This window comes from Phyllobates terribilis, unplaced genomic scaffold, assembly GCF_046119375.1.
Source record: "Phyllobates terribilis strain yellow unplaced genomic scaffold, ASM4611937v1 Scaffold_47__1_contigs__length_9908305, whole genome shotgun sequence".
NCBI lineage: Eukaryota > Metazoa > Chordata > Amphibia > Anura > Dendrobatidae > Phyllobates > Phyllobates terribilis.
The window spans coordinates 6,411,445-6,472,392 of record NW_027362807.1 but is presented as its reverse complement, the minus strand read 5'-3'; the positions used below and the strand labels follow the sequence as shown (position 1 = coordinate 6,472,392).

General features: G+C 47.0%; 2 protein-coding genes across 6 annotated transcripts in view; one reads left to right on the top strand and one right to left on the bottom strand.

The window, feature by feature from the left end:
- Positions 1 to 998: 998 nt before the first annotated feature.
- LOC141191560 (uncharacterized) lies at positions 999 to 29,500 on the bottom strand. 4 transcript variants are annotated; one of them, XM_073661486.1, is made up of 7 exons: positions 29,416 to 29,500; positions 8,298 to 8,456; positions 7,989 to 8,168; positions 7,791 to 7,914; positions 7,610 to 7,707; positions 7,322 to 7,412; positions 999 to 4,264 (listed from the first exon to the last, which is right to left on the bottom strand). In XM_073661486.1, the coding sequence occupies exons 2-7, from the start codon at positions 8,388 to 8,390 to the stop codon at positions 3,075 to 3,077; spliced, it is 1,776 nt and encodes a 591-aa protein (XP_073517587.1). In that variant the 5' UTR covers positions 8,391 to 8,456; positions 29,416 to 29,500; the 3' UTR covers positions 999 to 3,074. The 4 variants fall into 4 exon arrangements, with proteins under 4 accessions (XP_073517587.1, XP_073517586.1, XP_073517588.1 ...); XM_073661485.1 differs by lacking the exon at positions 29,416 to 29,500 and adding an exon at positions 14,092 to 14,428; XM_073661487.1 differs by lacking the exon at positions 29,416 to 29,500 and having other exon boundaries at positions 8,298 to 9,612.
- An 11,279-nt stretch (positions 29,501 to 40,779) lies between these two features.
- The window catches only part of LOC141191555 (uncharacterized), a 278,908-nt gene continuing 258,739 nt past the window's right edge, over positions 40,780 to 60,948 (top strand). For both annotated transcript variants that reach the window (XM_073661463.1, XM_073661462.1), the window contains exon 1: positions 40,780 to 40,848. The gene's annotated coding sequence lies outside the window, so the exon portion shown is untranslated. The remainder of the gene's footprint in view (positions 40,849 to 60,948) is intronic.

Below are 60,948 nucleotides of genomic sequence, written 5' to 3'. Positions count from 1 at the left end.
TCAAAGCACCCCCACACCATCACACCTCCTCCATGCTTCACGGTGGGAACCAAGCATGTAGAGTCCATCCGTTCACCTTTTCTGCATTGCCCAAAACAAGGTGGTTGGAACCAAAGATCTCAAATTTGGACTCATCAGACCAAAGCCCAGATTTCCACTGGTCTAATGTCTATTCCTTGTGTTCTTTAACCAAAACAAGTCTCTTCTGCTTGTTGCCTGTCCTTAGCAGTGGTTTCCTAGCAGCTATTTTACCATGAAGGCCTGCTGCACAAAGTCTCCTCTTAACAGTTGTTGAAGAGATGTGTTTGCTGCTAGAACTCTGTGTGGCATTGACCTGGTCTCTAATCTGAGCTGCTGTTAACCTGCGATTTCTGAGGCTGGTGACTTGGATAAACTTATCCTCAGAAGCAGAGGTGACTCTTGGTCTTCCGTTCCTGGGGCGGTTCTCATGTGAGCCAGTTTCTTTGTAGCACTTGATGGTTTTTGCAACTGCATTTGGGGACACTTTCAAAGTTTGCCTAATTTTTCGGACTGACTGACCTTCATTTCTTAAAGTAATGATGGCCACTCGTTTTTCTTTACTTAGAATTTGTATTATGGCAAGAAAAAAGCAGCTAACAGTCTATTCAGTAGGACTATCAGCTGTGTATCCACCTGACTTCTGTACAACACAACTGATGGTCCCAACCCCATTTATAAGGTAAGAAATCTCACTTATTAAACCTGACAGGGCACACCTGTGAAGTGAAAACCATTTCCGGTGACTACATCTTGAAGCTCATCAAGAGAATGCCAAGAGTATGCAAAGCAGTCATCAAAGCAAAAGGTGGCTACTTTGAAGAACCTAGAATATAAGACATATTTTCAGTTGTTTCACACTTTTTTGTTAAGTATATAATTCCATATGTGTTAATTCATAGTTTTGATGCCTTCAGTGTGAATGTACAATTTTCATAGTCATGAAAATGTAGAAAAATCTTTAAATGAGAAGGTGTGTCCAAACTTTTCATCTGTACTGTATTAGAGCAATTATATGCGTTTTCCATTGAAATCACCAGGACCCAACTCCTCTGCTTTCCTCACAATGGCCTCTTTTACATTGAAAAAAATGTATACGACAGATAATGTCCCTTGGACGCTCAGGATCTGGGCCATGATTGCCTATTGCCCAGTGCGCCTTATAAATCTCCACCTCCTTATCAATAGGATCACCAAGGATATTATTGAATAATGATCGTAGTGTTGGCATAATCACTTGTGCATTGATGCTTTCAGGTATACCCCTTATCCAGATATTATTGCCATTTTCTTGATCATCAACCATATTAAACAGATGGTTTATTTACTGGCTGTGAAGATCCAGTGTTAGTTTCTGAGCATTATGATGGCCTCTAACTTGGACGACATTATCCTCTAATCTCTGTAACTTGTCAGTAAGCTGTGACAGGATAGAAGTGAGGGGACGTATTTCAGTATTGTATGTGGTCTCCAGCCTCTGAATATATTGCTCCATATCTTCTTTAGTAGGGATAGACGCAATCTGATATACAAATGCAAATGATATAAAAATGCAAAGTACTACGTCTTGGCAATAAAAATGAAAAAAGCATATACAGAATGGGAGGTATAGAGCTAAGCAACAGTACATGTGAAAAAGACTTAGGTATACTAATAGATCATAGACTGAACAGGAGTCAACAGTGTGATGCAGCAGCAAAAAAGGCAAATACAATTCTGGGATGTATTAACAGAAGCATACAGTCTAGATCACGTGAAGTCATTATCGCACTTTACTCCTCTTTGGTCAGACCTCATCTGGAATACTGTGTTCAGTTTTGGGTACCATATTTTAAAAAAGACATTGACAAACTGGAGCAAGTTCAGAGAAGAGCGACCAGAATGGTGACCGGTCTGCAAACCATGTCCTATGAGGAATGGTTATAGGATTTGGGAATGTTTAGCTTGTAAAAAAGAAGACTGAGAGGAGACTTAATAGCTGTCTACAAATATCTCAAGGGCTGTCACATTGTAGAAGGATCATCTTTATTCTCATTTGCACAAGGAAAGACTAGAAGCAATGGGATGAAACTGAATGGGAGGAGACACAGATTAGATATTAGAAAAAACTTTTTGACAGTTAGGGTGATCAATGAGTGGAACAGGCTGCCACAAGAAGTGGTGAGTTCTCCTTCAATGGACGTCTTCAAACATAGGCTGAACAGACATCTGTCTGAGATGATTTAGAGTATCCGGCTTTGAGCAGGGGGTTGGACCAGATGACCCAGGAGGTCCCTTCCAATTCTATGAAATAAGTTATGTTGTTCCCCATATCAGAATAACCTGTGGCTGGGGGGTAAATGTCCCTGTGAAGCAAGCACTGCTCAATCTGTGGGCTTCGGTGAGAGTAGAGGGAGATTTATGGAGCTGTTTTCTTGTGAGGCCTACATTAAGAGAGAAGTTGGCGCAGGACTTACAGGCTGGAGCTGTCTGACATCATGATGGTTAAGACTGCTTCTTTTTCCACGCTGAGGTGAACGCTGAGGTGAGGCAGTAATAGCTCCGGAGCAGGAAGATAAGACCTTCCATAAGAAACGCTGCATACCAGACATGCTGACAGAGGTGGAGGACCTCAGATTAACCTCTGATCTCGTCTTTCTTTCCCATATCGAAAGTCATGTTTGAGGGTGTAAATTGCTTATAATTCCCCCAAGAACACGGTCTGAAGAGAGTGCGTTCAGTGTGTGCATTCTCTTGGTGCTATGTCCAGGCCATGTCCTTCCTGTTGATGTACAATACATCTGAAGGTGGCGTTGATTGGCAGCAGGATTGTGTGATGTAACAGCCTTACGGAAACGCAAGTTGTGACACCAATGGAATGGCGCCAGAACAGTAAGTGCGTATGAGTGTTTTTATTTTAACAAGGCCAAACATGAGGAATTAGAAGGAGTTGTCCTAGTAGTGGACAACCCCTTTATGAAGATACAATTTTCGGCTAAAAATGTAAAAGGCTTCTCCCCTGTGTGATTTCTATGAAGTTTGTTAAGAGTTGATTTCCGTGTAAAACATTTCCCACATTAAGAACATGAAAATGGCTTCTCGTCTGTGTGAGTTCTCTGGTGCTTAACCAAATCTGATTTATCTTTAAAGCATTTCCCACATTCTGAACAGGAAAAAGGCTTCTCCCCTGTGTGAATTCTCTTGTGCTTAACCAAATCTGATTTCCAGCTAAAATATTTCCCACATTCTGAACAGAAAAAAGGCTTCTCCCCTGTGTGAGTTCTCCGGTGATTAACCAAATCTGATTTCTGGATAAAACATTTCCCACATTCTGAACAGGAAAAAGGCTTCTCCCCTGTGTGAGTTCTGTTGTGCTTAACCAAAACTGATTTCCGGCTAAAACATTTTCCACATTCTGAACAGGAAAAAGGCTTTTCCCCTGTGTGAGTTCTGTTGTGCTTAACCAAATATGTTTTCCGGCTAAAACATTTTCCACATTCTAAACAGGAAAAAGGCTTCTCCCATGTGTGAATTCTCTGGTGTATAACCAAATATGTTTTCCGGCTAAAACATTTTCCACATTCTGAACAGGAAAAGGGCTTCTCCCCTGTGTGAGTTCTCTTGTGCTTAACCAAACCTGATTTCTGGCTAAAACATTTTCCACATTCCGAACAGGAAAAAGGCTTCTCCCCTGTGTGAGTCCTCTGGTGATTAACCAAATCTGATTTCTGGCTAAAACATTTCCCACATTCTGAACAGCAAAAAGGCTTCTCCCCTGTGTGAGTTCTCTGATATTTGATTAAACTTGATTTGTCTGTAAAACATTTTCCACTTTCTGAACAAGAAAATGGCTTCTCCTCTGTGTGACTTCTCTGGTGATTAACCAGATTTGATTTCTGGTTAAAAAATTTCCCACACTTGAAACAAAAAAATATATTCTCTGCTGTGTGAATGCTTTGATGTTTAAGAAAAGAAGTTTCAAGGGAAAAACTATTTCCATATTCTGAACATGAAAATGGCTTCTTTGTTTTAGGAGCAGTTTGTTTTTTAATGCTTATTTTGTGACTTTGATTTTCCTTATTAGTCGGTAATGAATCAGAAGACAGGACCTGTTTCAAATGATCAGATGACAGATCTTTGCTGTGAAGGGATGATGGTAAATCTGGAGTAATGACATTCACTTCAATTGTATCTTGTGTGATCTCAAGATCATCTGTTTTAAAAACTGAAGATGTCAGCTGTCCCTCTGATCTCCTGGTACAGTCATCTGCCAAGAATAAAACCAATTATTATTTATGAATAACATATCCTTAAAATTTATATTGTTGAATATTTCTAATTAAACTCTACGTAAAAATGTACTTTATGTAAAAGTATCATTATCTACCAAGAAAACATATCACAGAAAAAATCAGCCTTACCAACACCAAATCAGATAACAAATGCATTAGCATTTTAGTGTTGGTTGGGTGTACTGGGGTGTCTGTCCATGTGGGGTGCACTTATATAGCGCTGGGCAGCCTTCCTGATGTAATAGTATGGGCATCATCACTATCCTAAGCCAGACACTGCATCACACCTACCTGTGTGACTGGCGTCCTATGCAAGCTTCTTCTGTGTGCATCTTTAATACTAGGCAACCACCCCCTCCATGAATTTGTAGGTTTGTGAGTGGTTGCTCCACCAGTATTTTGCACCTGCGTTGCCCCCCGTCCCCTTTATCATGGGGGTCTGCTGCATCCTGCTAGTGCATTTGTTATATGATTTGGTGTTGGTAAGGCTGTATCTTTTTCTGTGATTTTTTTTAATTTTGCCCTATGTTAGCCGTCATTATTCATCAAGACAATAACAGTTCACAGTCTAATAGAAAACCTCATAGGATGAACCAGTGGATCGTAGTGTTCAACTGTTTGTTAATTCTGCCTCCAAAATATGGAATAAAAAGTCACCAAACAATGTTATGTAGGTGAAATAATACCAATAAAAACTTCTACTCATCTCACAAAAAACAAGTCCCCACTCAGGTCCATCATCTGTCAATGGAAAACCAGAGGTTTCCACATTATTAGTGGCTCAAAGGCTTTTGAAAAGCAACATGGCTTCCATAACCCAATCCAGCAATATCCACTCTCCCAAAGTCAGATCTCCCCCTCACTTCTGAGCCTTGCAGTGCGCTCAAACCACATTTAGCCTCCATGTATTCGGCATTACTATAGTGAGAAGAACCCAATTAATTTACGGTGTGTGTCTCCTGGAGCACAATCTGGGCACTATGTGTTGGGTAATGAAATTATATATTTGTAATTTTCACTCTCCAACATCCACTGCGTGCTAATTTCCGGAAAGTGCCTGTGGAGTCAAAATAGTCACTACTCCTATAGATTATTTCACTGAGGGTTATAATTTCCAAAATGGTGTCACTTTATGGGGATTTCTACTGCTCTGGTTTTCTGCAATTTGGTCACATTAGGGCTTCTGCAAATGGTGGGTCCCATCTCCTCTGGGATCTGCTCCTGCGACATCTGCTTCTCTCACCAGTAGCCGCCTTATTCATCCTGCAGGTGGCGCTGGTGATGGAGGAGACGTCAGAACCAGAAGCTCTGGGCGGCGCAGGCTCTGTCCAGCCACTAAGACTAGGGTTGCTGGGACCAGTAGTACCATCCAGTCTGGCAGTATGGGTGTGTGTGCTGTCCAGCTGGAGTAATCTGCTCCTTGTTTCAGCCAACTGGAAAGCAAGGCACCCTACTAAAGCTGGAAGCATATTGCAGGAAGCTGCCAGATCCAGCCTTGTTCTCCTCTGGTTCAGTCCTCTGTGCTCAGCTCCCGGCTTGTGTATTTGTTTCCTGTTGTGACCTCGGCCCGTTTACTGACTACTCTTGTGTGATTTTATATTTTCTCTGACCTCCTGGTTCTGACCCGGCTACCTGACTATTCTTCTTGCCAGCTCACACCACAGAACATTAGGTAACACTGTGGCCCAAGCCTAGGGGGTCTCTGTCTAAGTCCAAATCCATGTAGAGGGGTTAAAGGATGATGAGCAAGGCAAACCCTGGGATCTGGAAAATGGAGTAGATAGTGCCAAGCCTGTTTGTGGTAGCCATCTTTTGAGCTGCCAGGTGACAACGAATAGTGTCCCCAATACATTGTGTCTGCACACTATCCCAGCAAAATCTGCATTCAAATAGCTAAATGTCGCTCCTGCCCTTCTTAACCTGCCATGTGCCCAGACAGTAGTGTATAACCGTATATAGGGTATTGTCAGATTCAAGAGAAGATGGAATATAATTTGTAAGGTCCATTTGTTTCCTATTATCCTTTGTGAAGAATTCCAAAGTTATCACCACATAAAGTGACACACGTCAGATTTGAAAAATGGGCTCAGATAGGAACACAAAACAGGCTGCAGGAAGGGGTTAAATCAGAGTATTTTGGGCACTAACTACCATAGTCAAAACTGTGAGTACAGACCATAACACATCTACTGAAATGATCAAACTCAACAGTCTTCATCAGTAAGTAGTGAGTAACTAGTGGTGAAACCTCTCTGGGGTAATTACAGTATGGGGCTCGGTGGCTCTTGGCAATCTAAACTATCGTAAGGGACAATATTTTCTATCAGATGAATTTCAAGAAGAAATATTAGACGTTCAAAGGGAACTTTTTATAATACTGCAGAGATGAGGCATCTTAAATTTAGCTTAGAGATATATCATGGCACAGGTATAATGTTTTTTTTTGCTTAGTTTATCACAATCCTGTTTGAAGTTAGTTGGTTTTAAAAGAAATTGGTAAGTCGGGATAAAGGGAAACTCTGTTGTTATTGTACAGAAATTCACACTTGGCCTCACTGCACATTTAATGTTGTCGATCATAAAAGTGAAGTTTGGCCAGAAAGACTGGACCTGGTCTTGTAGGGACCATATGAGCACATTCAGCAGCACAGAAGGGAGAGAAGGTAGATTCATCCAATAAGATATCAGGGTTCTAGGAAGCCAACAGCATCATTACCCTCCGCTTTCTCTTACAGTCCCATCATAATATTTTTTTCAAGTGATTTTCTGGCTTTGTGGTTTACAGATCTGGGCAGGTAGCGTCTCCTAATCACAGGGGGTAGGTGGATCCTCCTGGTTGTAAGTTCTATGGAAAAGGGTTTCAATGCCCAAAATCATTTGAACAGTTTTGGGTGGAAGAGAATGTTGTGGTCTAGAGGCAAAATGGCGATCACACGATTGTGATAAGGACGGACTACACCACCGATAAAGCAGCCACAGCCGGTGACAGAGAAGAATCTGTGACTTCTGTGCATTTAGTGGTTACTACTCACCTGGGTAGTCATATGTAGGAATCTCCTCTTTACACCGCTCATAACCCCTTACATATGCCTCTATAGTATTAATATGGGTGAGATCTTCACCCTGAAACAAATATTGTAAAAGTCACAAACAGATGAGAAGTCACATCTATGATCAGCTCTAATCCTGCCATCTCCACTGTTCTCATTACACAAGTATAAAACATATAAAACTGGTGGATAAAACAAGACTGAACACAAGACCTTCACAGCCGTCTACACATCATAGGGGAGATCTCATGACACCTTCTCTCCATCTACCTGATGATCCTGAGGAACATTGGGATCTTCTTGTTTACAGTCATGTGGAAGAAGAGGACGGGGACATCTCTCTGGTGTTGTCCTGTTACTGGATAGATCTGGAAGAAACACATACAGGGACTGAATTTATTCTTTACATACAGATAATTATGGGCCGTGTGTATTTAGTCCTGTCTATTACCTGGTGATGTGAGGGGATGGGGAACCTCCATCATGACGTCTTTGTACAAATCTTTGTGTCCTTCTAAATACTCCCACTCCTCCATGGAGAAATAGACAGCGACATCCTGACATCTTATAGGAACCTGACACACACAATGATACCGTCATCCCCCCGATCCTTTCATAGCGTTACAGTATAATGTCCCAGCAGTGTCACCTCTCCAGTCAGCAGCTCAATCATCTTGTAGGTGAGTTCTAGGATCTTCTGGTCATTGATGTCCTCATGTATGAAGGGGTGAGATGGAGGTCCTGTGATTGAGCTCAGGGGTCTTTCCCATCCCTCAGACACATGGACCTGACAGCGCTCACTAGAGGTCTTCTTCACTACTATGTAATCCTGGTTATGGAAAGACATATAAATAAATCTCACTACAGACATTTCCAGAGTCCTCACCTCTCCAGTTCTGTTCATCTGTTATTCCCATAGATAAGAATGACGTAATGTGACGTTATTGGAATCTCTCACCTCTCCAGTAAGACGGAAGAGGATCTCTAGGGTGAGGTGTAATATCCTCTCTGCCATCTTGTCTCTATCCATATCTGTCTTTGATGGGTCCATAAGGAAAATTCTCTTAAATAGAAGATCTTCACTGAGAGGATCTGATATTGTGTAATAATACAATTACTGGAGATAATAAGGGGAAACATATGAGGAGATATATTATTTTACAGTATTTAGTTTCCTGCTTTACATCTAGTAATAAAACCTATATATTTTAGGCCACATACAACAAGCAGTTTCTTCCTTGGAGTCTGTAGCTGAACACGTTTCTCATAGACTCATCTTCCATAAAGCTAATTCTCGTCTCATTTACCGACACTGCAATCGGCATTAGCAATACTGCAGGAGATATTCATTACACGTGACATGAGAAATAACTACTTCATGAGGAGGACGACGACATCTTCAACTACGATTCTACAAACATATTTAGCCAGAGTTCTTCACTGACTACATCTCCTCCGGCCGTCTATATGAATGTTTCCCGTCTTCCCCGTATTGTAATCTTCTATCACGTTAGATCTCATGTCTGATTCACACACAGAAGTTTGAGGCTTTGATACATGGTAAAGTTTTTAATATTAAACAGAGTAGGACTATCCTGAATGGGTTCATTTTACCATGGTGGGATAGCTTTCATGCTATTTTTGATCAAAAACAGAGTTACTAAGAACCCTATTTTATTTAAATGCACTTTTGGTTTTTATTTATTTATTTACAGCAGGGTTTATGATCATTTTTCTTCTTATAGTTTTTTTCTGATTGATGGCCATAGTACACATGCATTTATGTGCTGCATGGATACCAACTTAAACCAAGCTCAAATTCTGTGTTTTTTCACAGGCACCATAGTGGCCCTGTGGGCTGCTGCTATGGATGATACACCCCTAACTATCCAACTATCATATGGTAAAAATCTCATAGGTCCTGTATTTATTAGTATCTGCACGAAGAATGAGGCTAAGTGAGTATTTATTAAAGGGAATCCACTCCCCACGAACAGCAAGCATCAGAATCTTCACTGAATAAAAAGCCATTTCTCAGCAAACAGTCCTCTAATATGAGGCATTCAGGTATGTATAGACTCACATTTCTATCACCTGTATGCCAATATTAGAGGTCAGATAAGTCCCAGGGGGTGACAGATTCCCTTTCATCAGCCGTGGGGTAATCATAAAACCAGATATGTATCAAGGTATTCTAAGGTGGTTAATGGTTGCAATAGTCAATGGGAGGCATGTGTCACAGAGATGGCTGGTCTCTGTGATGTAACCCGGAGTGTTTCTCTAGGGCAGATAAGCACTAAGAGGATCGGTTGGTGCACCTGGGAGCCGGGTTACGAGTAGCTAGGAGAGAATGGGTGGGTCCAGCTACCCACATACCTCATCTCTGGGTGTGGTTAACAGCCTATAAAATGGAGGCTGTTGTTTGGCACATGGTCTGTGTGTTTGGAGGGAGAAGGCCTCTTGTGTATGTTTGTCTTCAGACCAAGCCAGGACACTGGACGTTACCCCAGCTTGTGTGCCACACAGGCCTGGCTGAGCAGAGACCTGCTAAGGACAATTACTTTGTTTGCCTGATCTAAAGGCTATTTTCTTTTCTGTTTGGCTTCTGGGTTTATGAAGAAATAAACCCACATGAACTTTTAAAGGAACATGCCTCCTGTTTTCCTCCGGTCACACCCAAGTGAGTAAAACCTCCACAATTAGTGTTAGACTTGCGGGCAGCGTTCCCAGCAGAGACGTATGAGTGCTACAGGATGGACTGCATGCCCTGGGTGAAGTCTGTCGCAAGCCAGCAAGCATCGCCAGACGAAATGGAGGACCTTCTTAAACACCTGGTCCAGTCGCAGCAGCATCAACAGGAGACCAACAGGCTGTAGTTACAGCAGATCCAGCAGCACTAGCAGAAACAACATCAGCAGAAGCAGTTTCTGGCAACCGCCATCCAGGACAGGATGAGAGCTCCAACCCCAGGTCCGACTGATGACTCCCATGTCCGGAAGGCAGCATGACGAGCTTTGCAGAAAATGACCCTGGGGGATGAGACTTTCCTGATGGTGTTTCAAAGGGTCACCGAGAGGGAGAAATTTCCACAAGAGCAGTGGGCAGAGGTACTGTCGCCATACTTGACTTGGAGAGCCCCAGAAGTACGCGTAGTAGGCGTACTATGATTTAGCTTTGCAGGACGTCCTATTTAGCTTTGCATAGTACGCCCTATTTAGCTTTGCATAGTACGCCCAAAAGGCATACTATGATTTAGCTTTGCAGGATGCGAAAGAGTATGGCAAGCTAAAAACTGAGATTCTCGCACGCTTGGGGTTGACAATGACTATCAGGGCACAGCGGGTTCGTATCACTGGAACAAACCACCTCCGTCCCAAAGGTTTGACCTGCTGCACCTGGTCCAGAAGTGGCTGAGCCAGAGTCCTCAATGTCTGCGCAGATGGTAGAGTGGGTGGTGATGGACCGGTTTGTGCACTCCCTGCCGAGGCCCATACAGCCTTGGGTTGCCCAGGGTGATCCCCGGTATGCAGATGAACTGGTCGGACTGATCGAGAGATACCAGGGGGTTGAAGGTTCCTTGGGAAGGAAGCCCACTACATGCTGGAGTTCCCAACAGGGGGTGGAGGCCCAAAAGGTGGTGGGACTTCCAAGGTCCAAATGGACGAGGGAGGTGGTGCCCAAGGTCCATACAGGTGATGTTGTTTGCTGGCGGTGCCACGGCCCAGGCCATATAGCTGCCTGTTGTCCCCTGACCCTTGAGCCAATGGACTGCAGCATAGGACAACGTTGTTTATATTATGCTTATCCGGCCTGCAGTGTGAACTGTCCACCCAGCGAGGGGCCACAAGCATGTCACATGAAGGTGAACAGATGGGAAGTAAAGGCACTGCTAGACTCCGGGAGCCTGGTGACCCTTATGAGGGCCACCCTTCCTCTCCAAATTATCCCGGGGAAAAAAGTCGGCGTTCAGTGCATTCATGGTGATGCTAAAGACTACCCTACGGGCAAGAGTGGATATTGAAATGGCCCACGGTACAGAGTCCCACGAGGTCGGCGTCGTTCAGGACTTGTTGCACCCTATTATTATAGGCTGGGACTTTTGCTTGTTTTGGGATCTGTGGGGGAAGGGTTCTGGGTTCGCTGGCTCAGATAAGAAAAAAATTAACCCTAATGAGGTATCACCACACCCAGAGTCAGACAGGTTTCCCTTTTGTGTCCTTGTGGGGGATGAGGAGGTAGTGCCCCCTGAGTCTGCAATTCCAGAGTTAGGGGTGACCAGCGAGAATTTTGGGTCTGCCCAATATAGGGACCTAACTCTGAAGGGAGCCTTTAATAATGTCACTATTATAAATGGGGTTGCACAGGAGTCAGGGGCTGACACAAGGTTTCCCCATTTTATGATGAGTAAGGAGTTGTGGTACCAGGTCAAGAAAGTGAGGGAGGAGAGTGTGGAGCAGTTAGTGCCGGGCCCCTTTAGACGGAAGGTGTTGGACATGGCCCATTCACATGTCTTGGGGGGACATCTGGGAGTGGATAAAACGCAAGAACGGATCGTGCAAAGGTTCTATAGGTGAACATTGGACATAATTTCAAAAAACATCACAGTAAAAGATAATACCTTACCAACACCAGGTCAGATTGCCAATGCACTGCAGGATGCAGCAAGCCTGCATCATAAAGGCAGGGCCAGCACATGTGCAAAATACTGAAGCAGACAGCCACTCACTAACCTACCAAATTCATGGAGGGGGTGACTGTGTAGTATTATACATGCACACCGATGGAGTCAGCATAAGGGGGGCGCCAGTCACACAGATATGTGTGATGCATAGTGCAAAAAAATGTGCAAAAAAGATGAAAAATGGTGTATAAGATAAATACACAACATGATAAATACCCCACCAGGCCTCTTTAGTGTTGGCTGGATGAATTGGGGCATATGTCTTGTGTGCTTGCATGTATATAGTGCTTGGCAGCCCGTATGATCTAAGGCTATGTGCCCACGATGCAGAAATGCTCAGGATTTTTTCCTGAGCGTTTCTGCATCTCCCTGGCAGAAAAAATGCATGCGGATTGTACATGCGTTTTCCTGCCGGGGACATGTGGAAGTGAAGCGTTCTTCACTTGCGTTTCCGCATGCGGGTTGACAAGCGCTTTCCAAGCGATTTTAACATCACTTGGAAAGTGCTTGTCAACTTGGTCACACTATATAAATCCATGCAACCAGCATGGATTTATATAGTGTGACCTGAGAGAATGTAAAAAAATAAATCTATACATACCCTCCGATGGCCTGCGCTGTCTTGCTTCGCTCGGTTCCGGCTGCCGGCAGTGGTAGACTGAAGGACCTGCCGACGTCAGCGTCGCGTCACCCGTCACAGGACTCTGACGTCAGAGCAGGTCCTTCATTCCATCGCTAAGTGCCGGGAAGCAAGGAGGAGCGCACCGCGGGCCGCCAGAAGGTAAGTATATATTTATTTTTAATATTATTCTTTTTTTACAGCTTTTTTAATGGTACCTGGGTGTGGAGGAGAGTCTCCTGTCCTCCACACCTGGGTACCATCTACACATTAGAAGGCGCCAATTACGCAAGTACAGATGCAGTCTTTCTGAATTGGCGCGTTCTAATGCAAGTCAATGGCGGTGAAAACGCAGCGCTTCCGCAAAATAATTGGTAGTGCTGCGTTTTTTTCCGCAATGATAATCCGCACCGGAAATTTCCGCAGCACGTGCCCGTTTTTAATGCGTTTCCGCAGCAGCAAAAACGCTGCGGAAACGCATTAAAAACGCATTGTGGGCACACAGCCTAATAGTATGGGCGTCATCAATAGGCTGCAAGCCAGACAATGTGCATCACACATATCTGTGTGACTGGCGCCCTATGCAGACTACACAGCCACTCCCTCCATGAAATGGTAGGTTAGTGAGTGGCTGTCTGCATCAGTATTTTGCACATGTGCTGGCCCCGCCTTTATCATTGAGGCTTGCTGCATCCTGCAGTGCATTGGTAATCTGACCTGGTGTTGGTAAGGCATTATCTTTTAGGCTATGTGCCCACGATGCAGAAATGCTCTGGATTTTTTTCCTGAGCGTTTCTGCATCTCCCTGGCAGAAAAAACGCATGCGGATTGTACAGAAGTGAAGCGTTCTTCACATGCATTTCCGCATGCGGATTGTCAAGCGCTTTCCAAGCAATTTTAGCATCACTTGAAAAGTGCTTGACAACTTGGTCACACTATATAAATCCATGCAACCGGATGGCTTCTGATGGCCCCCGGTGTCTTTATCCGATGCGTCCTGGCTTGCCGGCAGCTCGCGGTAGACTAAAGGACCTGCCAACGTCAGCGGTTGCGTGACCCGTTACATGACTAATTGACGTCATGGCTAGTGTTGAGCGATACCTTCCGATATCGGGAAATATCGGATCGGACCGATACCCAAAAAGTATCGGATATCGCCGATTCCGATACCGGAAACCAATGCAAGTCAATGGGACAGAAATATCGGAATAAAAATAAACCCTTTCTTTCCTTGTAGGTTAATTCTACATGAAGGAAAACAACTAAGAATAATGTAGAATGTATTGGGGGAGGTGGGGGAGACAACAAAGGCATAGAGGTTTAGCCCAATCAAATGAAATAGCAGGAATTAATATTTTTTTTATGACGTTCTGAGTCACGGAAATATTGACTATGTTAAGTTTTTTTATATTTTGTCAGATATTTATGTTTCACTACTTCCATGCTCTTCACCTTCTTTTTTACTTCTCCCACACTTTCTCCTTCATCATCCTCAGCATCAGCATCTTTTTCATCAACTTCTTCTTCACCTTCTTCATCATCTTCTTCTTCATCTTCTTCGTATTATTCTTTTTTTTTACATTCTTCATATTCTACTTCTTCATCTTCTTCTTCTTCATCATATTCTTATTTGTGACAGGCATTCCTGTAGTTGTTATCTATAAAAGTTTGAACATTACACCTTTCGTTCTGCCCGTCACAAAAGATTTACAACAGGATTTGTCCGCGTTCAGTTTGGCCTGCAGCAGCAGGTCTTTTCCAGGGGCACCACGAGGAGGAACGGACTCACCCCCATACACTGCTTAGTCATCTTCTGCTTATAATTTAGATATTATCTTTTGCTCAGATTTTTAGTCTTATGCTTAATGTTCTTCTGCTTTTTGTTCTTCAGCTTCTTGTACTTCTGCTTCTTGGTTTTCTGTCTCTTGTTCTTCTGTATCTTGGTGGTTGTCTTCTTCTTCTTTGTCCTCTTGGTCAACTTCTTCAGGGTCATCTTCTTGGTCTTCTTTGGGGTGGTCTTCAGGGTCGTCGTCTTCAGGGTCGTCGTCTTCAGGGTCCTCGTCTTCAGGGTCCTCGTCTTCAGGGTCCTCGTCTTCTTCGGGGTGGTCTTCAGGGTCCTCGTGTTCAGGGTCGTCGTCTTCGGGGTCCTCGTCTTCTTCGGGGTGGTCTTCAGGGTCCTCGTGTTCAGGGTCCTCGTCTTCTTCGGGGTGGTCTTCGGGGTCCTCGTCTTCGGGGTCCTCATCTTCTTCGGGGTGGCCTTCAGGGTCCTCGTCAGAGAGATCCAGAGTGATTACCAAGAACCATTTCAAAAAGCTTGAACTTGGAAATGTAGCAGAAGGTACAAGAAGGCTGAGGAACTGCCGAGAACCAGCTGACGGTACTGGAACCCGGATGGGTAGCAGAAGGTACAAGAGCAAATGGAATTACCGAGGACCAGCTGACGGTACTGGAACCCGGATGGGTAGCAGAAGGTACAAGAGCCAATGGAACTACCGAGGACCAGATGACGGTGCTGGAACTCGGTTACTAAGCAGGAGGTACCTGTGCCAGAAAGCACTACCAAGGACCAGCAGACATTGGTGGAACTTGGATACCGAGAAGGAGGCACCTAAGCCAAAGGCACTGCCGAGAACCAGCTGACGGTACTGGAACCCGGATGGGTAGCATAAGGTACCCATGTAAAAAAAAGTTGCAAGGCCGCGATCCGGCCGCAGTTACCGAAACCCACAGTCCTACAGGGGGTGCTTGTCTTATTGGCACTATGGAACCAGCCTTCATTGCCAGATCTCGCAGCCCACATAGGAGTCACCTAAACTACAGGCACCATAGAGTCGGCTAACCCGACCGCAACACGACAGGACAACGCATTGGAGGCAAAGTGACGTTGACACTACCTGGAAACAGCTGGCGTGCTGGAACCAGGCTGGGCAGGAGGGAGTACCCGTGTCAAAGACACTGCCGAGAACCAGCTGACGGTACTGGAACCCGGATGGGTAGCAGAAGGTACAAGAGCCAATGGAACTACTGAGGACCAGCTGACGGTACTGGAACTTGGTTACTAAGCAGGAGGTACCTGTGCCAGAAAGCACTACCAAGGACCAGCAGACGTTGGTGGAACTTGGATACCGAGAAGGAGGCACCTAAGCCAAAGGCACTGCTGAGGACCAGCTGACGGTACTGGAACCCGGATGGGTAGCAGAAGGTACCCATGTAAAAAAAAGTTGCAAGGCCGCGAGCCGGCCGCAGTTACCGAAACCCACAGTCCTACAGGGGATGCTTGTCTTATTGGCACTATGGAACCAGCCTTCATTGCCAGATCCCGCAGCCCACATAGGAGTCACCTAAACTGCAGGCACCATAGAGTCAGCTAACCTGACCGCAACATGACAGGACAACGCATTGGAGGCAAAGTGACGTTGACACTACCCGGAAACAGCTGACGTGCTGGAACCAGGCTGCGCAGGAGGGAGTACCCGTGCCAAAGACACTGCTGGGAAACAGCTGGCGGTGCTGGAACCCAGGGTAAATACTAAAAACAGAGTGGAGCCAGAGGCGTAATTGGATCAACTTTAAAATCTGTAGTAGTGTGAATGTGGACAGAGCAGGAGAATTTGCCGGACACACAGCTGGGGATCAGCTGACGTTACTGAACCCCAAAAACACTGGAGCAAGCGTTGACTGTGCAGACGGCACTTCTGAGCAGCAACTAGCGGTATTGGAGCCCAGGGTAAATATTATAAACAGAGGAGCCGGAGGTGTAATTGGAGCAAGTTTTAAATCAATAGTACAGTGGATGTGGACAAAGCAGGAGAATTTGCCGGACACACAGCTGGGGATCAGCTGACGTTACTGAACCCCAATAACACTGGAGCAAGCGTTGACTGTGCAGACGGCACTTCTGAGCAGCAACTAGCGGTATTGGAGCCCAGGGTAAATATTATAAACAGAGAAGCCGGAGGTGTAATTGGAGCAAGTTTTAAATCAATAGTACAGTGGATGTGGACAAAGCAGGAGAATTTGCCGGACACACAGCTGGGGATCAGCTGACGTTACTGAACCCCAATAACACTGGAGCAAGCGTTGACTGTGCAGACGGCACTTCTGAGCAGCAACTAGCGGTATTGGAGCCCAGGGTAAATACTAAAAACAGAGGAGTCAGAGGTGTAATTGGAGCAAGTTTTAAATCAGTAGTACAGTGGATGTGGACAAAGCAGGAGAATTTGCCGGACACACAGCTGGGGATCAGCTGACGTTACTGAACCCCAATAACACGGCAGCAAGTGTTGACTGTGCAGACAGCACTTCTGAGCGCCAACTGGCGGTGTTGGAGCTCAGGGATTACAGTTCAGGTGGTAGAAACATGAACACAACAGGAGACCTGGATACTGTTGCCAACCAATTATTTATTCTGGAAGAGGACTGGCAAATTCATGCGAGATCCAGGCCTTGTTCATTTTGAGAAAAGTAAGCCGGTCAACGTTATCGGAGGATAGTCGCATGCGACGGTCTGTTAGTACACCACCTGCGGCACTAAAGACGCGTTCCGATAATACACTAGCAGCAGGGCAAGCTAGCACCTCCAATGCATACTGGCTAAGCTCTGGCCATGAATCCAGCTTACAGACCCAAAACTTGAAGGGAGAAGAGCCGTCTGGGAGTACACTGAGAGGGCAAGACATGTAGTCTGTCACCATCTGACGGAAACGTTGCCTCCTGCTGAGTGGAGCCGTCTGTGATGGTGTAGACATTTGTGGCGGCGGGGACACAAAACTTTGCCACATTTGGGCCATACTGGTCTTGCCTTGTGCTGAGGCGCTGCTTCTGCTCCCTCTTTGTGCAGAGCTTCCTCCACTGCCTCGACGCACTGAGCTGCTTTGTAAAGCACTAGCAGCACTGCTCTCGGTTGGAATGGAGAACATGATGGAATGCACCAGTGCGTCTTGGTATTCCCGCATTTTACGCTCCCGGTTCAACGGTGTTATGAGGCTTTGTAAGTTGTCCCGGTAGCGAGGATCTAGGAGGGTGGACACCCAATAATCAGCCGTGTTGAGAATGTGGGCGATGCGGCGGTCGTTTCTCAGGCACTGCAGCATGAAATCAACCATGTGCTGCAGACTGCCAACTGGCCAAGAAACGCTGTCCCCTGCTTGAGGCGTGATCTCTGCCTGCTCTGCATCACCCCACCCTCGCTCTAGATACTGACTACTAGAGCATTGTGTACCTCCCTCCTCTGGACAGATGTCTTCCTCCTCCATTGACTCCTCCTCATCCTACTCACAAAGTGTCCCCTGCCTAGGCCTTTGTGAGGAACCACGTTGCGCACACTGTAGAGAAGCAGATGGCATTTGTGACTCATTTTCCACCTCTTCCAAAACCTCGTCCCTTAGTGCTTGCAGTGTTTTTTCAAGCAGGCAGATAAGGGGGATAGTCATGCTGACTAGTGCATCATCTGCACTCGCCATCCGCGTGGAATAATCGAAGGCACACAAAACGTGGCAAATGTCCTTCATAGAGGCCCACTCAGTGGTGGTGAAGTGTGAACGGCGCGCACTGCGACTTGTTTGCGCCTGCTGCAGCTGGTACTCCATTACTGCTGCCTGCTGCTCACACAACCTCTCCAACATATGTAACGTTGAATTCCACCTGGTGGGTAGGTCACATATGATGCGATGTTCCGTAAGGCGTAATCAGCGCTGCAGAGCTGCAATGCGCGATCTTGCGTTGCTGGAACGCCGCAAGTGAGCGCACTCTATGCGGACCTCGTGAAGCAGTGCATCAAGATCCGGATAGTCCCTCAAAAAACTCTGCACGACCAAGTTGAGCACATGTGCCAGACATGGGATGTGAGTGAGGTTGTCTAGGCCCAGAGCTGCCACCAGATTTCGGCCATTGTCACACACTACCATGCCTGGCTGGAGATTCGCTGGCACAAACCACACGTCGCTCTGCTGCTTGATGGAATTCCAGAGCTCCTGCGCTGTGTGGCTTCGATTCCCCAAAGAAATTAATTTTAATACGGCCTGTTGACGTTTGGCCACGGCTGTGCTCATATCGGTCATCATAACAGGTAACCGTTCACGGGTCGATGTGGAGGTAGACCGTGATGGCTCCTGCAGCGCTGATTCAGAGGAACTGGAGTATGAGGAGGAGTCAATGTGTACAGACTGGATTCCTGCAATCCTTGGAGTTGGCAGAACACGTACAGCGCCACTCTCAAGATCTGTACCCGGCTCCACAACATTTCCCCAATGGGCAGTGAGGGAAAGGTATCGTCCCTGTCCATGCTTACTGGTCCACGCATCGGTGGTCAGGTGGACCTTGCTACTGACGGCGTTTTGTAGCGCATGTTTAATTTTTCCCTCCACATGCTGTTGCAGGGCAGGGACGGCTTGCCTGCTGAAATAAAAGCGGCTGGGCACATTGTATTGTGGGACTGCCAATGCCATAAAGTTACGGAAGGTGTCAGTCTCCACCAGCCTGAATGATAGCATTTCAAGGGCCAGTAGTTTAGCAATGCCAGCATTCAGAGCCTGTGCTTGAGGGTGGTTTGCCGAGTATGGGCGCCTTTTCTCCCATGCCTGTGCTAACGATGGCTGTAGACTGGCCTGGGAGTGTGAGGATGACAGGTAAAGTGGTGCTGTGGGTGGAATTACACTGTGTCTCTGTACAACAGTGCCAGAGATTCTTCCATGGCGATCCTGTGAGGAAGCCGAACCAGCTGTGTGTGAGCTGGAGGAAGATTCTACAACATGAGCTGAAGAGGTGGTAGGTGGCGCTGTAGGTTAGCCTAGGTCTTCAGTGAGTTTTTGTAACTCCACCACGTGCTTGGTCCGCACATGTTTCCACATATTTGTGGTATTGAGGTTGCTGACACTTTTCCCTCTTTTCACCTTCTGATTACACAGCTTGCATTTGACAAAGCAAATGTCACCTGCAACTGTGTCAAAAAAGGACCAGGCACTGTAAGACTTGGGAGCGCCCGCTTTGGATTTTGGAAGAGCCATGCTCCTAATGGGTGCCGAAGTGGAGGCTACAGGCAACCAAGTCTGCCCCCTCCCCTTCCCTCCTTTTTGGGCCGTTCGGGGAATCTCTTCCGCAGAGCTGCTCCCACCACCTTCCTGTCCCTCACGCCATGATGGGTCAAGGACCTCATCATCTACACCACCCTCTTCAAACAACTGCTTCTCCTGGGTAGTCTCGACAGCACAGTACGCACCAGAAAGTGGCACCTGAGTCTCATCATCAGATGCGTACTGAGGTGTGCTGCTGACCATAGGCACTGGCCCACCCGCCTCTTCAGATTCAGAGAGACAAAACGGTTGCGCATCACTGCATACTACCTCTTCTTCAAATTCTCGAATTCTGCTTGGCTGGCCCCCTCTTTCCAAGCCAAGAGATTCAGAGAACAGAAGTAGAGATGGCTCCTGTCCAGGGCTCTCTGACTGCCTGGGCAATTTGGCAGGTGGTGAAGAGACAGATGGGTGCTCTTCAGTGCTCAGGACCTGAGAGGATCTGGAACTAATTGAAGTCGATGCGTTAGCTGCCATCCATCCGACAACGGCTTCAATTTGGTCCTCCCGCAGCAGTGGGGTACGGCTAGCTCCTACAAAGCTGCGCATAAAGGACTGTTCCCTGGTAAAACTGGGGGATGCTGAGTCACTGGTACCCGCAGCAGGCACAGAATCCCCACGTCCTCTTCCTGCAGGCACAGAATCCTCACGTCCTCTCCCTGCAGAAACTCCACGCCCACGCCCACATGCCTTACTCCCTGCCTTCTTCATCTTGGTAGACTGATAAAGATAGGCAGAAAAGTACTAAGGGCTTAGTGTGCTTATTCCTGAACAGCTGCTAACAGGTATAAGAAACACTAATTTTATAAAGTGTGGACTAGACTTTAATATGAGCTAATGTGGCCTACACAACTGTAAAGTGGAGTGTTTGGTGAACTTTATTTATGTTTTTTTTGCCACAAAAAGACACTGGATGTGCCCAAAGATGTAATACCGATAGTATCACAAACTTTTTGTAGCTATTACAATGTAGGAAGGTAACCTACAATGCAATAGATGAGGCTACAAAAAATAGGCTAATACTAATCTGGCTGGGGCTGCAGGGCACAATGCTGCAGAAAGGCTCCTCTAACTACTCCTATATAGTGTGTTTGGAACCAATTTAGCTGAATACGGATAGAACCACCACACTAATAGGAGATATCAGGAAAAATTATGAATTAGCAAATAAGGACAATGTATGAGGCAGTGACACACACTGAGTGCACTACAACCAGACGTGTTTGAAGCACACACTGCAGGGTGAGCTGCAGTCACACACAGAGACCTTGCAGACAGCGGTGAACAGCACAGAGAACTGTGCACTAGTGCTGCAAGGCACAGCGATTTATAAAGTAGCTTGGGTAAAGCAGAATAGACCAAATAGGTAGCTAAAACTGTCCCTCAGAACAACAGCGTCCTATCCCTAACTGAATTCACAGCAGAGTGAGCTGAAAATGGTGGCGGAGGCTTTTATAGTGCATCATGACATCATTTCAGCAGCCAATCACAGCCATGCCATTAGTTAAGATGCCTACATGCCTAACAGGATGTGCCCACACTTCTTAGGATCCTCATTGGCTGAATAAAATGAAACTGGCTCATTGCAATATGGGAACTTCCGATTCCGGTATACGATATTGTAAAAGTATCGGAATTCCGATACTGAAATATCGGGTATCGGCCGATATTCGCAGTATTGGAATTCTCAACATTAGTCATGGCAGGTCCTTTTCAGACCATCGTGAGCTGCCAGCAAGCCGAGACGCATCACTAAGGACACCGGGGGCCATCAGAAGGAAAGTATAATGTATATTTTTTATTTTATTCTTTTTTTTACAGGTTCTATGGTACCCGGGTCCGGAGGAGAGTCTCCTCTTCTCCAAACCCGGGTACCATCCGCACCTTGAAACGCATGGATTGAGCATCTGCAGATGCAATGATGCGGATTCCATGCGTTCCAATGCAAGTCAATGGCAGCGAACATGCCGCGCTTCCGCAAAATAATTGGTAGTGCTGCGGATTTTTCCACAATAATAATCCGCAGCGGAAATTTCCGCAGCATGTGCACAGCACATGGGATTATCATTGGGGAACATGGCAGACCTTCTACCAAGCGTTTTTTAAGCGTTTCTGCAGCGGAATTGCCGCTGCGGAAACGCTTAAAAAACGCATAGTGGCCATACAGCCTTACTGTGATGTTTTTTGAAATTATGTCCAATGTTCACCATTTTTAATGTTTAGTGTTAGGACTCGCAAGTATGAGGACCCTTGACGTTTGGGTTGCGAGCTTGTGTATTTTGGCCAAAATATCGACCAACACCTCATGTGTTGTATTTATCTTCTACACTATTTTTCATCTTTTTTGCACATTTTTTTGCAGGATGCGGCCAGGCCTCTTTAGTGTTGGCTGGGTGAATTGAGGCGTCTGTCTTGTGGGGGTGCACGTATACAGTGCTGGGCAGCCCGCCTGATCTAATAGTATGGGTGTCATCAACAAGCTGCAAGACAGAAACTGTGTATCGCACATATCTGTGTGACTGGCGCCCTATGCAGACTCCATCGGTGTGCATGTATAATACTAGACAGCCACCCCCTCCATAAATTGGTAGGTTAGTGAGTGGCTGTCTGCATCAGTATTTTGCACATGTGCTGGCCCCGCCTTTATCATGGAGGCTTGCTGCATCTGGTGTTGGTAAGGCATTATCTTTTACAAAGGTTCTATTGGCCCAGATGTCACCGGGAAATATTTAAGCATTGCAGGTCTTGCACTACGTGCCAGTTAACCGACCCCACCTCTCACTTTTGAAGTCCCCTCGTGCCACTGAACATTATTGAAGTGCCATTCGAGAGAATTGCTATCGACTTGGTCAGTCCCCTGGTTGAATCTGCTCGTGGGCATCAATTTATATTGGTTGTCCTGGACTATGTCACACGCTATCCTGAAGTGATTCCACTGAGTAACTCCTCCGCAAAGAATATATCCCGTGAGTTGGTCCACGTTTTTCCCCCCCAACAGGCTTACCAAAGGGAGATACTCACTGACCAGGAAATTCCCTCTATGAGTAAGGTGATGAGGGAGTTATGTAAAGCCCTCCAAATCTCCCAACTGAGGACTTCAGTATACCATCCTCAGACGGATAGCCTAGTCGAAAGGTTTAACAAGACTTTGAAGAGTATACTGAGGAAGGACATAGAAAGGGACAGTAGAGACTGGGACTGTCTCCTACCATATCTGTTGTTCTCCAACCGAAAGGTTTCACAGGCCTCTACAGGGTTCTCGCCATTCGAACTTCTGTATGGCCGACATTCGCGGGGTCTTCTGGATGTCACAAAGGAAATCTGGGAAGCCTAATTCATGCCCCATAGGAGCGTCATCGAGCAGGTTGCTCTGATGCAGGAGAGGATTGTGAAGGTGATGCCCATCGTAAAAGAACATCTCCTCCAGGCACAAGAAGCTCATGCCAGAGTCTACAACTGGTCAGCCAGAGTGAGGCAAATCAATCCGGGAGACCGGAGTCCTCATGCTAATTCCTACAGTGGAAAGTAAGTTCTTGGCCAAGTAGCAAGGGCCGTATAAGATGGTGGAAAAAGTGGGTGAAGTGAACTACAAGGTTCATCAACCGGGACGACGTAAGCCGTACCAGATATACCACATCAACCTCAACAAGATGTGGCAAGACAGAGAGGCTGTGGAGGAGTCGCAACAGCGGAAACGCTAACGAAGGCCAAGAAACAGCAGTGTCGGGAGTTGATGCAGAAGAACAGGGATCTGTTCTCGGAATTGTCGGGCTGCACAAGGGTCATAGAACACAAGGTTCTGACGGAGCCACATGTGCAGGTGAACTTGAAGCCTTATCTGATAACGGAGACCCGACGAGAGTTGATATCCAAAGAGGTAGCTTGTATGCTGAAGCTCAGTGTCATTGAAGAATCCAAGAGCAGTTGGTCGAGCCTGATCATCTTGGTCCCAAATCCCAATGGTGAATGGAGATTCTGCAACGACTATCGGAAGTTGAATGAGGTTTCCAAATTTGATGCATATCCCATGCCACGCGTCGTCGAGCTGATCAAGAGGCTTGGGCCAGCAAGGCACATAACCACCTTGGATCTGACAAAGGGATATTGGCAGATCCCCATGGCATAGGTAGCCAAAGAGAAGACTGCGCTTTCTACACCGGACGAATGCTTCCAGTATGCCCGGATGCCGTTTGGACTGCAGGGGGCCCCTGCAAAATTCCAGAGAGCTATGGATTGCATCCTTGCATCCCATAAGAAAATATGCCGCAACACACCTGGACAATACTATCTTCAGTCCAGACTGGGAGAGTCATCTGGAAAAGATTCAGGCTGTGTTTGATGCTCTGAGGAAGGTGGGGTTTTCAATAAACTCGAAGAAATGTGGCATGGGAAAATAAGAAGCCAAGTACTTCGGATATGTAGTGGGTAGAGTCGAGATAAAACCCCAAAATACTAAAGTAGAAGCAATCCAAAATTGTCCGAGACCGGTGTCGAAAAAGCAAGTCAGAGCCTTCCTGTGAATCGTGGGATACTACAGGAAATTCATTCCAAACTTCGCCATGATGGCTGCACCCCTAACTGACCTCCTTAAAGGGACAAAATCAGCCAAGGCCAAGTGGACTGCAGAGGCGGAGACGTCCTTTCAAAAGATGAAACTGGCTCTGTGTAGGCAACCGGTCCTGGTTGCCCCGGACTTCAAGAAAGAGTTTATACTCCAGACAGATGCCTCAGATGTCGGGTTAGCAGCAGTCCTTTCCCAGGAGATACACGGGGAGGAGCACCCTGTCCTCTACCTGAGTAGAAAGCTGTCCTCCTGCGAGAAAAATTATTCGGTCATAGAGAAGGAACGCTTGGCTATAAATTGTGCGGTGGAAACCTTACTGTACTATCTGTTAGGTCGAAAAGTTAGATTATTATCCGACTATGCTCCACTCAGATGGATGAGGGGAAAAAGTGAAAAAATGCCAGAGTCACCCTCGGGTTTTTAGCCCTACAGGACTCCTACTTCCCTGTAGAACATAGAGCAGGGAAGCAACATGGTAATGCCGATGCTCTCTCGAGAATCCCCTGTCTGGTAGTAAAAGGTGTCAAGCCCAAGGCTTTAGGCAGAGGGGGGGAGGTATGTAAGGTGGCTAATGGTCGCGTAGTCGATGGGAGGTATGTGTCACAGAGATGGCTGGTCTCTGTGATGTAACCCGGAGTGTTTCTCTAGGGCACATAAGCATTAAGAGGATCGTTTGGTGCACCTGGGAGCCGGGTTATGAGCAGCTAGGAGAGAATGGGCGGGTCCAGCTACCCACATACCTCACCTCTGGGTGTGGTTAACAGCCTATAAAATGAAGGCTGTTGTTTGGCACATGGTCTGTGTGTTTGGAGGTAGAAGGCCTACTGTGTATGTTTGTCTTCAGACCAAGCCAGGACAATGGACGCTACCCCAGCTTGTGTGCCACACAGGCCTGGCTGAGCAGAGACCTGCTAAGGACATTTACTTTGTTTGCCTGATCTAAAGGCTATTTGCTTTTCTGTTTGGCTTCTGGGTTTATGAAGTAATAAACCCACATGAAATTTTAAAGGAACATGCCTCCCGTTTTCCTCCCATTGTGCCCCAGTGAGTAAAACCCCTACAATATGTATAAAGGAAAGGGTATGGTAGTCAGAGAATGTTTCAATAATCCGCCTCAACGCATTTTCCCAACAGGTTCATTAGGAGGCTTGATAGAGGGATGATAATTCATGATGTTCAGCATAGTGTGCCTAATAGCCAGGTGTCCATGTTTAAATATCCCATTTCATCCCAAACCCCTCCCAGACTAGGAGGCTCATTCCCATTCCTATAGGTGAATTGTCACAGTATATACAGAATAGAGTCTGTCTACAATAATATACTGCGCCTACGCTACTTCTCATGAGCTAGAGGTTCGATAATGTCCATCACCTAGTGTGCATGTAGGGAAGTGACGTGCTTTATGCTGAAACACCAGATAAACTGATTGCCGCCGCGCAACTCGTACCTGTGACTGCGCATGCCCGTAGTTATCATTCCATCTAGGATCATTGTTAACAAATGTGCATGCCCAGATGTCTGCGTTCCACACCAGAGCGCATATGGTATTGGATTGCATTCAACCAACAGAAAAATCCTCTCTCTGAGATCAGTGTCATGGGAGACTAAAATCAAGTATTGCACATCCTCCCATCATGCAATCGGCATGTGGATCTACTTTATCACTACAAAATATATGGTATGGTGGCCCACAGTATACTCCTAAATGGTCATATTTGACCCCTATTGCATAATTAGAGATACACAAGGAACACCACACTTGTTAGTTACTAAATGGTATAAGTGGGATATAACGGATAAGAAATAATTCTGACATAGAAGCTCAGATCTCTTGATGAAGTAAAACAATACAGGGAACTGAGTAGCAATGGGTAGAGTATAAAATCCTAAAATGTAATCCGGAATGGGACTGTATTCATACAAAACAGGCATAGGAAATTTGCTCATTCAGTCCCTTAGGGCCTAGTGAATCCAGTCTGGAAATCCACTCACTTTTTTTGAGAATACATTTATTGAGATCACCGCCTCTCACATTGGGTTTAACCACCTCAATGATGCAAAAGGAGATGTTTCTTGTTTCACCTCAATGTGCACTGTTCATGTGTCTCACTAATGGGGTGTCCCGATGTCACGCCAGGTGTGAGTGCAACACAGAGAGTCACGCCAGGTGTGAGTGCAACACAGAGGAGAAAGGGAGCCCAGATACTAGGGAAAAGGGGGAAGAGGTGACCTTCTAATCTGGACTAGCATCACTCTGTCTCCCCCCTCCGCAGCTGTTGCCCATCACATGCCTCGCCCAACTATCCCTGGCATAAGGCTATAGCTGGGGGTGGAAGGAGATGAGCACTAGTCAACCTCCGCTAGCACTCTAAAGACAACACAGGGGAATTACAACACAGGGGAATTACAATTTCGCTTTAGAAGAAACTCCAACAGGGCACACGGCCTCAAGACTCCAAAGAGGACGTGATGCTGCTTCAGCCAAGTTCCAAGTAGAAATGAGTATACCCGGCGACGCCAACATAGACACACCAGGTGTATATACACCCAGACTAAATGGAGGTAGAATCTGGGTCCTAAACACAGCCATCCATCTAGGCAGCTGTCTGCATTGCCAAACGTGGAGATCTCCTGCAAACCCCTGCAGGGCGACTGTCTGTCACCTCTGACACACCCGTGACACCCATGGCATATTTCGCCCAAATGCCCCCTCCACACTCCTCTTAGACTGCCTCTTGGTCGTGCATACATAATCTAGGAGGTAGGTGCATGTGGCCACATACACAAGTCCTGAGGTTTTATAGTTGGAATAATCCCTCTGGAGAAAGGTTTCACCTGTAGAGGAACTCGAGAAAGATTTACATGGTCTTATCCAATTACATGTACAACTTTCTACACATCTAAATAAACCACAGATTCTTCTATCTAGCCATGTCCCCTTGGGTGCAGGTTTTTATAGAAACTATGCACTAAACGGTCCCTAATTGACCAACTCTTTCTGAAAGATATTGTGGGAGTAGATCACACAGCACCCTCAGGTCCAGGTCGGCCACAAGTACATCCTAGCGTTTTCTGAGGATAATAAAGATATGGTCACTCTGATTGTCACAAGTTCCTATTACTTGTGTTATCCCATATTTTTCTTGGTGTCTTGGTTAGGTATGTAGGAGTATCTCTCTCTCCTGTTTTTCTGCAAACAATAATGCGGAATCCAAAATGTACTGTGGGTACCTTTTTCCCTGAATCTGGTGTTTATGTCTATTGCCTGTATATTAATATCTGTGACATTAGAGCAGTTTCTTCTCAACTGTAAATATTGGCCCTTGGATATTGCTTTTTTTTTAGTAGGATGCAGTGGTGGCTATCCCACTTTAATAGTTTATGGTAGATGAGTGTCCCTAGGGTCTAAACCAGAGCTGTGGAGTCGGTGCCCATTTTGGTGGAGTTGGAGTCGGTATAAAATTGACCCACTCCGGCGCCTAAAATAAATAATAAATTGGGTACAGTAGTTCAATGCAGTTTGTGAGGAATATTTTTTCATAAGAATTTGGTAAAGTTATGAAATGTCCTATAAATGTCTTTCCTATTCCTGATCTAAGGGTCTAGACTTTTAGCTGAGAAAAATTTGTCCTACTGTAAATTTATCACTTAAACATGAGCCATGTATGAGGGAGTCGGAGTTGTGAAGTCGGAGACGGTGTCATGGAAATTTAGGAGTAGAAGTCGAAGGTTTGGCTTGCCGACTCCACAGCCCTGGCTCCCATCCCATACTTTCTTGATTGGTACATCAAGGAAAGGCAACTGGTAGGAATAATTAAACTCTGATATAAATCTAAGGCCCACTCTATGGTTATTGAGTTCCAAATTCAAGAAATTGTTCACTCGTCCCTGACCAGATGATAAAAATGTTGTCAATATATCTATATCATGCCCCAATATATGGTTGCCACCACTTATAATCATCCCTGAGTATGCTGTTTTCCTCCCATCAGCCCAGGAATAGATTAGCAGATGAGGGAGTACAGGAGCTCCCCATCGCAGTACCCCTGAGCTCGGGTAAGTACTTCCTGTCAAAAATAAAGACGTTATGAGTAAGAATGAATTTTAGAAGATCCTCCATGAAGTCATTATGTCTGCTACACTCTATTGATCTCGATTTCTATAAACATCTTACTCCTCTGATATCATCCTCATGCGATATATTACTGTACAAAGCCTCAATATCTAGTAAGGCCTGCAAAAGGGGCATAATGGGGGCATTACACTGTGTGGGGCATCATACATCCTGCATAAGGGGCATAATGGGGGCATTACACTGTGTGGGGGCATCATACATCCTGCATAAGGGGCATAATGGGGGCATTACACTGTGTGGGGGCATCATATATCCTGCATAAGGGGCATAGTGGGGGCATTACACGGTGTGGGGGCATCATACATCCTGCATAAGGGGCATAATGGAGGCATTACACTGTGTGGGGGCATCATACATACTGCATAAGGGGCATAATGGGGGCATTACACTGTGTGGGGGCATCATACATCCTGCATAAGGGGCATAATGGGGCATTACACTGTGGGGGCATCATACATCCTGCATAAGGGGCATAATGGGGGCATTACACTGTATGGGGGCATCATATATCCTGCATAAGGGGCATAATGGGGGCATCACACTGTGTGGGGGCATCATGCATACAGCATAAGGGGCATAATGGGGGCATTACACTGTGTGGGGGCATCATACATCCTGCATAAGGGGCATAATGGGGGCATTAAACTGTGTTGGGCATCATACATCCGGCATAAGGGGCATAATGGGGGCATTACACTGTGTGGGGCATCATACATCCTGCATAAGGGGCATAATGGGGGCATTAACACTGTGTGGGGGGCATCATACATCCTGCATAAGGGGCATAATGGGGGCATTACACTGTGGGGCAGTAAAGGGGTCCTGTACTATGAGAACAATACGTTTCCTCCCTTCCTATCTCCATAGTTGGGTCGTATGTATCTATTACAGGAAACAGAACAAAAACCTTATGATTCTTATAAAGGGGCAACACAAGACCCCAAAAGAGTCTCCGTGCTGAAGGGGTTAATGCCCCCTGCGCCCAGTAATGGGGGGTCTCCACATACCTCCACCTGCAGAGCCGCCACCACATATATGGCTGCTCTGTGCGCACAGGACCTGTGATGAGGTCACAGGAGGGGAGGAGTCAGGGGTCACATGATCAGGGGCCTCAGTGGATGCAGGACTCTGCTGTGCTGGTTGTCATGGTGCTGGATGAGCTGAAGTTTATGTGTGGGGTCAGGAGGGGTTTACAGTGTGGATGTAGCAGAGCCGCCTGTGTACGAGGTGTACGGAGCGGAGCCGTGTGTGTACGAGGTGTACGGAGCAGAGACGCGTGTGAACGAGGTGTACGGAGCAGAGCCACGTGTGTACGAGGTGTACGGAGCAGAGCCGTGTGAACGAGGTGTACGGAGCAGAGCCACGTGTGTACGAGGTGTACGGAGCAGAGACGCGTGTGTACGAGGTGTACGGAGCAGAGCCGCGTGTGTACGAGGTGTACGGAGCAGAGCCGTGTGTACGAGGTGTACGGAGCAGAGCCGTGTGTGTACGAGGTGTACGGAGCGGAGCCGTGTGTGTACGAGGTGTACGGAGCAGAGACGCGTGTGAACGAGGTGTACGGAGCAGAGCCACGTGTGTACGAGGTGTACGGAGCAGAGCCGTGTGAACGAGGTGTACGGAGCAGAGCCACGTGTGTACGAGGTGTACGGAGCAGAGACGCGTGTGTACGAGGTGTACGGAGCAGAGCCGCGTGTGTACGAGGTGTACGGAGCAGAGCCGTGTGTACGAGGTGTACGGAGCGGAGCCATGTGTGTACGAAGTGTACGGAGCGGAGCCGCGTGTACGAGGTGTACGGAGTGGAGCCGCATGTGTACGAGGTGTACGGAGCGGAGCCGCGCGTGTGTACGAGGTGTACGGAGCGGAGCCGCGTGTGTAAGAGGTGTGCGGAGCCACGTGTGTACGAGGTGTACGGAGCGGAGCCGAGCGTGTACGAGGTGTACGGAGCGGAGCCGAGCGTGTACGAGGTGTACGGAGCGGAGCCGCACGTGTACGAGGTGTACGGAGTGGAGCCGCATGTGTACGAGGTGTACGGAGCGGAGCCGCGCATGTGTACGAGGTGTACGGAGCGGAGCCGCGTGTGTACGAGGTGTACGGAGCAGAGCCGCGTGTGTACGAGGTGTGCGGAGCCGAGCGTGTACGGAGCGGAGCCGCGTGTGTACGAAGTGTACGGAACGGAGCCGCGTGTGTACGAAGTGTACGGAGCCGAGCCGCTTGTACGAGGTGTACGGAGCCGCGCGTGTACGAAGTGTACGGAGCGGAGCCGCGCGTGTACGGAGCGGAGCCACGCGTGTACGAGGTGTACGGAGCGGAGCTGCGCGTGTACGAGGTGTACGGAGCGGAGCCGCGCGTGTACGAAGTGTACGGAGCGGAGCCGCACGTGTACGAGGTGTACGGAGCGGAGCCGCGTGTGTACGAAGTGTGCGGAGCTGCTTGTACGAGGTGTACGGAGCGGAGCCGCATGTGTGCAAGGTGTATGGAGCGGAGCCGCATGTGTACGAGGTGTACGGAACGGAGCCGGGCGTGCACGAGGTTTACGGAGGTGTACGGAGCGGAGCCGCGCGTGTACGAGGTGTACGGAGCGGAGCCGCACGTGTACGAGGTGTATGAAGTGGAGCCGCGCACGTACAAGGTGTACGGAAAGGAACAGCGTGTGTACAGAGCGGAGCCGTGTGTGTTCGAGGTGTACTGTGCAGAGCCGTGCGTGTACGAGGTGTGCATATCTGTACGCTGTAAGGTGGCTGCCGGACAGGTCGTGGACGGGAGGTATGTGTCCCTGAAGTACCAACCTTCAGTGATGTAGGACCCGGAGAAGCAGGCACCAGCACACATAGTGCTGAGAGGGAGTTAATGGGCCCGGATTAAAGGGCCGGGTTTTACGAGCAGCTGAGAGAGCTGGACACTTACCTCCAGTCCAGGTCTTGGAAGGCCTGATTTAAGACAGCTGCGCCTGTCTCAGTGTGCTGTGTGTTGTGCAAGGTGAGCAGACCTTGCATGTGCTGCTCAGAGTCTGCTGGAGGCAGAGGAAAGCTCTACATTTAAACGGCTGAAGCCGTGCTGCATATGGACGGGTTATTTTGCGTTTTGTTCTATTATACCTTTTGTGCCAGAAAAAGGCTGTTATGTTTTGTTTTCCTAGTTGGTTTATGGACATTTTATAAACCACCAGTTTGCTTTGGAACCTGAGGACTGCATTTCTGTGTGAACCTGCACCTACCCGAGAACTAATCTGTCACAAATTGGTGGAGAATGTGGGCACAAATCCCAAGGGGCAGTGTGACTGCTACAGGAAAACGTATATGTCCTGGGTGAAGGCCGCCAGCCAGCAAGGTTCCTCCGGCAGCATGGAGGAGCTCATAAAGCAACTGGTGCAGGCGAATATGCATCAGCAGCAAGCTCAGCAGGAGACTAACAAATTGATAGTACAACAGTTCCAGCTTCAACAGCAATAGATGCAGCAGCAACAGCAGTAGGAACAGATGACGCTCCTGGCGGAGGCCCTCCGTATCAGTGAAGCCGCACCACCTCCAGGCCAAAGCGATGAGAGCCAGGTGAGGAAAACCGTGAGAGGGGCGTTGCAAAAGATGACTCCTGGGGATGACGTTGAGGCGTTCCTGGCCGTCTTTGAGAGGGTGGCGGACCGTGAGAGACTACCACCGGAGCAGTGGGTGGAGGATCTTGCGCCATATCTGATCGGGGAACCACAGAAGGCGTATTTTGATCTGGCACTGCAGGACTCTAAGGAGTATAGCAAGTTTAAAGCTGAGATCCTGGCGTGGCTGGGCATAACCCTGGCAGTGAGAGTACAACGAGTCCACCTGTGGGACTTCCACAGGGACAAACCTCCTTGGTCACAAATGTTTGGTCTTCTGCACCTGGTACAGAAGTGGCTGCAGCCAGAGAATTGTTCCCCAGCCAGATGGTCAAGAGAGTGGTCATGGATTGGTTTATCCACTCTCTGCCAAAGCCGATTTAGTCCTGTGTTGCCCAGGGAGATCCCTAAAATGCAGACAATCTGGTGGGCCTAGTAGAGAGGTACCGGGAGGTAGAGGGTTCCTTGGGTGGTCAAGCAGTGGTTAGGTCACCTTTCTGGGGCTCTAAAAGAAGGGGACTAAATCTTCTTCACTGGGCGTTCGTCCAAAGTCTAAGAGGCTGATGAATCGCAGCTGGGGAATCAGTCCCAATCCATCCTCTGTTGGAGTTGTCATGCCCCTGGCCATATAGCTGCTCGGTGGCCCAGGAACTCTGAGCCAATGGACTGCAGCGTAGGCCGGCATTGCTCCTACTTTGCCTACCCTGCCTGTAGCGCGGTTCATCAACACGGCGAGAGCCCTCAGGCATGCTCAGTGTCCGTGAACGGATGCAAGTGTCTGGACTGCTGGACTCAGGAAGTTTGGTAACCCTGATAAGCGCCAAACTCCCTCATTGGCTGGTTCCTGGGAAGGTGGTGGGTGTCCGGTGTATCCATGGGGACGCTAAAAAATGTCCTGTTACCCGGGTGGATGTAAACGTGGACTGTGGCACCACAGCTCAGGAAGTGGGGGTCGTTAAAGACTTGTTGCACCTGACAATAATCGGACGGGACTGTGCATTATTCTGGGACGTGGGGGAAAGTGGTGACACCTGGTTGCTCAGATGACAGCCAGAACACCCCTGAAGAAACCTCGCCGCAGGCCGTAACCGAAGAGTTTCCCATGTGTGTTTGTGGGTGATGAGGATGGGGCAGCATCCCCTGATGCCAACATCCCTGAGCTGGAGGTGTCCGAGGGAAACTTTGGAACTGCCCAACTCAGGGATTTAACTCTTAAAGGGACATTTGATAATGTGTCTATACTTAACGTTGTTGCTCAAGAGCCGGGGGTGACACCAGATACCCATACTTTGCCGTCAATGGGGACTTGCTATACCGAGTCACCAAGGTGAGAGGGGAGCTCGTCGAGCATACAGTCGTAAGGTATTAGACATGGCCCATGAACATGCGTTAGGTGGTTGCCTGGGGGTAGAAAAAACACAGGAACTAATCCTCCAGAGGTTCTATTGACCCGGTTGTCACTGAGAAATTGTAAATTATTGTAGGTCCTGTCCCACCTGCCAGCTGACCTCCCCGGTGACACACCTCCGGTGCCGTCACCTATCATTGAGGTGCCCTTTGATCGCATAGTCATGGATCTGGTGGGGCCCCTGTTAAAGTCCTCCAGATGGCATCAGTATATCCTGGTGGTACTCGACTATGCGACATGATATCCGAAAGCTACCTCCAAGTGTATAGCTCGGGAGTTGGTCCATTTTATTTCTAGAACGGGGTTACCTAAGGAGATCCTAACTGATCAAGGGACCCCATTTATGTCAAAGGTGTTGAGAGAGTAGTGCAAAACTCTGCAAATCACACAACTACGGCCCTCAGTCTACCATCCACAGACGGATGGCTTGGTGGAAAGGTTCAACAAAACCTTGAAGGCCATGTTAAAGAAGGTCGTAGAGAAGGACGGCCGAGACTGGGACTGCCTACTTCCATACCTTCTCTTCTCCATCAGAGAGGTACCACAGTCCTTTACTGGATTGTCCACTTTTGAACTGTTGGATGGCTGACACCCCAAGGACTCCTGGATGTGGCAAAGGAGACCTGGGAGGCGGAGTCTATACCCTACAGGAGTGTAATCGAACACGTGGCCCAAATGCAAGAGAGAATTGCCAGGGTGATTCCCACCATGAAAGAGCACCTCCTCCAAGCACAAGAGGCGCAATATAGGGTGTACAATAGATCAGCACGAGTGAGACACTTCAACCCTAGGGATCGGGTACTGGTACCTACAGTGGAGAGCAAATTCCTGGTGAAGTGGCAGGGCCCCTACGAAACAGTTAAAAAGGTTGGTGAGGTCAACTATAAACTCCACCAGCCAGAGAGAAGGAAGCCCTACCAGGTGTACGTCAACTTGATTAAGCCATAGCGAGATAGGGAACCCATGGAAGCATCGTGTTTAGTGGCTGAGCCTGACGCTGATGTGAAAGAGGTCAAGGTGGCAGAGTCACTGTCACGTGCCCAAAAGCAACAGTGCAAAGAGTTGCTACAGTAAAATAAAGACCTGTTTTCGGAGTTGCCAGGACTCACTCGAGTCATAGAGCATGAAGTACTCACAGAGACTCATGTTCGTGTCAACCTAAAACCATATCGGAGCCCAGAGGCCTGCAGAGAGGTGATCTCGAAAGAGGTGAAGCGGATCCTGAACCTGGGAGTCATTGAGGAGTCCAAGAGTGGCTGGTCCAGTCCTATAGTCTTAGTGCCGAAAGCAGACGGAGAATCACGGTTTTGCAACAATAATAGGAAGCTGAACGAGGTCTTGAAGTACGACGCCTACCCAATGCCTAGATTAGATGAGCTTATTGAAAGGCTAGGACCCGCTCGGTACATCACCACCCTGGACCTCACCAAAGGATATTGGCAAATTCCCCTGTCCAAAGAGGCCAAGGAGAAGATGGCCTTCTCGATGCCAGACCGATGTTATCAATATGTCAGGATGGTGTTTGGGTTGCAGGGAGCTCCGGCCACCTTCCAGAGAGCCATGGACTGGATCTTAGCACCCCGCAAAAAGTATGCAGCCGCCTACCTAGATGACATCATCATATTCAGCCAGGACTGGGAAAGTATTTTTGGAAAAGTTCAAGCCATACTTGACGCCCTAAGGAAGGCGGCTTTACCATCAACCTGAAGAAATGTGCCATGGAGATTGAGGAAGCAAAGTATCAGGGCTACGTGGTTGGTAGAGGGGAAATAAAACCACAAATAAATAAGGTCGAGGCGATCCTGAACTGGCCACAGCCTCTCTCGAAGAAGCAGGTCAGGGCATTTCAAGGCATCGTGGGCTACTATCGAAGATTTGTCCCTAGCTTTGCCCTGATAGCAGACGGATCTGCTGAAAGGGATGAAGTCAGCTATGGCCAAGTGGTCCACGGAAGCTGAAGTGGCCTTCCAGGAATTGAAACTGGCCCTCTGTAAACAGCCAGTCTTGGTGGCGCCCAACTTCTCCAAAGAGTTTGTGGTCCAGATGGATGCATCGGATGTTGGGGTGGGAGCAGTCTTGTCCCATCAGATTAACAGAGAGGAACACCCTCTAATGTACAGTACAGACCAAAGTTTGGACAAACCTCATTTAAAGATTTTTCTGTATTTTCATGACTATAAAAATTGTACATTCACACTGAAGGCATCAAAACTATGAATTAACACATAGTAAAGAAAAAGAAGTGGCCATCATTACATTTAGAAATGAAGGTCAGTCAATCTGAGAAATTGGGAAAACTTTGAAAGTGTCCCCAAGTGCAGTTGCAAAGACCATCAAGTGCAGCAAAGAAACTGGCTCACATGAGGACCGCCCCAAGAAAGGAAGACCAAGAGTCACCTCTGCTTCTGAGGATAAGTTTATCTGAGTCACCAGCCTCAGAAATCGCAGGTTAACAGCAGCTCAGATTAGAGACCAGGTCAATGCCACACAGAGTTCTAGCAGCAGACACAGCTCTTCAACAACTGTTAAGAGGAGACTTTGCGCAGCAGGCCTTCATGGTGAAATAGCTGCTAGGAAACCACTGCTAAGGTCAGGCAACAAGCAGAAGAGACTTGTTTGGGCTAAAGAGCACAAGGAATGAACATTAGACCAGTGGAAATCAGTGCTTTGGTCTAATGAGTCCAAATTTGAGATCTTTGGTTCCAACCGCCGTGTCTTTGTGCGAAGCAGAAAAGGTGAACGGATGGACTCTACATGCCTGGTTCCCACCGTGAAGCATGGAGGAGGAGGTGTGATGGTGTGGGGGTGCTTTTCTGGTGACACTGTTGGGGATTTATTCAAAATTGAAGGCATACTGGACCAGCATGGCTACCACAGCATCTTGCAGCCGCATGCTATTCTATCCGGTTTGCGTTTAGTTGGGCCATCATTTATTTTTCAACAGGACAATGACCCCAAACATACCTCCAGGCTGTGTAAGGGCTATTTGACCAAGCAGGAGAGTGATGGGGGTGCTACGCCAGAAGACCTGGCCTCCACAGTCACCAGACCTGAACCCAATCGAGATGGTTTGGGGTGAGCTGGACAGCAGAGTGAAGGCAAAAGGGCCAACAAGTGCTAAGCATCTCTGGGAACGCCTTCAAGATTGTTGGAAGACCACTTCCGGTGACTACCTCTTGAAGCTCATCAAGACAATGCCAAGAGTGTGCAAAGCAGTCATCAAAGCAAAAGGTGGCTACTTTGAAGAACCTAGAATATAAGACATATTTTCAGTTGTTTCACACTTTTTTATTAAGTATATAATTCCACATGTGTTAATTCATAATTTTGATGCCTTCAGTGTGAATGTACAATTTTCATAGTCATGAAAATACAGAAAAATCTTTAAATGAGAAGGTGTGTCCAAACTTTTGGTCTGCACTGTACCTCAGTCGGAAACTGTCCACATGCGAGAAGAACTACTCTATAGTGGAAAAAGAATGTTTAGCCATCAAGTGGGCATTGGACACTCTGAGATATTGCCTGTTAGGTAGAAGGTTCAGGTTAGTGTCGGACCATGCCCCACTGCGGTGAATGTGAGAAAAGAAGGGGAACAATGCCCGAGTAACTAGATGGTTCCTAGCCCTACAAGATTTTAGTTTCCAGGTAATGCTGATGCCCTATCAAGGGTCTATTGTATGGTGGCAGAATGTGCCAAGGCCCCCGCTTTGGACAGAAGGGGGGTATGTAAGGTTGCTACCGGACAGGTCGTGGACGGGAGGTATGTGTCCCCGAAGTACCAAGCTTCGGTGATGTAGAACCCGAAGAAGCAGGCTCCAGCACACATAGTGCTGAGAGGGAGTTAATGGGCTCGGATTAAAGGGCCGGGTTTTACGAGCAGCTGAAAAAGCTGAGGGAGGGGAACAGCTGCTCACCTCCAGTCCAGGTCTTATAAGGCCTGATTTAATACAGCTGCGCCTGTCTCAGTGTACTGTGTGTTGGGCAAGGTGAGCAGACCTTGCCTGTGCTGCTCAGTCTTCTGGAGGCAGAGAAAAGCACTACATTTAAACGGCTGAAACCGTACTGCATATGGACGGGTTATTTTGAGTTTTGTTCTGTTATACCTTTTGTTCCAGAAAAAAGCCTGTTGTGTTTTGTTTTCCTGGTTGGTTTATGGACATTTAATAAACCACCAGTTTGTTTTTGAACCTGCAGGCTGCATTCCTGTGTGAAACTGCGCCTACCCAATAGCTGATCCGTCACAGCATGTACAAGGGGTGCGAAGCGGAGCCGTGCGTGTACGAGGTGTGCATAGCCGTGCGTGTACAAGGCGTACGTAGTAGAGCTTTACGTGTACGAGGTGTACAGAGCGGAGCCGTGCGTGTACGAGGTGTACGAAGTAGAACCGTGTGTTGTGGTGTTTACAAGGCGTTCTTTATACTCCATTTAAAGTCTGGCAGTTGTGTGTTGTTCCAAACTATTCACACTTGGTCGCTGACCAATACCATACTACAAGGCCAGTACCTAAAACCGTGGTCATCAGACATATCAGATATTACTGCAATACTAATCCATAAATTTTTAGGGAACGTGTCAAATATTCCCTCACCTACTGTACTCACCCATCCTTTGTAGATTGTGAGCCCTCGCTGGCAGGGTTCTCTCTCCTCCTGTACCAGTCGGTGACTAATTTTTGTTCAAATTATTGTACTCGTTGTTTGCTATGTATACCCTTTTACACATGTAAAGCGCCAAGGAATTAGTGGCGCTATAATAGTAATTATACTCCATTTAACCCCTTAAGGACTGAGCCACTTTTGTGGGTTATTGACCAGGCCATTTTTTTTCAATTCTGACCACTGTCACTTTATGAGGTAATAACTCTGGAACGCTTCAACGGATCCCACGGATTCTGAGACTGTTTTTTTTCTTTTTTGTGACATGTTGTACTTCACAACATTGGTAAAATTTCTTTGAAATGACTTGCGTTTATTTGTGAAAAAACAATGGAAATTTGGCGAAAATTTCGAAAATGTCACAATTTTCATACTTTGAATTTCTATGCCTTTAAATCAGAGAGATATTTCACAAAAAATAGTTAATAAATAACATTTCCCACATGTCTAACATGTCTACTTTACATCAGCACAATTTTGGAACCAAATTTTTTTTTTTTATTAGGTAGCTATAAGGGTTAAAAGTTGACCAGCGATTTTTCATTTTTCCAACAAAATTTACAAAACCATTTTTTTAGGGACCACATCACATTTGAAGCGACTTTGAGGGGTCTATATGACAGAAAATACCCAAAAGTGACACCATTCTAAAGACTGCACCCCTTAAGGTGCTCAAAACAACATACATGAAGTTTATTAGCCCTTCAGGGGCTTCACAGGAATTAATGGAATGTGAATGGAAAAAAATGAACATTTTATTTTTTCCCACAAAAATTTTATTTTGTCCAAAATTTAGCATTTTCACAAATCTAACATGAGAAAATGGACCATACAATTTGTTGTGCAATTACTCCTGAATACGCTGGTATCCCATATGTGGTGGAAGACTAATGTTTGGGGTCACGGCAGGGCGCGGAAGGAAAGGAGCACCATTCGACTTTAGCAACAAAAAATTGGCTGGAGTCGGTAGTGGACGCATTGTTGCGTTTCAAGAGCCCCTGATGTGCCTAAATAGTGGAAACCCCCTACAAGTGACCCCATTTTGGAAACTAGACCCCTCAAGGAATTTATCAAGATATGTGGTGAGCACCTTGAACCCACAGGTGCTTCACAGAAGTTTATGACGTTGAGTCAAGAAAATAAAAAAATCTTATTTTTACCACAAAACTTCTGTTTAATGCTCAAATTTAGCATTTTCAGAATAGTAAAAAGAGAAAATGCACCATACCATTTGTTGTGCAATTTCTCCTGAATACGCTGATACCCCATATGTGCTCCGTACACCTCGAACACACACGGCTCCGCTCCGTACACCTCGTACACACGCGGCTCCGCTCCGTACACCTCGAACACACACAGCTCCGCTCAGTACACCTCGTACACACATGGCTCCGCTCCGTACACCTCGTACACCCATCTCCTCTCCGTACGCCTCATACACATGCGGCTCCGCTCCGTACACCTCGTACACACGCGGCTCCGCTCCGTACACCTCATACACACACGGCTCCATACGCCTCGCACAGACGCGGCTCCGCTCCGTACGCCTCGTACAGACACGGCTCCGCTCGACTCGTACACACGTGGCTCCGCTCCGTGCGCCTCGTACACACCCGGCTCCGCTCCGCACACCTCGTACACGTGCGGCTCCGCTCCGCACACCTCGTACACGCGCGGCTCCGCTCCGTACTCCTCGTACACGCGCGGCTCCGCTCCGTACTCCTCGTACACGCGCGGCTCCGCTCCGTACTCCTCGTACACGCGCGGCTCCGCTCCGTACACCTCGTACACACCCGGCTCCGCTCCGTACACCTCGTACACGCGCGGCTCTGCTCCGTACACCTCATACACACACGGCTCCATACGCCTCGCACAGACGCGGCTCCGCTCCGTACGCCTCGTACAGACACGGCTCCGCTCGCCTCGTACACACGTGGCTCCGCGCGCCTCGTACACACCCGGCTCCGCTCTGTACGCCTCGTACACACGCGGCTCCGCTCCGTACACGCGTGGCTACGCACACCTCGTACACGCGCGGCTCCGCTCCGTACTCCTCGTACACGCGCGGCTCCGCTCCGTACTCCTCGTACACGCGCGGCTCCGCTCCGCACACCTCGTACAAGCGCGGCTCCGCTCCGCACACCTCGTACACGCGCGGCTCCGCTCCGTACTCCTCGTACACGCGCGGCTCCGCTCCGTACTCCTCGTACACGCGCGGCTCCGCTCCGTACACCTCGTACACGCGCGGCTCCGCTCCGTACACCTCGTACACGCGCGGCTCTGCTCCGTACACCTCGTACACGCGCGGCTCTGCTCCGTACACCTCGTACACGCGCGGCTCTGCTCCGTACACCTCGTACACACGCGGCTCTGCTCCGTACACCTCGTACACACGCGGCTCTGCTCCGTACACCTCGTACACACGCGGCTCCGCTCCGTACACCTCGTACACACGCGGCTCCGCTCCGTAAACCTCGTACACACGCGGCTCCGCTCCGTACACCTCGTACACACGCGGCTCCGCTCCGTACACCTCGTACACACACGGCTCTGCTCCGTACACCTCGTACACACACGGCTCTGCTACATCCCCCCTGTAAACCCCTCCTGACCCCACACATAAACTGCAGCTCATCCAGCACCATGACAACCAGCACAGCAGAGTCCTGCATCCACTGAGGCGAGGCCCCTGATCATGTGACCCCTGACTCCTCCCCTCCTGTGACCTCATCACAGGTCCTGTGCGCACAGAGCAGCCATATATGTGGTGGCGGCTTTGCAGGTGGAGGTATGTGGAGACCCCCATTACTGGGCGCAGGGGACATTAACCCCTTCAGCACGGAGACTCTTTTGGGGTCTTGTGTTGCCCCTTTATAAGAATCATAAGGTTTTTGTTCTGTTTCCTGTAATAGATACATACGACCCAACTATGGAGACAGGAAGGGAGGAAATGTATTGTTCTCATAGTACAGGACCCCTTTACTGCCCCACAGTGTAATGCCCCCATTATACCCCTTATGCAGGATGTATGATGCCCCCACACAGTGTAATGCCCTCATTATGCCCCTTATGCAGGATGTATGATGCCCCCACACAGTGTAATGCCCTCATTATGCCCCTTATGCAGGATGTATGATGCCCCCACAGTGTAATGCCCCTATACAGGATGTATGATGCCCCCACACAGTGTAATGCCCCCATTGTGCCCCTTATACAGGATGTATGATGCCCCCACAGCGTAATGCCCCCATTATGCCCCTTATGCAGGATGTATGATGCCCCCACACAGTGTAATGCCCTCATTATGCCCCTTATGCAGGATGTATGATGCCCCCACAGTGTAATGCCCCCATTATGCCCCTATACAGGATGTATGATGCCCCCACACAGTGTAATGCCCCCATTGTGCCCCTTATACAGGATGTATGATGCCCCCACAGTGTAATGCCCCCATTATACCCCTTATACAGTATGTATGATGCCCCCACAGTGTAATGCCCCCATTATACCCCTTATACAGTATGTATGATACCCCCACAGTGTAATGCCCCCATTATACCCCTTATACAGTATGTACGATGCCCCCACACAGTGTAATGCCCCCATTATACCCCTTATACAGTATGTATGATGCCCCCACACAGTGTAATGTCCCCATTATGCCCCTTATGCAGGATGTATGATGCCCCCACAAAGTGTAATGTCCCCATTATGCCCCTTATGCAGGATGTATGATGCCCCCACACAGTGTAATGCCCCCATTATGCTCCTTATGCAGGATGTATGATGCCCCCACACAGTGTAATGTCCCCATTATGCCCCTTATGCAGGATGTATGATGCCCCCACACAGTGTAATGCCCCCATTATGCCCCTTATGCAGGATGTATGATGCCCCCATAGTGTAATGCCCCCATTATGCCCCTTATACAGGATGTATGATGCCCCCACAGTGTAATGCCCCCATTATACCCCTTATACAGTATGTATGATGCCCCCACAGTGTAATGCCCCATTATACCCCTTATACAGTATGTATGATACCCCCACAGTGTAATGCCCCCATTATACCTCTTATACAGTATGTATGATACCCCCACAGTTTAATGCCCCCATTATACCCCTTATACAGTATGTATGATGCCCCCACACAGTGTAATGCCCCCATTATACCCCTTATACAATATGTATGATGCCCCCACACAGTGTAATGTCCCCATTATGCCCCTTATGCAGGATGTATGATGCCCCCACACAGTGTAATGTCCCCATTATGCCCCTTATGCAGGATGTATAATGCCCCCATTATGCCCCTTATGCAGTATGTGTGATGCCCCCACAGTGTAATGCCCCCATTATGCCACTTATGCAGGATGTATGATGCCCCCACACAGTGTAATGCCCCCATTATTCCCCTTATGCAGTATGTATGATGCCCCACAGTGTAATGCCCCCATTATGCCCCTTATGCAGTATGTATGATGCCCCCCTCAGTGTAATGCCCCCATTATGCCCCTTATGCAGGATGTATTATGCCCCCACAGTGTAATGCCCCCATTATGCCCCTTATGCAGTATGGATGATGGCCCCACACAGTGTAATGCCCCCATTATGCCCCTTATGCAGGATGTATGATGCTCCGCACAGTGTAATCCCCCCCATTATGCCCCTTATGCAGGATGTATGATGCCCCCACACAGTGTAATGCCCCCATTATGCCCCTTATGCAGTATGTATGATGCCCCCACATGGTGTAATGCCCCTTATGCAGTATGTATGAGGCTCCCCCACAGTGTAATGCCCCCATTATGCCCCTGTGATCAGGTGACCTGAAGTAACGCACAGACAAACCCTCTAACTGTATGTTACTTTATCTACTGACAAGGATGATGGTCTGGACACATATAGGCCATTATGCTCTCAGGCGTGGAACACATTACTACGAGTGGCACGACAGCAATCAGTTTATCTGGTGTTTCAGTGTAAAGCGCGTCACTTCCGGACATGCACACTAGGGGATGGACATTATCGGACCTCTAGCTCACGAGAAGTAGCGCAGAATCCATTCTATATGTCTTATAACAATTCACCTTTAGGAATCAGAATGGGTTTCCTAGTATGGGGAGGGGTTTTTGATGAAGAGGGATATTTATTAGTGTTTAGCCAGTATGTTCTGTCCGAGTACGCTCGGGCCGAGCTCCGAGTACAGCTGCTCGGTGATATGTTTGAATCACTCCCGTGTGCATGATTTGCGACTGTTTGGCAGCTTTATTACATGTGAAGAATGTGTAAGAAATAGACATTCCTCACATGTAATAAAACTGTCAAACAGTCGCAAATCATGCACACGGGAGCGATTCAAGCATATCACCGAGCAGCTGTAAATACTCGGAGCTCGGCCTGAGCGTACTCGGCGAAAGGGTTAACAGAACATACTCGCTCATCACTAAAATTTATACATGGACACCTGGCTATTAGGCACACTTTGCTGAACATCATGAATTATCGCTGTATCAAGTCTCCTGATGAACCTGTTGGGAAAATGCATTGAGGCAGATTATTGAACCATTCTCTGATGACTGTCATACCCTTTCCTTTATATACACTGTGTGCAGAATAATTAGGCAGGTTGTATTTTAGTGGATTATTTTTATTATTGATCAACAACTATGTTCTCAATCAACCCAAAAGACTCATAAATATCCAAGCTTAATATTTTTGGAAGTTGGAGTGTTTTTTTTTAGATTTGGCTATCTTAAGAGGATATCTGTTTGTGCAGGTAACTATTACTGTCCCGAATTATTAGGCAACTTAATAAAAACCAAATATAATCCCATCTCACTTGTTTATTTTCACCAGGTAAACCAATATCAGTGCACAAAATTTAGAAATAAACATTTCTGACATGCAAAAACAAAACACAAAAAATTAGTGATGAATATAGCCACCTTTCTTTATGATGACACTCAACAGCCTTCTATCCATAGATTCTGTCAGTTGCTTGATCTGTTTTTGATCAACATTGTGTGCAGCAGCCACCAAAGCCTCCCAGACACTGTTCCGAGAGGTGTACTGTTTTCCCTCTCTGTAGATCTCACATTTTATGATGGACCACAGGTTCTCTGGGGTTCAGATCAGGTGAACAAGGGGGCCATGTCATTATTTTTTCTTTTTTTAGACCTTTACTGGCCAGCCACGCTGTGGAGTAGTTGGATGCATGTGATGGAGCATTGTCCTGCATGAAAATCATGTTTTTCTTGAACGATACCGACTTCTTCCTGTACCACTGCTTGAAGAAGTTGTCTTCCAGAAACTGGCAGTAGGTCTGGCAGTTGAGCTTCACTCCATCCTCAACCCGAAAAGGGCCCACAAGTTCATCTTTGATGATACCAGCCCATACCAGTACCCCACCTCCACCTTGCTGGCATCTGAGTCGGAGTGGAGCTCTTTGCCCTTTACTGATCCAGCCTCTGGCTCATCCATATGGCCCATCAAGAGTCTCACTCATTTCATCAGTCCATAAAACCTTTGAAAAATCAGTCTTAAGATATTTCTTGGCCCATTCTTGACGTTTTATCTTATGTTTCTTGTTCAAAGGTGGTCGTTTTTCTGCCTTCCTTACCTTGGCCATATCCCTTGTGATATTTGATACTCCAGTAACGTGGCAGCTCTGAAATCTGGCAAAACTGGTGGCGAATGGCATCTTGGCTGCTTCACGCTTGATTTTCCACAATTCATGGGCAGTTATTTTGCGCCTTTTTTGGCCAACACGCTTCTTGCAACCCTGTTGGTTATTTGCCATGGAACGCTTGATTGTTCGGTGATCACGCTTCAAAAGTTTGGAAATTTCAAGAGTGCTGCATCCCTCTGCAAGACATCTCCCAATTTTGGACTTTTCAGAGCCCGTCAAATCTCTGTTCTGACCCATTTTGCCAAAGGAAAGGAAGTTGCCTAATAATTAAGCACACCTTATATAGGGTGTTGATGTCATTAACACCCCTCCTCATTACAGAGATGCACATCACCAGATTTACTTAATTGGTAGTTGGCTCTCAAGCCTATGCAGCTTGGAGTAGAACAACATGTATGAAAAGTATCATGTGATCAAAATACTCATTTGCCTAATAATTCTGCACACAGTGTATAACTTGAGACATATCTAGTTCTATTTAATGCATCAGTGTTCTTTTTTGATATAGATCAGGGTTAACTACGGCTTCTGAGGGAGAGCCACAGTTGAGTGGGGCGCCATTATCGTTCCTTAGGGTGCCAACCTCCGTGGCCAAGCAGGATAGGGTATGGTAGTGACTGTATCAATTATTCAGCATCATTGTTTACATCTGTTTATATACAACCACAACAAGCCATTCAGCTTGTAATTTTGCTAGTTTTAAGTATATATATATTGTAAGGTAGCGCTATTCATCATGTTGGGGTGCACTCACTTCACCGGGTCAATTAAAGCACACGTGCAACGTTTTCCGGTAGTCTAAAGTCTATCAGTTTATTAAACATCATAAACTGCCTATAACATAGTCCATCTCAGTGGCTCGCAGGAATGTTACACATGTAATGTCCTAGAGCCTTTTCAGTGGCAGCTATGCCCGCTTGGCTTCAGATACAGCCTTCAGCAAGGTAACAACATCAATGTCCATTTCAAGCACCGATTTTACCTTTGCCGGGTCTAGCAGCTTCCATCAGCTCTGTTCTGTTCCTCCAGGCCTCGTGCCTTCCAAGGCTAATGGTGTCCGAGACACAGGGATCAGGTCTATTGACCCCCCTGTGTTTCAAAACCACCCGGATATATATATCCCTCTGTTCGCACAGGACCTGTGATGATGTCACAGTATATATACAGTACAGACCAAAAGTTTGGACACACCTCATTTTTCTGTATTTTCATGACTATGAAAATATTCACACTGAAAGCATCAAAACTATGAATTAACACATGTGGAATTATATACTTAACAAAAAAGTGTGAAACAACTGAAAATATGTCTTATATTCTAGTCATCAAAGCAAAAGGTGGCTACTTTGAAGAACCTAGAATATAAGACATATTTTCAGTTGTTTCATACTTTTTTGTTAAGTATATAATTCCACATGTGTTAATTCATAGTTTTGATGCCTTCAGTGTGAATGTATAATTTTCATAGTCCTGACAAATATTTAAATGAGAAGGTGTGTCCAAACTTTTGGTCTGTACTGTGTATGTATGTGTGTGTGTGTATATATATATATATATATATATATATATATATATATATATATATATATATATATATATATATATATATATATATATATATATATATATATATATATAACGTGTGTTGTTAGTCCAGTTTTCAATGCATATCTATATATATATAATCGTCTTATCCCGTCTGTCTGTCCAGGATATCCCGCGTCGCTCATTGGTCCAGCAGCGGCCAATCAGCGCCGGGGGATTTCTAAAAAAAAGATGGCGGCCGTTAGCGGCTCATCTGCGGGACGGAGCTGAGCGGCGATGCAGCCGGGAGATGAGCACCGCGAGGCGCTCATCTCCCGGCCGGCAACAGCAGAAGGAACCCGACCGCCGGACCCATCTGCGGGACGGAGATGCAGCCGGGAGATGAGCGGCGCGAGGCACTCATCTCCTGGCCGGTAGCAGCGGAAGGACCGCCGGCGCCGCTGACCTTCATGCGGAAGGGAGGACCGGGGAGCGGCGCTGCGGGTCGGGATACTTCTGCTGCGAGCGCCCGCTCATGTCCCGGGTTCTCGCAGCCTAAGCACCCGCACAGGCAGCGCCGCTCCCCGGTCCTCACCAAGACGATTCGATGATTGGTCGCGGTCTTCGGACCTGACCAATCACTGATCTTAGCGCAAAACTTAAACACCGCTGTGCTGATTGGTCGCCGACGCTGCCCACGACCAATCACTGATTTGGGCGCCAAATTTAAATATCGGCCGCGACCAATCACCACAGCGGTGTTTAAATGTGGAGCCAAGATCCGTGATTGGTCGCGGCCGATATTTAAATTTGGTGCCCAAATCGGTGATTGGTCGCGGCCTATATTTAAATTTGGTGCCCAAATCGGTGATTGGTCGCGGTCAGCTTCCGCGACCAATCAGCACAATAGTGTTTAACTTTGGCGCCAAGATCAGTCATTGGTCGCGGGCCAAGACAGCGACCAATCACCGATTTGTGCGGCAATTTTAAATAGCATCCGCGACCAATTGGATGTCAGCGCCGCTGCCTGTGCGGATACTTCCGCTGCAAGAACCCGGTGTTATGTTCTGCTACCAGAGCTAAGGAAAGAGAGGAGATCTGTCCCTACGATAGAACTCAGCTTGATCCCTACGATGTAACAGGGAACCTGATCCTGCGATCAGACCTGCTAAAGTCCTCAGCTAGTCTGTACGGAGACCTATAGATGTGGGGAAGGAATCCCTACAAGTACTAGGGACTGGGAACAAAATGGACACCTCCTAACAGAAATAGTAGCAGACAGACAAACAAACAAAATATATAGAACACAGAGGTCCGAAGACCAAGCAAACTAACAGAGTTAGATACTGAGCACAGGCTAGCTAAAGAGTGGTAATACAATGAAGTCCAGCAAAGCCAGAAGGGCGGAGCAGGACTAAATAGGCCAACAAGGTCATGTGACCAGCAATAGAAAAAACCTAAGAGCAAGGTTCTAACACCCGGGACATGAGCGGGCGCTCGCAGCAGAAGTATCCGGACTCGCAGCGCCGCTCCCCGGTCTTCCCTTCACACCCTAGCCGCTGATGTCCCCACTGTATCCGCATGGTGTTACAAAGGTCCGGAAATTTGTGTTAAAAATCGCTGATTGGTCGCTGGCGCTGCCCGCGACCAATCACCTATTTGGGCGCCAAATTTAAATATCGGCCGCGACCAATCAGCACAGCGGTGTTTAAATGTGAAGCCAAGATCGGTGATTGGTCGCGGCCGATATTTAAATTTGGCGCCCAAATCGGTGATTGGTCGCGGGCTGCGCCAGTGACCAAGCAGCGATTTTTAACACAAATGTCCGGACCTTTGTAACACCATGCGGATACTGTGGGGACATCAGCGGCTAGGGTGTGAAGGGAGGACCGGGGAGCGGCGCTGCGGGTCGGGATACTTCTGCTGCCAGCGCCCGCTCATGTCCCGGGTGCTCGGAGCGGAAGTATCCGCACAGGCAGCGCCGCTGACATCCATGCGGCTAGGGTGTGAAGGGAGGACCGGGGAGCGGCGCTGACATCCAATTGGTCGCGGCCGCTATTTAAATGTGCCGCACAAATCGGTGATTGGTCGCCGACTTGGCCCGCGACCAATCACTGATCTTGCAGCCAAAGTTAAACAGTAGTGTGCTGATTGGTCGCGGACGCTGCCCGCGACCAATCACCGATTTGGGCGCCAAATTTAAATATGGGCCGCGACCAATCACCGATCTTGGCTCCACATTTAAACACCGCTGTGCGGATTGGTCGCGGACGCTATTTAAATGTGGCGCCAAAATCGGTGATGGGTCGCGCCCAGCGTCGGCGACCAATCAGCACAGCGGTGTTTAAATGTGGAGCCAAGATCGGTGATTGGTCGTGGCCGATATTTAAATTTGGCGCCCAAATCGGTGATTGGTCGCGGGCAGCGTCCGCGACCAATCAGCACAGTACTGTTTAACTTTGGCCGCAAGATCAGTGATTGGTCGCGGGCCAAGTCGGCGACCAATCACCGATTTGTGCGGCACATTTAAATAGCGGCCGCGACCAATTGGATGTCAGCGCCGCTCCCTAGTCCTCCCTTCACACCCTAGCCGCATGGATGTCAGCGCCGCTGCCTGTGCGGATACTTCCGCTCCGAGAACCCGGGACATGAGCGGGCGCTCAGAGCAGAAGTATCCCGACCCACAGCGCCGCTCCCCGGTCCTCCTTTCACACCCTAGCCGCTGATGTCCCCACAGTATCCGCATGGTGTTACAAAGGTCCGGACATTTGTGTTAAAAATCGCTGATTGGTCGCTGGCGCTGCCCGCGATCAATCACCGATTTGGGCGCCAAATTTAAATATCGGCCGCGACCAATCACCGATCTTGGCTCCACATTTAAACACCGCTGTACTGATTGGTCGCGGACGCTATTTAAATGTGCCGCCAAAATCGGTGATTGGTCGCGCACAGCGTCGGCGACCAATCAGCACAGCGGTGTTTGAATTTGCCGTGTTTAAATTGGCGCCAAATTTAAACCCCGCCCTGCATCGCTCTGCTGATTGGTCGCGGTCGGCGGCCGCGACCAGTCAGCAGTATTGGCACCAAATTTAAACACCGCTCTGCTGATTGGTCGCGACTAATCAGCGATTTTGGTGCCAAATTTAAACACGCTCTCCAGTCCTCACTAACACGGTTCGCTGATTGGTCGTGGCCGCCGCCCGCGACCAATCATCGATATTGCCGCCAAATTTAAACACCGCTTTGCTGATTGGTCGCGGTTGCCGAACGCGACCAATCAGTGATTTTGGCCCCAAATTTAAACACAGCTCTGCTGATTGCACCCGGTCAGCCGCATACCTATTCTAGAATACCCGATGCATTAGAATCGGGCCACCATCTAGTATTTAAAAAAAGTTTAAGATTTTATTTTAAGGGGCGGCATGGCTAATGAATAAATACTCACTTAGGTCACAGCCCATTATCAGTATCTGGTCAGTATTCAGTCAGTAGTTTTACCCTTCATCATGACAGCACCATACAGAGAGAGTTTCTGCCCCAGGAACAGGAAACCTACTAAAATAAAAGGGGCGGAACCTCTCTTCCTCCCCAGTGTGGTTTCCTGTTCCTGGAAGAGGATGCCTACGGTGGAACAGTATACCTGGGGAGATTTCTCCTGGTGCCGTGCTGACCCGGGAAACCTGGGCTGTTCCAAGAGGTGGGGGCACTTTTCTTGGAGGAATCGCTCCAACCAGAGCGCAGGACTTCAGCGGGCCACCTCCGGATTCGGAGGTTGGTGCTGAGAGGAGCGCAGAGCATTGGGAGCGCATAAGAAAGATGGCGCCGGTTTGCAGAACGGCACATGTGCCGTGCGGGGTCACTTCCGGGGTCATAGTGATGCTGGATATGATGTCAGCGGGGGCTACAGGGCGGTATGCCCTGTAAGGTGGAGAGACCAACCCCTGCTCCTCCCACACCGATTATAAGTGGCACATGGTGTCGGTCCCTGATCAGCTGAAGTGTGCTTGGTATAACATTGCTGAGTGTGCTACTGCTCTAAGTTTGGTGTTCCAGTCCCTGCTGAGAAGATGGAGAATTCAAACATACCTGAAGGAGATGAGCCAAGACCTGCTCCTGGCGCGATAGTTCCAGGGCCCTATGACGGAGTGAGTGTTTCTACTGCCCACACACACATACTGACTAGTGTCATTACCTATTTTAGAATAGACCCAGGAAAACAGTGACCAAGACAAAAAATAAAGAATGTGCCTTATGCAAGGAAGCTTTACCGAAGTTATACACTAAAAAAACTTTGCCGGGCCGGTATAGAGAAAACAGTAATGGAGGAATCCCTGTCTCTGTTTCAGGAGATAAAAACCTTAATCAAAGACTAAGTTAAAAACACTGTAAAAAAGGAAATACGACATACTCGGGGTCCATCCACCTCCTCAGGCATACAGCATACACACTCAGACCTTAGCTCAGAGAAGGAAAAGGAAGAATCAGGGGAATTAGTTGACTCTGATAGCTCAGAACCATCTTCATCTGATGGGGAATATGGCCAACCTTGCTTCCCGGTGGAAGAAACGACAAAACTACTAAAAATCATTAGGTCTACTATGGGGATAGAGACCCCGAGGGAGCATAGATCTGTGCAGGATTCTATGTTGAGTAACCTGGAGGAGCACAAACATCGGTTGTTCCTAGTCCACAAAAACTTGCTTTCCTTGATAGAAAAAGAGTGGAAAAAACAGTTAAAAAGGTGTCCATCCCAAACACACTTAAACAGAAGTAATCTTTTGAAGATGAGTTGATTAATGTTTGGGAAAGATCCCCAAAGATTGACGTGGCTATTGCCCGAGTTTCTAAGGAGGTAGCCCTTCCTTTTGAGGATCTAGGTTCTCTAAAAGATCCTTTAGATAAAAAGGTTGACACTTTCCTGAGGGGCACATGGGATGCAGCAGCAGGTTCCTTTAAGCCCAGCATCGCAGCCACATGTACTGCCAGGTCTCTAGTAAAGTGGCTACAAGAACTGGAGTCCCAGATAAGTAATAAATGTCCTAGGGAACAACTCCTGTAAGCACTCCCCACTATCCAGAAAGCAGCTGACTTCTTGGCTGAAGCCTCAATAGACAGAGTGAGCTTTGCGGCCCGGGCCTGTGGTCTCTCAAACTCGGCACGGAGAGCCCTTTGACTTAAGAATTGGTCAGCTAATTTCCAATCCAAAATGAAATTGTGCCATTCCCTGCCAAGGTGACTATTTATTCGGGACAGTCCTGGACGACATATTAGAGAAGACGGCCGATAAAAAGAAAACTTTTCCCTTTCCCTCTCAAAAATATAAAAAATCCTTTCACGGGTCAAAAACTAGGGGAAAAGGAAGAAGCCAGAGAGAGGATAGTGGAAGAGGGGGTCGAGCCTGGAGAAGAGACAGGAGTCAGTCCAAGGGATTCCTGTTTAATAAGGGCGCCACCTACAAAGGAGCTCCCAAACACCAAAGACGCCAGTTTACCAGTGGGGGAAGATTAAAGCAGTTTTTTCATCAGTGGGCCTCGCTGCCCGCTACTCAATGGGTAGCGGATCCCCTTTCCAGAGGCTTAAAAATAATTTTTTCTTCCATTCCCCCACTTTGGATGATAGAGACCCGGGTAGGCAAGACAAATCAGATCGCATTAGAAGCGGAAATCATAAAGTTACCAGACAAACTCATGTTAGTCAGTGTGCCAGAGCTAGAAAAAGGAAGAGGATTTTACAGCAATCTATTTCTAATAAAAAAAAAGCCTTATGGTTCCTACAGAACAATAATAAATCTAAAAGCCTTGAACGTATGTATAAAAACAGAAGAATTCAAGATGGAGACTTTGAAATCGACAGTAAAGCTTTTGCACCCCTTCTGTTTCATGGCAGTGATAAACTTAAAGGATACATACTATCACATCCCAATCCACCCAGACCACCAACAATATCTCAAGGTGGCCGTAGAATTCCAAGGCAACCTCTTGCATCTGCAATATCAGTGCCTGCCATTTGGGGAGTCACTAGCGCCCAGAATTTTTACCAAGGTATTGGCAGAAATGACATCCTATGTATGGAAAAAAGACATTAATAGTGCCATACCTAGACGATTTTTTAATAGTCGGGGACTCAGAAAAAGCCTGTACTGTAGCAGCCAAACAAGTTCTATCCACCATAACAAGGTTGGGTTGGATAGTAAACGAAGAAAAATCAAGACCCAAGCCCATCCAACTTCAAAGTTTTCTGGGCATCAACCTGGATGCTATTCATCAGCGTTGCTTCCTCCTATAAGAGAAGGTTCAAAAAATCAAACAAAAAATCGCAAATATTCAAGAAAGACATATCTCGGTAAGAGAAGCCATGTCCTTGCTAGGATCCCTGACAGCAACAATTGCAGCGGTACATGTGGGCTCATTTCCACACAAGAAGGCTACACTGGGAGATCCTGAAAATACAGACCTCGGTAGGAGATCGGCTGGACTACAAATTTCAGCTGTCTGCAAAAACACTAAATTCTCTAAATTGGTGGGCAGATTCAAAAAATCTCTTGAATGTCCCATGGACAGTACAAAATCCAGTCGTAATCACCACGGACACAAGCCCAACAGGTTGGGGTGCCCACCTAGAGGGGGGTTGGTTTCAGGGTCTATGGGATTTCAAATTAAAAAGCGGTTCTTCAAACCTAAAAGAACTGACTGCAGTCAGGAAAGCATTATAGTCAACCTTAAAATACTGCATGGGGGAAGGATGTAGCAATCCTATCGGACAACAGCACAGCAGTGGCTTATTTAAATCGCCAAGGGGGACCAGGTCAGACCCATTAATGTTAGAGGTAGAGAAAATATTCTCCATGGTGGGGCAAAATCTTCTATCACTTTCAAGCCGCCTCTTAAGGGGTTCAGAAAATATCATCACCGATTTTTTTTTTTTTTTTTTTTTTTTTTTTCATTCGCCATTCAGTCAATCAAGGAGAATAGGCTCTAAACAGAAGAGTCTTCAATCAGATTTGTCTGGCCTGGGGTCTTCCGGAAATAGATTTATTTGCCACCAGAGAAAACCATCAGGTAGAAAAATTATATTCTCTAAATCCAAGAAAGTCACCAGACGGGGTGGACGACCTTCTGCAGGAATGGGGGTTTCGCATGGCAAATGCCTTCTCGGTCTTTCCCTTGATTCCCATAGTATTAAAGAAGATACGCGAGGAAAAAGCCAGAATAATACTGATTGCCCCCTTCTGGCCGAAAAGGGCCTGGTTTTCTTGGCGAAGAGTCATATCAGTCTCGGACCCCTGGATCCCACCCGACTATCCAGATCTACTATCCCAAGGTCCGGTGACCCATCCTCAGGTTCCCAGATTACACCTAACTGCCTGGAACTTGAGAGGCGATTGTTATCGGACAGGGGTTTTTCAGAAAATTTAATTTCAACTCTCCTGTTGAACAGAAAAAGTAATCTCCCTTAAATATGAAAAGATTTGGAATAAATTTCTTAAATTTTCCAGTCGGGTCATGACTCCCTAAAGTCAGCTAGTTCCCATTTTGGAAATACTAGGATTCCTTCAAAAAGATCTAGAGAGGGGTCTCTCCACTAGCTCCTTTAAAGGTGCAGGTATCAGCCCTAGGGGCGCTATTTGATCATAAAATAACTGATCATCCATGGATATATAGGTTTATAAAGGCATCTTTTTCGTCCAGACCTATAGACAGTCCTACGGTAGCTCTCTGGGACCTTTAATTTAGTCCTGAATGCCCTTACAAGGCTCCCTTTGAACCCATCTCATCCGCTGCTATTAAAGTGTTTACACTAAAAATAGTACTACTGGTGGCACTAACCTCTGCTAGGCGGGTGAGTGAGTTAAAGGCTCTATCAATCAATCCCCCTTTTACAAACATCTTACAAGATAAGGTGATATTGAGGCCAGATCCAGCTTTCCTCCCAAAAGTAAGCTCTAAATTTCACAGAAGTCAGGAAATAGTGCTGCCTTCGTTTTGTGATGAACTAAAGACCCAAGGGGAAATTAAATTTCACTCCCTAGATGTGAGAAGGTGTATCCTTAAATACCTTGAGGTAACGAATCAGTGGAGAAAGTCCTCAGCCATGTTTGTTTCTTTTCAGGGGGCAAACAAGGGTAAAGCAGTTACTAAGTGCACGATGGCCAGATGAGTTAGAATGACCATAATTTTACCTTATCTCTGCCTCTGACCCTGATCCCCCTCAGGGTATACGTCCTACTTACCTCCCTTCTCTTTTACTTTGGTGCTGCAAAAACTTCCTGTTTTCGGGAAAAAAAAATCCACTGGTTTGTGCAAACACTATAAGGTGAATATTGATAACTATTGTTGTATGAATATATGTCTTAACAAGGCGTTTACCTCTTATTCTCTTTAAACACATTGGGGAGGAAGAGAGGTGCCGCCCCTTTTATTTTGGTAGGTTTCCTGTTCCTGGGGGCCGACACTCTCTCTCTGTACGGTGCTGTCATGGTTTTGGAAAATCAAATTACCGGTAAGCAATCATCATATTTTCTCAGGAGTGGGAGCCAAAAACCAGGTGAGAAACAGAGAAAATGTATAATAGAAACAAGTGCACCAATCCTGGTTTTGGCTCCCACTCCTGAGAAAAAATACTGACCAAATACTGATAGTGGGGCCGTGGCCTTATCCCCATTCTTGGTGCAGATACTAATGAACTCAGGACCTATGAGATATTTACCACACAACAGTGCAAGGAGTTTGTATGTTCTCCCCTTGTTTGCGTGAGTTTCCTCCTTGTTCTCCGGTTTCCTCCCACACTCCAAAGACACAATGATAGGGAATTTAGATTGTGAGTGCCCATAATGTCTGTAAAGCGCTGTGGAATTAATGACGCTATATAAGTGAGTAAAATAAATAGTTAGCAGGACCGTTTCATCAATAGCGGCAGCCCATGCGACCACTATGGTGCCCACGAATTGAGAGGGCTTGCCACCGAGCACACTCTCTTTACCCATCTTCACAATTTCAGTGATCTCCACATTCCCATGACAGTGATACCATTGGATAAATAGTGAATCAGGGAGTCGAAAGTTCACTGATCCACCATTCATCCTTCGCCTGTGAGTCTAAGACTCCATACACTGCAGGCACAATGGCTTCACTACATCACACCTGCAGTATGGAGACTCAGTACTCACAATGGACAGACCGGAGCAGCACACCTCAGGAACTGGGTTGGATTTGTAGTGTGTGTTTTAATATCCGAAATTGTGCAGGAAATCATACTGTCTGAGAGCCCTCATTCTGAGCTAGATGGGTACACAGGAGAACAATTTCCTGGTGATGAGTAAGATAGGGATAAGTACGTGAGAAATACAGACCTTCAGTCCATCTGGTTGCAGGGTGTTGTGTGCCAGGAGGGAGACATCAAATAGTGTGTTCTAAAAGAAAGCAAATATATAATGGCAGTGGGAATCTGGATTCCAGGCAGGGAGCATAGCGGAGACCAAGAGCAGGTCAAGGTCCTAAGCTCAGGCCAGGAGGTCTACTTAGATAGTACAGAACTTTGCCCTGAGTAGACAGTAGGCCTAATTAAAGGAGATTAAGTTAAAGAAGGATTCCTTATCTTAAGCAAAAATTGTATATACTAGTGAGGAAGCCAAAGTGTCGCCAAACACCTCTGGAGAACTGAAGATGCAGTGCCATAGAAGGAGTATGTGGCCCTCATCAAATAGACTTTGACAGTACTAGTGAGGAGTTGTACCTATGCACCTCAGCCAGCGAGGTCCTCACAAATCAACTGGGAGCTGAGAGTAGCTCTGAGGGGCCGTAGCGACACATCTCAACCCGTATGATCCCCACAGGTGATGATGGGCCTTCCCATAATAGTTTACTGGACTGTTGTGGCTTGTAACAAAAGTTATATACTTTTATATGTAACCGGAAAGTTCCTGACTCTGCATAATGCTGAAGAAGCATTCATAAAGTATTGAAAAGTTTAGTTTTGGACTTTAGTCTCTCTCATTCATCTCCTTAACATCTGATGTGGACCTGCCAAGTACAAAAGTGTGTGTGTGTGTATATATATATATATATATATATATATATATATATATATATATATATATATATATAATATAGTACAGACCAAAAGTTTAGACACACCTCATTTAAAGATTTTTCTGTATTTTCATGAGTACACACTGAAGGCATCAAAACTATGAATTAACACATGTGGAATTATATACTTAACAAAAAAGTGTGAAACAACTGAAAATATGTCTTATATTCTAGGTTCTTCAAAGTAGCCACCTTTTGCTTTGATGACTGCTTTGCACATTCTTGGCATTCTCTTGATGAGCTTCAAGAGGTAATCACCGGAAATGGTTTTCACTTCACAGGTGTGCCCTGTCAGGTTTAATAAGTGGGATTTCTTGCCTTATAAATGGGGTTGGGACCATCAGTTGTGTTGTGCAGAAGTCTGGTGAATACACAGCTGATAGTCCTACTGAATAGACTGTTAGCTGCTTTTTTCTTGCCATAATACAAATTCTAAGTAAAGAAAAATGAGTGGCCATCATTACTTTAAGAAATGAAGGTCAGTTAGTCCGAAAAATTGGGCAAACTTTGAATGTGTCCCCAAGTACAGTTGCAAAAACCATCAAGCCCTACAAAGAAACTGGCTCACATGAGGACCGCCCCAGGAAAGGAAAACCAAGAGTCACCTCTGCTTCTGAGGATAAGTTTATCCGAGTCACCAGCCTCAGAAATCGCAGGTTAACAGCAGCTCAGATTAGAGACCAGGTCAATGCCACACAGAGTTCTAGCAGCAGACAAAATCTCTAGAACAACTATTAAGAGGAGACTTTGTGCAGCAGGCCTTCATGGTAAAATAGCTGCTAGGAAACCACTGCTAAGGACAGACAACAAGCAGAAAAGACTTGTTTGGGCTAATGAACACAAGGAATGGACATTAGACCAGTGGAAATCTGTGCTTTGGTCTGATGAGTCCAAATTTGAGATCTTTGGTTCCAACCACGGTGTCTTTGTGCGACGCAGAAAAGGTGAACGGATGGACTCTACATGCCTGGTTCCCACCGTGAAGCATGGAGGAGGAGGTGTGATGGCGTGGGGGTGCTTTGCTGGTGACACTGTTGGGGATTTATTCAAAATTGAAGGCATACTGAACCAGCATGGCTACCACAGCATCTTGCAGCGGCATGCTATTCCATCCAGTTTGCGTTTAGTTGGACCATCATTTATTTTTCAATAGGACAATGACCCCAAACACACTTCCAAGCTGTGTAAGGGCTATTTGACCAAGGAGAGTGATGGGGAGCTACGCCAGATGACCTGGCCTCCACAGTCACCAGACCTGAACCCAATCGAGATGGTTTGGGGTGAGCTGGACCGCAGAGTTAAGGCAAAAGGGCCAACAAGTGCTAAGCATCTCTGGGAACTCCTTCAAGATTGTTGGAACTTTTTATATTTTTTACATTTTTTAATATTTTTAAAAACATTTTTCTACACTTTTTGCTTGCTTCTATAGTCTCCATAGGAGACTAGAAGCAGCAACTGTCTGATTGCCTCTGCTACATAGAGGCGATGAGCAGATCACCTCTATGTAGCCGAAATGCTCCTGTGCTATTAGCGCCGACCACTAGGTGGCGCTCATAGCCATCTTTTCATGACAACCACTGGGGTCTGCTGCAGACCCCGGGTTGCCATGCCCACCCATCAGTGACCTGCGATCACATGACGGGGTCACCAATGGGCGGGGTAAGTGACACACTTCTGGTGCGGCCCTGTTAAATGCAACTGTCAGAGATTGACAGCAGCATTTAACTGGTTAACAGCCGCGGGTGGATCGAGATTCCACCCGAGGCTGTTGCGGGCACATGTCAGCTGTAAGAATCAGCTGAAATGTGCCCGGTTCGGTGCGGGCTCAGTGCCGGAGCCCGTGATGAACCGGGGGTGATGGCCTGGGGCGTACTAATATGCCCCTGGCCAGTACGGGGTTAAACGAGGAGTACTAACAATTTTGACCACGTGTGTTTCTCTATGCTCATCCATACCACACAGTGTAGCATTAACTAGCCTGAGCTATCACTTGGATACCTATAGCACGTATACAGTAGAAATAAAAGATTTCATTATCATGTCAGTTACATTTCTTCTAAATCATAATTATTTCTGCTTTGACAATCAATTTGTCAATATGGAAAGGAGTCTGCTGCTCACTGAGCAGCAGCTCACTGGGGTAGATGTGGGGTAGGGTGGTAGTCGGGAGCTGCAGGACAGTGAGGCTGTTAGTTGGGTGACAGAAGTGGGGGTAGAGGGAAGAGTGCCAGGGAGGCTAGTCCTGATCTGGCACACCCCAATAAGTTTGCAAAGTTGGCAGATGAGGGGAGTGACGGTCCAGGGGTAGCACTGCTGCAGCAAGGCATGTCCCCTGAAAGCCGGAGGAGTGTCAGCTCCAGTAAAGAGGAAAATGGGAGAGCAGGGCAGGCCATGCAGGTGCTGGTAGTGGGGGACTCAATTATTAGGGGAACAGACAGGGCAATCTGTCACAAAGACAGGGATCGTCGAACAGTGTGCTGCCTACCTGGCGCTCGAGTCCGGCACATCGCTGATCGGGTTGACAGATTACTGGGAGGGGCTGGTGAGGACCCAGCAGTCATGGTGCACATTGGCACAAATGACAAAGTTAAAGGTAGGTGGAAGGTCCTTAAAGATGATTTCAGGGAATTAGGCTGCAAGCTGAAAGGAAGGACCTCCAAGGTGGTATTCTCTGAAATACTACCGGTACCACGTGCCACGCCAGAGAGGCAACGGGAGATTAGGGAGATAAATAAGTGGCTCAAGAACTGGTGTAGGAAGGAGGGATTTGGGTTCCTGGAGAACTTGGCCGACTTCACAGTTGGCTACAGACTCTTCGCTAGGGACCGGCTGCACCTCAGTGGGGAGGGTGCAGCTGTGCTGGGGGAGAAAATGGCTAGAAGGTTGGAGGAGTGTTTAAACTAGGGATTGGGGGGGGTATTCATTTTATAGGTGGGTAAGATAGTGCAGATAGTGACCTGGGCACAAATAAAGAAATTGGGGGTGGGGTTAGAACAGTCAATAAAGTAAGAAGGAATAGAGGTACAGAGAGATACATAAAATGAATGTACACTAATGCCAGAAGCCTCATCAACAAAATGGAGGAATTAGAATTAATTTTGTTGGAAAATAATTATGACATGGTAGGGATATCTAAGACGTGGACGAGAGCCATGACTGGGCAGTTAATTTACAGGGCTATAGTCTGTTCAGAAATGACCGTACAAACAAGCGATGGGGGGGGGGGGGGTGTTTATATGTAAAATCATCCTTAAAATCCGTCTTGCGGGAGGATACAGGTGAATCTAATGAAAATGTAGAGTCCCTGTGGGTGAAGATAAGGGGAGGGGGAAAAAATAATAAATTACTGATAGGGGTTTGTTATAAGTCTCCAAAAAGAATGGAAGTAGCGGAGAATATCCTCGTAAAGCAAATAGATGAAGCAGCGACTCAAGGAGAAGTCATTATTATGGGAGACTTCAATTATCCTGAAATACATTGGGGGATAGAAACATGTAGTTCAAGCAAAGGTAATAGGTTTTTGACAACTATGAGAGACCATTACCTTTCACAACTGGTTCAGGACCCAACAAGAAGGGGGGCACTGCTAGACCTAATATTAACCAACAGGCCAGACCGCATATCAAATATACGAGTTGGGGGTCACTTGGGTAATAGTGATCACAAAATAATACATTTTCATGTAACCTTTAATAAGATGTGTAGTAGAGAGGTTTCAAGGACACTAAACTTCAGGAAGGCCAATTTCCAACGGTTGAGAGATGATCTTAGTGCAATAAACTGGGACGATATCCTGAAACATAAAACTACACAAAGCAAATGGGAGACATTTATTAACATCCTGAATAGGACCTGTGCACAATATATACCCTTTGGGAATAAACATGCTAGAAATAGGAGGAAACCACTATGGCTAAATAGAGCTGTAAGGGGCGCAATAAGTGACAAAAATAAAGCATTTAGGGAACTAAAGCAAGTAGGTAGTGATGAGGCATTAAATAAATATAGAAAATTAAATAAATTATGTAAAAAAGCAAATCAAGGCAGCAAGGATTGAGGCAGAGAGAATCATTGCCAGAGAAAGTAAAAATAACCCCAAAATATTCTTTAATTACATAAATAGTAAAAAATGATAGTGTTGGCCCCCTTAAAAATAGTCTGGGTGAAATGGTGGATGAGGATGAGGAAAAAGCCAATATGCTAAATGATTTTTTTTCAACCGTATTTACACAAGAAAATCGCATGACAGAAAACATGATTAGTGATAACAAAAATTCTCCATTAAATGTCACTTGCTTAACCCATCAGAAAGTACGGCGGCGTCTAAAAATCAGTAAAGTTGACAAATCCCTGGGCCCGGATGGGATACACCCGCGAGTACTGCAGGAATTAAGTAACGTCATAGATAGACCATTATTTTTAATCTTTAAAGATTCCATAATAACAGGGTTTGTACCACCGGACTGTCGTATAGCAAATGTGGTGCCAATATTCAAAAAGGGGACAAAAACTGAACTTGGAAATTATAGGCCAGTAAGCTTAACCTCTACTGTGGGTAAAATCCTGGAGGGTTTCCTAAGAGATGC

Coding starts and splice junctions, on each gene's coding strand:
- LOC141191560 (XM_073661486.1), bottom strand. CDS start 8,390: ATGGACCCATCAAAGACAGATATGGATAGAGACAAGATGGCAGAGAGG. Junction 8,169..8,297: donor TCTTCCGTCTTACTGGAGAG/GTGAGAGATTCC, acceptor TTCCATAACCAG/GATTACATAGTAGTGAAGAA. Junction 7,708..7,790: donor CCATCCCCTCACATCACCAG/GTAATAGACAGG, acceptor TGTTTCTTCCAG/ATCTATCCAGTAACAGGACA.